This window comes from Gossypium hirsutum, chromosome A06 (genome assembly GCF_007990345.1).
Source record: "Gossypium hirsutum isolate 1008001.06 chromosome A06, Gossypium_hirsutum_v2.1, whole genome shotgun sequence".
NCBI classification, from domain to species: domain Eukaryota; kingdom Viridiplantae; phylum Streptophyta; class Magnoliopsida; order Malvales; family Malvaceae; genus Gossypium; species Gossypium hirsutum.
This window is the reverse complement of record NC_053429.1, coordinates 1646058-1716919: the sequence shown is the minus strand read 5'-3', so window position 1 is coordinate 1716919 and position 70862 is coordinate 1646058. Positions and strand designations below refer to the sequence as shown.

The window sequence follows — 70862 nt, the reverse complement described above, 5'->3', positions numbered from 1 at the left end:
ATCTTCTTCTTTTTTCAATGCTTTTTAGGGTACTAACAATTGTGTTTAATTCTATCCAAAGAAAAAAAAGACAATTGTGTTTAAAACTTTGGTCAAATTTGGTTTTAGTCCCTCTGATATATTCAACTTTAGAAATTAGTCATTACACTTTAATTTGATGTGATTTGATCATTTACTTCACTTCCATCATAAAAATATTTGTGTCACAACATGATAAGTTAGGCATGATCTTTTTAAGAAAAAAAATCATGTTAACATTTTAATAGATTATGTCAAACTAAAACATAGAGACTACTCGATTGACATAAGTATTATTGGCAATACAGGAGAATATGAGTTTGAGTGCGCTGAAGCGTATTATCCTCCTATTTATGGGTCGGGGAGGGGCTATGGGTAATTCTAAGTATTGTATCAAAAAGAGCAGATATAATCAAAATCTATAATGAGATTTTTTTTTTAAAAAAAACATAGAGACTAAATCATAAATTTAAGCATAATAGAAGGAACAAAACTAAAACTTGACCTGATCTTTTAAAGAGTCACGGCTTTTGCATGAAATACGCGTCCGCATGTTTTAATTAAGCTGCTAAAGCCAATCCACTTCTATATTGTATTTGCGAAAGCAAAGTGGGATGGTATAAATATGAGAAGCCTTCAAACGTTTGTACATTGTGGAAGTTGGCTAGATAGCTAGCTAGCAATCAAATTACAGGGTGCGACCAAGGGTTTTCCGGGCTTCGATTATTGGGAATGGCCATTAAAACTCGTACGTACTCTGTCGTCGATGGCAGGCTGGAAATGACGATGGATGAGTTCAAAAGATGGTTAAAGAAATTTGATGATGATAAGGATGGAAGGATTAGCAGAGACGAGCTTGCCGATGCTATACGAGTCTCCCGGTGGATGGTTCACTAGGAGGAAGAGCAAGCTTATAATCGGATCGGTGGATGCCGATCGTAATGGCTTTATTGATGATAATGAGATCAAAAACCTTGCGGAATTTGCAGAAAAATACTTGAACATTAAAATTTTGTATTTGTAAAGTGATTATTTGAATCGTATCCCTTTATTTATTCCTTTTTTGTTGATCAAACAATGTTAATAATCCGAGTTCTTTTTACAGAAGATAAATCCAATAGATTCAATCATCTTTAAAATATTGCATTCATCTCAGTATGTACTTCAGAAAATTGGGTTGATTGGATTACAGATCTCCTATGAACTAACAATGAAATTTTATTTTGTAAGAGCAACATATATATATATAAACAAAAATTAAAACTACCCTTTTCTCCCATGAATGTATTCAACTTCACGAACTTAATAAGAAATTAAAATGGCTAAAAAAATAAATCTTGCATGAAAAGTTTAATCTACTTGACACAATGTCTAGAACTACCTATAACTCCTCCCTAACTCATAAATAAAAGGATAATTCACATCAACGCAATAAAACTCACATCCTCCTACATTAGCAACAATACTTATACCAATCAAGTGAAAACTCAATCAGTGATTAATACTTAGTTAATCTCAGGTAAGTTAAATTATTTAACTATTTAAGAGTAATTTAAGAAATCAACGGAGGAAAAAAACAATCTTAAAATGCTCATTTTTCAATTAAATGAACTTGAAAATAAAAAATTTGTCATTCTAGAATCTATATTTATATTAAGCTTCTAACTTAGTTGGTGTCATATATCAACCGGGCACCAGTTCATTTGGAAAAATATTAAAATACCCTTTTACATTTTATATAAAACCAATAACAACTCAACTATAGTAAGATTTGAACTTGTGTCACAATGAATTTTAAATATTTAAGTTTATCATTTCAACTAAATATTCATTTAATTTTTATATAAATTTTTAATAAATATATTTATCAGGTAATTTTTTTTACTCATATTGTAGGTGTGCTATAATCTAATTTTTATTTAAGACACTCGTTTTTTCGTGTTAAAAAAAAAGGCTGCAATTTGAGGATAGAAGAAGGGATTAAAAATATCAAATTTTACAAATAAATATTGGGTGTAATAATAAAGTACATTATATTTTTAGGAAAAAAACTTAAGTTCAAATGAAAAATATTTAATTCTACACGAGAAAAACTGGATTTTAAACCACAAATTTATGAAATATCAAAAGCACTACCAAAGCCATCAAGGGGTACACAGCTTTGGCTCCTATAAAGTGGCTCAAATATCCTTTCTTTAATGCCCTTTTTTTGGCTACCAATGCCAAAGAACACGCATCAAACACTTTTAGTACTTTTTTATGGCTTTTATAGGGTTTGTTTATAATTAAGTTAAGAAGGAATAAAAGTATTTACAAAAAAAAAACTATTGATAAATCTATTTCATTAATGTTTCCTATGGTATAAACAATTTTGAGTCTAAAAGTTTGGACAAATTATGGGTTTAGTCCCTCTACTATGCTAATCTAAATAGTTAACACCGTTTTTGTCATAAAAAAATCCATGTCAGCATGATGTAGGGAGTATTGTTTTTAAGAGAAAACCCATGTCAATATTTTAATAGGAAAAGTTAGTGTTACTTATTTCAACTAACTAGTGACATTATAAAAGTAGAATACTAAATTATGCTAAGTTAAAGCATAGATATTAAATCCTAAATTTATGAATAGTATATGGACCAAAGCAATATAAAAGGTTAATGGTTTTACCTATTTTGATTAATTAGTGACATTGTAAAAGTAGAATGTCAAATTATGTCAAATTAAAGCATAAAAACTAATTCCCAAATTTAAGTATAATAGAGGGACCAAAACTACAATTTAACCTTAAACTTTTAAAGACTTTTGGTTTTTCTTAAAATACGCTTCCGGCATGTTTAAATTAAGCTAAAGTCAATCAGTTTCAATATATTGTATTTGCAAAGGCACAAAACACAAGGGAATGGTATAAATATTAGAAACCTTCAAACGTTTGTACATTGGGGAAGTTAGCAAGCAAATTACAGTGTGACGAAGGGATTTTCCGGGCTTCTATTTATCGGGAATGGCCATTAAAACTCGTGCGTACTCCGTTGATGGCAAGCGGGAAATGACGATAGATGAGTTCAAAAGATGGTTAAAGAAATTCGATGATGATAAAGATGGCAGGATTAGCAGAGACGAGCTTGCCGATGCTATACGAGTCTCCAATGGTGGATGGTTCACTAGGAGGAAGAGCAAGCGTATAATCAGATCGGTGGATGCCAATGGTAGTGGCTTCATTGATGATAATGAGATCAAAAACCCTGCGGAATTTGCAGAGAAACACTTGAATGTGAGAATTTTGCATTTATAAAGCGTTCATTTGAATTGTATCCATTTACTTTGTTACATTTTTTTGTTAATCAATGGGAAAATTCCGAGTTCCTTTCATCAGTGTACACAAAGGGTAAATCCAGTAGATTCATTCATCTTTAAAAGATAACATTCATCTTAGTATGTACTTGAAAGAATTGGGTTGATTGGATTACAAGCAATCTCCTATGAACTAATAATGAAAGATTTATTTTGTATAAGCAACAAATATATATATAAACAATAATTAATACCCTTTTCTCCCATGAATGTATACATACTGGAAATGTTTGTGGGATCACAATAATTCACTATACAAATTATTAATCAAACTACAATGAAGCCAATATAAAGCTTCAGAGATTCTATAAAAAATTTCAAATAAATTATTTTCGACGATAACCGAGAATTGGCCGGAATCTGCACTTTCGAGAGCAGGGTGAAAGTTCTTCAAGCAGTCTTGATTATTTATAACCTGTAATTAGCTACCGTTATCGTGTTATGAACAGTTTATGGTAATAGCTGGTGGTATCTCGGGAAGTACAGGCAAAACCAACATCAAATTTTTATGCCTGGACAGCTCCGGAATGATCGAAGAAATCAATCATCCATCTATCTTGGCGTCCAAATGCTAAAGCAACATACTTGAATGTGAAAATTTTGTATTTGTAAAGTGGTTGTTTGAATCGTATCTCTTTATTTATTCCTTTTTCTTTTTTTTTTTTGTTTGGTCTATCAGACAATGTTAACAATCAGAGTTAATCTAATATCAAACCTCGGCATACACATTCATCTTATATTTATGATGTATGAACTTTAGAAAATTGGATTACAAGCAATCTCCTATGAACTAATAAATAATAATGAAGGTATATTTTGTATAAACAACGGTAAACTACATATTTAGCCACCCAATTATCATTAATTTTTATTTTGGGTACTGCAGATTAAAAATTTGCAAAAAGGGCATCATATTACGAACCATTTTCGTTTCGATTACTCGCCGTTAATTTGGGGTTAGACAATGTTATTATACATTCATTTTAGTTACCTAATTTTAATAAATTTTCATCTTGTTTACTCGTTTTATACTAATTAAGGGTGTTGTGAAATAGTTGTACTTTCCTCTATCTTCTTGGTATAAAGTTGTTGCTTAAGGTAGAGTCGGTTCATCAATGACTTCGTCATGTACTTGCCATTTTATTGGAGCCACAAATAAGCGTGGTGGTCTCTTCAGCTACCCCTTGTAATGCTGTATCACTTACACATAGTAGAATAACACTATGTGCTGTCTCTATTATACCGTTCTTCTATTCTTTCAAGAGTTTGTTAGATAATTTAAGCAATCATTGGTGAACCAGCATTACCCGCATGTTGATGCATTATAGATTGAAGTTATTTTTGTCAATATATTTTCTCAACTTTGTATTTAGTTGATAACGCACTTGCAATTATAGTAACGTTTTAAGTGAAAACAGAAGCAACAAAAAATAGCACGAACACAACCGCTTTACAAATATTATAAAAATAATTGAAACGAAGCTCTGATATTAATTTATCGAAAATAGATTGAACTATGAATTTACTAAGATTACAATAAGACTAACAACAAATAATGACAATTGAAACACCAAATATTTATTAACACCAATTTGTTGCCTAGAAATCTTAGACATTTTTTTAAAAATTTTAAGGCTTGTAAATTCAAGCCATTGTTTCATTTCAAATTACAACTATATTAATAGTTCCAATTAGAATCAATTATTATAAATATTAAATTGAATAACTAACTAAACACAAATTAACTAACATAATTAGAATAAATATGAGAATCCACACATGGAAGTGAATGCAAGGGGTAAGCAATGATTTTGGTCCTCTCAAAATGGTAAAATTTCTTTTAAATCCCTTAAAAAATTTAAAAAATAATAAATTAGTATAATGTTAAAATTATCTTTTGACCCCAAAAATTTATAATATAATTCTAACCCCTAAATTTTTTGTTTCCTTCTTATTTACCCACACATTTATATAAAGTGAGACTTGAACGTAAAATATCAAGGCTTAAATATTGCCATTGAATCAATACCTTATTTACTGGATATTATCTTTAAGTATGACTACACTAACTAAGCTAAACCTTAATTCTTTGAACCCTTTATTCATAGTTGGCGGTTGGCGCAAACTAAGGTTTCCTATAAAATATATAGAGATGGTAAAAATACTCAAATCTAATGAATTCTAATTTGATTCGATTTGAGTTTTTTTTTTAAATCAAATTTTAATGTTGGTTTAAATTTTTAATTAGTTAAATTGAGTCGAGATCAAATTTAAAAAAACCCAGCCTCATCCTATCTTAAGATAATTATCAAAATACAGCTTTTATATATAATGTTAATTTAAAATATATAGTAACAATTTTTTTAATATTTACTCCACCATAATTATATTTAAAAAATAATTAATAGTATAAGATAACAAAAATTAAAATTATTTATTCTATTTTGATAAAAATAAAATTAAAAATTATAACATATTGAATCGAGATGAGTCGAAATCAAATATAACTTTAAATTTTCAGATCGAATTTACTATGAATAAATTAATATCTAATTTCGAATGGAGTCCCCCATGCCATCTCTAAATATATAGCCCACAAACATTAATCTATTCTAAGCCATCAAAGGGTACCCATCTGTTAAATGCATATTGGGTACAATTTTGGCTATATAAGGGGGAGGCTCAAATATCCCATTTTTAATGACCCTTTACACGAAAGATTGTATTAACATAATTGCCTAACTTAGTGGCTGACAACTCTAATCAAAATTTTCATATATTAATCACTTATCGTCTGGTTCCTTGGATTTGAACATGCATCATATAGTTTTAGCACTTCTTTTATGGCCCTATTGCCTTTGTTTATGCTAACTTATGAAGGAACAAATGAATATTAGGCAACGTTTGCGAAAAAAAGCTACCCATATATCTTCTTCTTTTTTCAATGCTTTTTAGGGTACTAACAATTGTGTTTAATTCTATCCAAAGAAAAAAAAACAAAAAAAAAGACAAACAATTGTGTTTAAAACTTTGGTCAAATTTGGTTTTAGTCCCTCTAATATATTCAACTTTGAAAATTTATCACTACACTTTAATTTGATATAATTTGATCATTACTTCGCTTCCATCATAAGAATATTCATGTCACAACATGATGAATTGGCATGACCTTTTTAAGAAAAAAAAACCATGTCAACATTTTTATAGACTATGTCAAATTAAAACATAGATACTACTCGATTGAGTCTTAGTTCGATTGACGTAAGTATTATTGCCAATGCAGGAGGATGTGAGTTCAAGTTCGCTGAAGCGCGTTATCCTCCTAATAATGGTCGGGGAGGGGCTATGGATAATTCTAAGTATTAAATCAAAAAGAACAAATATGATCAGAATTTATAATGAGATTTTTAAAAAAAAAAAACATAGATACAAAATTTTAAATTTAAGCCTAATAGAAGGAACAAAACTAAATTTTTACCTAAACTTTTAAAGACTTTTGCTTTTGCTTGAAATACCCGTCCGCATGTTTTAATTTAGCTGCTAAAGCCAATCCACTTCTATATTGTATTTGCAAAAGCACAGTGGAATGGTATAAATATGAGAAGCCTTCAAACGTTTGTACATTGGGGAAGTTGGCTAGATAGCTATCAAGCAATCAAATTACAGGGTGCGACCAAGGGTTTTCCGGGCTTCGATTATCGGGAATGGCCATTAAAACTCGTACGTACTCTGTCGTCGATGGCAAGCGGGAAATGACGATGGATGAGTTCAAAAGATGGTTAAAGAAATTTGATGATGATAAGGATGGAAGGATTAGCAGAGACGAGCTTGCCGATGCTATACGAGTCTCCCGCGGTGGATGGTTCACTGGGAGGAAGAGCAAGCGTATAATCGGATCGGTGGATGCCGATCGTAATGGCTTTATTGATGATAATGAGATCAAAAACCTTGCGGAATTTGCAGAAAAATACTTAAACATTAAAATTTTGTATTTGTAAAGTGATTATTTGAATCTTATCCCTTTATTTATTCCTTTTTGGTTGATCAAACAATGTTAATAATCCGAGTTCTTTTCACAGAAGATAAATCCAATAGATTCGATCATCTTTAAAATATTGCATTCATGTCAGTATGTACTTCAGAAAATTGGGTTGATTGGATTACAAATCTCCTATGAACCAATAATGAAATGTTATTTTGTAATAGCAACAAATATATATGATTTGTCAAATTCGAATTGTCTTTATATGATTTCCAACGAGATTAGAAAATAAAATGATCGGAAGGAATCCAACGAAATACTTTAAATGAAATGAGGTTCCCTCAAGAATGAACTCGGAGAAAATAGGGTAGAAATTAATATAATAAAAAAATTCTGATTCTAATAAGATCATCAAAACAAAAAGAGCGAAGACGCTCAATAAAAAAAAAGTTTTTTTTCTTCCCCAACCGGATTCTATTCTTTTATTTGTTTTTTCTTACAACACGACAATTTTGATTATCAGATTTTTTGGCTAAAGCATCCGTCTAATAATTTTGAATCAATTGAAAGGGTAAGCCTATTTATTTCTGGTTCTAAGAGCAATAATTCTAGTGGTCGATTCACTTCTTTCAAACAATAATTAAAACTACCCCTTTCTCCCATGAATGTATTCAACTTCTTGAGCTTAATCTAGTTGTTTAATTACACAATGTCTAGAATTAGCAATAATCCTTTCTCAACCCATAAATAAGAGAATAATGCGCTTCAGCACACTCGAACTCACATCCTTCTGCACTAGCAACAAAATCCATGCCAATCGAGTTAAGACTCAACTGGTGACTAATACTTAGTTAACCTCAAGTAAGTAAAATTATTCAAGTGTTTAAGAGTAATTTAAGAAATTAAGGGAGGAAAAAAACAACCTTAAAATGCTCAATTTTCAATTAAATGGACTTGAAAACCGAAAATTTGTCATTCTAGTATCTATACTTATATTAAGCTTCTAACTTAGTTGGTGTCATATATCAATCGGGCACCAATTTAATTAGAAAAATATTAAAATACCCTTTTATATACAAAGTAAGTTAAAAAAAAAGGTTGCAACTTGAGGACAGAAGAAGGGTTTAAAATTTTCATATTTTACAAATAAGTGATGGGTGCAATAATAAAGCACATTGTATTTCTAGAAAAAGAACTCAAGTTCAATTATTAAAAATGACATTATTAGAACAACAACTATAAATTCCAAAATAATATATTTATATGTCGCAAAACAAATATGAAAAGTACTTAATTCTACAGGAGAAAAACTGAATTTTGAACCACAAATTTATGAAATATCAATAGCACTACCAAAGCCATCAAGGGGTACACAGCTCTGGCTCCTATAAAGTGGCTCAAATATCCTTCCTTTAATGTCCTTTTTTTGGCTACCAATGCCAAAGAACATGCATCAAACACTTTTAGTACTTTTTTATGGCTTTTATAGGTGTTTATAATTAAGTAAAGAAGGAATAAAAGTATATTAGGCAAAGTTTGCAAAAAAAAGCTATTGGTAAATCTATTTCATTAATGTTTCCTATGGTATAAACAATTTTGAGTCTAAAAGTTTGGACAGATTATGGGTTTACTCCCTCTATTATGTTAATCTAAATAGTTAACACTGTTAACTATTTTGGTTAAAATATTGTAGTAATTTTTTCTTTAAAATACTGTTTTTGTCATAAAAAAATCCATGTCAACATGATGAGTTGGGAGTATTGTTTCTAAGAGAAAACCCGTGTCAATATTTTAATAGGAAAAGTTAGTATTATTGATTTCAACTAACTAGTGACATTATAAAAGTAGAATACTAAATTATGCTAAGTTAAAGCATAAAAATTAAATCCTAAATTTATGTCTAGTATATGTATCAAAGCAATACAAAAGGTTAACGATGTTACCTATTTCGATTAATTAGTGACATTGTAAAAGTAAATTGTCAAATTATATCAAATTAAAGCATAAAAAGTAATTCCCAAATTTAAGTCTAATAAAGGGATCAAAACTATAATTTAACCTTAAACTTTTAAAGACTTTTGCTTTTGCTTAAAATACGCTTTCGGCATGTTTAAATTAAGCTAAAGCCAATCAGTTTCTATATATTGTATTTGCAAAGGCACAAAACACAAGGAAATGGTATAAATATTAGAAACCTTCAAACATTTGTACATTGGGGAAGTTAGCAAGCAAATTACAGTGTGACGAAGGGATTTTCCGGGCTTCTGTTTATCAGAAATGGCCATTAAAACTCGTGCGTACTCCGTCGATGGCAAGCGGGAAATGACGATAGATGAGTTCAAAAGATGGTTAAAGAAATTCAATGATGATAAAGATGGCAAGATTAGCAGAGACGAGCTTGCCGATGCTATACGAGTCTCCAATGGTGGATGGTTCACTAGTAGGAAGAGCAAGCGTATAATCAGATCGGTGGATGCCAATGGTAGTGGCTTCATTGATGATAATGAGATCGGAATTTGCAGAGAAACACTTGAAGGTGAGAATTTTGCATTTGTAAAGCGTTCATTTGAATCGTATCCATTTACTTTATTCCATTTTTTTGTTAATCAATGGGAAAATTCCGAGTTCCTTTCGTCAGTGTACACAAAGGGTAAATCCTGTAGATTCATTCATCTTTAAAAGATAACATTCATCTTAGTATGTACTTGAAAGAATTGGGTTGATTGGATTACAAGCAATCTCCTATGAACTAATAATGAAAGATTTATTTTGTATAAGCAACAAATATATATAAACAATAATTAAAACTACCCTTTTCTCCCATGAATGTATACATACTGGAATTGTTTGTGGGATCACAATCATTCACTATACAAATTATAAATCAAACTACAATGAAGCCAATATAAAGCTTCAGAGATTCTATAAAAAATTTCAAATAAATTATTTTCGACGACAACCGAGAGTTGACCGAATCTGCACTTTTGAGAGCAGGGTGAAAGTTCTTCAAGCAGTCATGACTATTTATAACCTGTAATTTGCCACCGTTATCGTGTTATAAACAGTTTATGATAATAGCTGGTGGTATCTCGGGAAGTACAGGCAAAACCAACAACAAATTTTTATACCTGGACAGCTCCGGAATGATCAAAGAAATCATCATCCATCTATCTTGGCATCCAAATGCTAAAGCAACATACTTTAGCCGACAACTTCATATGTCGAATACAGGAGGTGGCAGTTTCCAGAAATTCCACGAATTGAAATCTTCCTGTAATCAATAGAAGTAAAGAACTTAAGCAACAACCCAGTACTAATAGTCGTTGTGAGATAAATGGAAAAGAAAACGTAGCAAAACCTGCTCGGAGGAGGTAGTCGGTGGGAACATGCCATGAACAAGAGCGTGAAGAGATGTATAAGATTTTGTGTCAACACGACGGTTCACGGCAACCTCACCCTACAAACACAAAACCATTAGAAGAGAAAGTTTGGGGTAAAAGTACCATGGAAGCTCTTGTATTATGGATCCTATACTCGAAAAACATGTACATAGATCACAAAGCAAATTAGTCCTTTTATTAAAAATTCCATCATTTTTACTGTTAAAAACTTGTCCTTGTGCGCCAACATGAGGAGCAAGTGATATGCCACATGTTACTGTCTGATTTTTATATTAGCCACGCCTTTTTAACAGTACAAAGGGATGAATTTTTAAAAGAAATAACCAATTTGCTATTTGATCTAATTTGCAGAGACTAATTTGCCCATTTTTTTAGTAGAAAGAGCAAAATACAATCTAATTCCTACCACAGGGGCTTCCATAGTACTTTTACCGAAAGTTTAGTGCAGTAACATCAGAAGTATACAGTCGCCTTTCTTTAAGCATGAAAGCGCTAATTAATTACCTTTGGGTTAATAATGAAGATTTTTCCTATCGGGATTCCAACCTTAACGTAGCTGATTTCATCGGTGTCTCTATTCCCGAAACCAGCATAGAATGGATTGCAATCAGATGGAAACAATGCCTTAATCTCCTGTAAATCAAATATATAGATAAATATATATATTAAAAAACTAAAATGTTCCGAATTTTGGACTCATAATGAGGAGCTCTTCTAATAACCGAGCAGAGAAACTAACCTCTAAGCAAGCAATCTTGAACTCATGAGGAGCTCTTCTAATAACTGAAAAATAAATAGGATGTTTCAGTTTAAATAATGTGGTTTGAGATATAGATGTGTAATAAACTCTGGTATGCTTGAAGGGTTAAAATCATATGACCCAAACCGGAATAATAACATATTGAATATGAATATGAAGCCCATTTAACTTCATAGGAAGCTTAATTCCTACATGATAGCAGAAACAAAATAAAATAGGACAAGGTTTCATTGAATTTATTGCAGCTCAAAGTGTCATAACAACTAAACTTTTGATTCTTTTTTTCAGGTTATAATTGCAGGTCTCAGTCTCATGCATCAGTTTCTGAAGGTACAGCTATGGCTTGTCATGTTATTTATTGCAGAAATGTCATAAATCTATTAAGTCACAGAAATGAAAGAGAGTTACCTTCTCGATATAGGGATGGAAAAAGTCCATCAGGGGATATAACAATTGGCCCATCTGGTAATGCCTTACCATCCTATAGATAAAAATCATGTTTGTCAAAAAGTTTCTCCCTTTTAAGAGCAATAGTGGTAAGTTAACACATAAGGACAACCGGAAACAAGAAACTTATAAAATATTTGAATTCACGGTTCAATAAAAGAAAAGCATTAGACTAGCATAGATTACCTGCTTAAGGTTGACTAAAAATTGTCTGGTGATATATGCCTGGGCTATTGCACGTGCACTAAGAAAAAGCAACTGATAACCATTTTCCTGTAATATGGAAGAAGAATTTTGATCCATTAATCATATTAACATTGTTATTCATATCCATGCATTAGAATCCATCTAAAATATAGTAAAGCACTTCTTTCTACGGTATGAAATAAGACAATGGTTGCACATATGCAATGGCCTCCACTAAGACCATATAAAGGTTGATACAATTCCTATACTACCCCTAACACCCCCCCCCCCGCGCGGACCCTTAAATCAAAGGATAATACACGCTTAAGCGCGCTTGAACCCATATCCTCCTAGTTGTTGCAACAACAACGATTAAATTTAGCTAAAGCTCAATCAGCACTAAGACCATATACGGTTCACAAACCAAAGGGATGTTTCTTTTTTTGGTTGTGCAAGGACTAGCAAAACCATGAACTAAGAAATTAAAATGGAAAATGAAGACAACGAACCTTAATAGCTGAAAATAAATGCGCAACACCTGTTTGTGACCAATCTATCCCGACCAAAGGCATGAACTGGCCAAGAACATCTGATCTGTAACCATATATATACAATTAGGGAAGCAAGAAATGACCAAGAGAAACCTTAGCTGCTGCACTTAAGAACTTAGGAAAGAACCAGATTATAAAAGAAAGCACTGTAAAAAAAAATTCAAGTAGGAATTCAAGACTATATTAAGTCATTCATAAACTTGAGCCAAGACTAAGACTTGCAGACAAAACAAAATATCACTGAAAGTTATCCAAAAGTTTATGTTAAAGCTGCATGTAAGAATAAATTAAATGCCAGTAAATCTAAGAAACATCCTTACTTTGTAATTGTCCCGTCAACGTCTGAGATTACTACACGAGTGTTCCATTTCCACAAATAGATTCTGGCATCAACCTGTTTATTAAATGCTTTTGAGTGAGCACATCCAGGACAACAAGTGATAAATCAGGAATGATCTTAACAACATAAAACTAAATAAGATTTCAGAAAGAATATGTAACTTCAAGTAAGGATTCAACAAAAAGGACCTGCTGCTTCCCTAGCATTGGGGTTGAAAACGTGAAGGTTATATGATTCATCCCATCCTTTAGATTCAACGAAGCCAACTGTTCAGAGGTTGGAGTGATTGCCCTGATCATTTTCTTCATCTGCTTGGATTTAAGCAAATTTTTATCATCGTCAATAGCAGCAGTAACCTCTGCAGCAATCTCAGCATCCAAATCTCTGGTATCGGCTGGAGCCAGTTGCACAGCCTTCCTAGATCTTGATCTTTTCAAAGAAAAAGGCCAAAGCCTCCAGCTACCACTACGGGAAACATCTTTTGATGGATCCCCTTCAATGGATTTCTCCACTCTGTCAACTGGTATCATGCCTTTTGGTTCAAATATTTTTTCACTTCCAAACGCAACCATCCCTAAAATAATAGGTGCTGCTTCATCCCATGGAAAGTAATGACCCCCAATTCGAACAACAAGTTTATCATTCTTCACAACAGCAGCACCTAAAGAGCTAATTTTTTTGCTATCCAGTTTTTCAGCATCAAACACTTCACATGCAGCTTCAGCCCCCATCCCTTCATATAGTAAGTGTTTGCAAAGAGATATCTCTGCATAAAGCACAATGGATGTCACTTTCCACAATTTATAGCCTAGAGAGCAGTTACACCAAAAGACAATATTTCTTTTAATGTTTAACCAAAAATCATAACAAGTAGTAGGCATGTTGTACTTTAGCATGATAATTAATTTCTTGAGTGCTTTGTATTGTCCTTTTGGGACCAAGAAATCTATTTTAATATAGTACATAGTACCCATGTTCTCTTAACGATCAAAGAAAAGAAAAATAAAAGGATAAAAAATTGCTCTTACCAACAGCAGGATTATAAAGAGTATTTTTCAGTTTCCCTGAAGTCTCGCTCTCATCACTACTAGACCTTTCATGTTCTAATGGTTGTTCCTGATCTGCATCCAACCTTTTACAGCTCATATCATCTTTCGTGCTTGATGTCCACTTCATGGTTCCAGAACTTGAGTCCATAGAATGGCTTACAGGACGATGGTTATTTGCGTCAAACTTGGCATCAAGAGACCACATATTAGGAAGTGATTCCACCTGCAACCCATTATTCTCACCAGCTACTCTATGATTTCTGGAAATACTAATAGGATTAGATATAGTCCTTGACTTTCCTACAGAGTCTTCTAGATCATTTGACGGATTCTCCTGAACAAAATTATCAGGATTTAAATAGGACTCGTTATGAACATTACACAAACCATTTCCTTCATTTTCTATACAAGCTGAAGGATGGAGATCTTTATTTACAGAATCTGGCTCACAAAGTTTGAGTTCATCGAGGTCACTAAAAAGGAATTGTTCATCATCAGAACTCTCTGATGGTGGAATACTTCTCTTGGGGTCACGATCATGATAAAAGTTTTGAGAATCATCAACGGACTCCAAAGAACAATGGACAACATCGTCAGTATTTTTCTCATCTTCAGCTTGATCACCCAAATCACTGATGGTGGAAGAGGTGTGAAAGCTATGTAACTTCATTTCTTCTAAACCAATTACAGGGTCAACACTAGCCATTTGAGAGCAGGATTCCGAGACTGTTATTTCCCCTTCAGAATCCAACTCCATGTCCTCCGTTTGCTTAAGAACCATAACCTGAGTTTAACCATCTATTCCATCAGTTTCAGTAACAATTTTTAATTATCAATCAAGAGAATATTATTCAAAGAAAAAGCTTAGGTTCTTATAATTTCAAGTGTGGTTGCCTTCAAAAGAGCAATGCATCATTAAATAAGGTGCAAAATACACTTAAAATCATATTTGTTTAAAATGTTTCGGCAACTATATTGAACATTTTGAATAAGCGTTTCACCTCTGGCACTAGCGCAGTCGTTGTAACCAGTGTTTCAGCATGAACACATAATTTCCCATTTCCTACATCGGAAACGCTCATTATTTGATGAGTTTGTTCACTTGAACCATCCGAAGTTATTACCGAGCTCTCTGACATTTTGGAGTAAACAAATGGTTGAAGACTCTCTGGAACAACCTCCTTATTGGAATTCCCAAGGACTGGTAAAACAACATTCCTTTCAGTACCACCGGGTTCTTCATCAAACCGCTTGTCCGTAAATTCTTCAAAGTTATGTTGACAATGTAGATCAGGACCACTCATGTCTAAGACAGCACCCATGTCGTTCTCATTGTGATCAGAATTTACAACACTTTGGTCATCAATACTTACCGAATTATTGACTATTACTTTGCTTTTATCTTCCATAAAACCTTCACCTAATGATGAGGGTTCATCAAGTTGTTGCTCCAAACCTAGATAAGACACTTGTATGCTAGATTCCTCGACAGAATACTCCACATTCTCAAGGCCGGAATGAGAACTGACCTTTTGCTCATTGCAGCATTCAGTTTCCTCTAGTAATGTCTGGTGACCAACACCATTTTCCTCATCATGTACTGAAGAGTGAAACTGGTTTTCTTCAACATTATTCTTTCCCTCCTCATCATGTACTGAAGATTGAAACTGGTTTTCTTCACGAGTAATCGGTGTATGCTCTTCGGAGCCTTTATCATCCAATGCATCATTCGTGGAAGGTAATCCAGAACCATTAGTATTTGATCCATTAGATATAAGATTAGTAGACCACTTCACCTCCAACAAGTCAGCAGCAATTTCAGCACGCTCCAAAGGATCTAACCTCATTACATCAGCAGCACCTATAGCTTCCTGGTAACCATCCTCCTTCATCGACCTCCGTCCAAAAACAAGTCCAAATATCCGTGACCTCCGAGAAGTAGTCCTAGCCAAAATCTTCCCATTACTCACATCAACATCACCCGCGGAATTAGACCTATCAGCATCATAGTTACAACTTTTAGACTTCATTGGCATTCTATTAACAGACATAGGCTCATCCGTATCATATCCAGAAGGAAAAGGAAACGGAACACCTTCAGATTCCCCTTCTTCACCATCTACTTCCCTTAAAAAATATGCTTCCCCTTTATGATCAAGAAACATATGGAAATTCGCTTCGATTCCATTAACACAGATACTAACAACCTTTTCCCTTGTCTTTAAAACCCCTTGAAATTTACCAAACCGAACATACCAAGGTGATGTTTTAAAGGTCCCATCAGGTTGTTCAACTACAATTATATCAACAGCACCACCAAAGGGATGAAATGGACCAGACACAGTATAAACACCACGAGATATATAGCTACCTAGTCTCCCCACAGCATACATCCTCTTCCCTTTGAAAATTCTAAAGACACACCCAGATCTTAAACAGTTGAAAATTCAACCATAATTTAAAATCCCAATCCCAAAAGATGGCCTTTTTGTCTATTGGGATTCTTCAAATCTCACTCCAAAAAGCATAGAACTTACAATTCTGCAAATACCCAGATTATAAAACTCAAAATCAATACATAATTCAAGAACCCGATCAATTAAAAAAATCCTTTTTCTTAGCTAAAGAAAAAATAACGCACCAGTTAGAAACTTACAAAACTGATGAACAAAGCAATAGCGAGACAATAACGTATAAACTTGGGAATTGTTCAATGCTCAGTGAACTCCACCAAAAAGAAACAAGAAAAACATGAATCAAAGCAAACCAAACAAGATTAATAATAAAAAAAAAACAGCTGAGAAACTCTGGGTTTTTTTCTATTTTATAGTATATTTCTCAGTTGTAAATTCAAAAAGAAAAAAGAAAAAAAGGGATTTGAATACTTGATTGAACCAATCAAAATAAAAATAAATAAATGGGAAAAAAAGAGGACAGTTGATGGAATTAAAGCATATTCGTTCTTTTGACCATTAGAATGTACCAAGAAACATTTATATCATTAAAAACCCAACAAATAAAAATTTTTAGAAAAATATGTATAAGAAAAAATTAAAGGAAATGAAACGAACCTGGGAAAATTCAAAGCTTATACAGTGAGGCTTATGAGCAAAATAGAGAGAGATTTTGTATGTTGGGTGTGTACCTCGGAAATGTCGAGACTCGAGTGAGTAAGAAAAAGAAGAGAAGAGATTACGTGTCAGCAGAAAACAGCCAAAGCCCATTTTGCTATTCTAAGTAAAGAGTCAAATTGTGTTTTGGTCCTTCTCTTCTGCTCAATTTTCGCACTTAGTCTTTCTTTTAAGGGTATACTACACCATTAGTCACTAAACTATGAGTAAGTTTTCGTTTTGGTCACTTAACTAAAAAAGTTACAATTTGATCATTGAACTATTTAAAAGTTCTCATTTAAGTCATTGTACTATTAAAATCAATGTTATATGACTTTTTTTATTCACACTGTTTGCACCAATCAAAGTTCTCTTTCTCCTTTTCTTCTATAATTTTTTTTTCATGAAACAATTTTGAATGTTAAGAATCTACGAATCAAATTCAAATAGCTTTTTTCTTTGATCTCCAACACTAATCATCAATTTAACTTAGATCTAAGGTATGTTCTTCTACTTGTCAATGAGTACTAATTTACCATACCGATTGTCGAATCATTGCTTGGAATTCGTCAGCAGAACTTTAAAAAAAAACTTAATAATCCAATGACTTAATTAAAAAATTTTAAATAGTTCAGTGGCTTAAATAAAATTTTTTAAATAATTCAGTGACCAAATTGTATTTTTTTAATTAAGTGACCAAAATGAAAACTTTCATATTGTTTAGTGACTAATAATGTAGTTTACCCTTCTTTTAAGGGGAGAAGAATGGGTGATAGAGTAATCGAACCTTGGTTTATGATGCCAACAAATAATAATTTTATATGATTTTGAATATCAGTCTCTATCCTTTAATTAGGCCCTCTTTTAATTTTATAATATTCGACCTTGCGTCAGTGCATAAATTACGAACACTGAGCAGAGAATTAGTACAAAATATTGAGATTTAAAAACAATTTTGACTATTACTGTGAGTATAACATATCAGTTGTAATATTTATAAGTGTACAATAGAACACTTAGAGCATTTCAACAACCAAACCCAAAAAGAGGACAAGTGTACAGAGAATGAACAACGATTAAACATGCAATTAAGAAGCCTAGATAGTTAATAGCTAAGTGTTATATTACAGCAATCCATAAAATGAAGTGAATTAATCTAAATTATATCTGAAAGGACTAAAACTAAAATTTTACCTATTTTTAGCTTTGGTCGTTTTTCTCACTTTTGCAAATACAATCAAAACAAGAGTCATCTATTTATTTATTGTTATTAAATTTAAGTCTTTATTCAAACATTTTTTATTTTATTTATTAGGAAACGTAAGTGTGAAGACAGGCTGTACATTTCTGGCTTCTTGACATTGACATTAATAAATTAATAAAATAAATTTAATAAATAATAAACGAATATTTGAACTTATTTCTCTTATCCAATTGAAACTCATCATTATGCATCAATTAATTAACCGATTAATTAAAAAAAATTAACCACTCAATTTGCATTACAATAAATTAAATATATGTAATAAATTTTAAAAAAATTTATTTTTTAATTTTTAAAAATTGTTAATTATATAATATTTATATATTTATTATTACATAAATTGGGTTTGTTTTATTAAATTAATTTGTTAGCAAATTTAATTAAATATATAAAAAATGAGATTTAAAAAAGAAACAAAAGCGCCGACAAAAATGTTCTAAATAGGATAAATTAAGAATGATAATCTTCTTAAATGATTGGCAGAGAATAGAGACACTAAAACAGCAGGGAAGAGTGATTAAAATTGTTGGCTATTGCTGGCAAACCATTAATTATCATTTTATAATTAATACCCTTTTGTTTGATTTCACTCTTGGTATTGATTTGAAAAGAGTTGAGTTTGTGTGGGGGGGTTGATTAATTTTTTAAAAATTTTGGGATTTAGTCAAATTTTTTAAAATGTAAAGGGCTTAATAAGAATTTTTTAAAAATTTGGCAATTTATTGAACAGTTTTAAATGAGTTGTGCTATTATTTGAAGAATATTAAGCCTAACAACTAATATCATATTACTTGAGAAACTCATATGGAAGAGAGACAATTTATTATCTAAATTCTCTCACTTTTCGAGCGAATCTTCGTATTAATCTCTATATTTTAATTTAATTTTTCTATTCAGTATTATTAATAAGCTCAAAATAACAATTTCATTAATTTTTCTATCAAAGCTATATATTTTTTTAAAAGAAATTGTTTTTACTATTATTCAATCATATATTTAGAGCAATGTGGAAATTTAATTAAGGCCCTTTTTTCTTAAATAAAATCATCTTTTTTAAGGATAACAACTAGCGATATTATCAAATTGGGACTATTAATAATGTTATAAAGGAAAAAATCATATCAAATTTGTAGGATTAAATCTTAAATTTTAGTAATAATACAGGGACTAAAACTAGAATTAAACCATATACCTCCAACTGTTTGTGCTAAAATGGAACTGAGCATGAACAACGGTTTGTGTTAGGCGGATCATTGTCTTGTTCTTAGATATTTCAGCTACTTGTCATGGTATTTTTTTTAGACCAGTAGACCAAGTTGTTGCTGCTCATTGCCAACTACTTACCGTCTCACGATATCGGAGTTAAAGTTTTATATAATATTAAAAATTATTAAATTATAAAAATATTTTTTTATATTTCAAAAATGAATTTTTTAAAAAAATTAAAATATTTAAATAATTTGAAAGTGAAAGAAGAAGGTTGGGGGCCTAGAGTACCCCCTTTAGGCCCCTCCTAGCAAGTTAGGTGAATTACAAAAACGTCTGCATGTGCACTCATTAGTGGTACCAATAATTTGTTGGCTTATAATCAGTGTATTTTATGTTTTGGTTTGTTTTTATGTTATAATTATATTTAGGTTAAAATATGTTTTATAGTTTCTATATTTTAGGAAAGTTGTGGATTTAATATTTATATTTTAATTTGGTTATTTTAGTTTTTGTATTTTTTAAAATTTAAAATTTCGATTCTCACTAATAGCTGTTAAATTCATTAATTAGTTAAATTCCGTTATTTCCAAAATTGACTAAGCAAACAAATTATATTTTTTATTCAATACCATTGTAAGCTTGTTAGTTTCATATATCACTCGCTTGGAATTCAGTTAATGGATTAATGATTGTCATTTTTGTCGATATTGAAATTTGAATATTCGAAAAGTATAGGAACTTAGAATGATCCAATTGAAGAATATTGACTAAACCTACGACGGTAAACATAATACAGAACTAATAACTAAATTTAACCAAACGAATTTAACTGTTACTATTTGAGTTAGAACTAAGATTTCAAAATTCGAAAAAGTATAAAGACTAAAATCGACCAATTCAAAAAATATAAAGACTAAAATTGATCAAATTAAAATAGATGAATTAAATACATTTCTTTAGTTTATAAATTTTAAGATATTAGTGGTTAAAGATTTTGACATGTCTCTCAACAAGTTGTTGGTCTATTCGCAAAAGTTGACTTGTAAAGCTTCAAGTCCCAAGTATATATCAATTTCGCACATTCGATTGGTTTTTGGATTAGGGTTATCTTAAATCGAGTAAATTTGAGTTTTAAAATTTATGGATAATTTTAATTTAAATAATTTTCAAGTTTAGCTATTTGAGTCATTTTGAATTTAAATTGTTTCATATTTGGATTAACTTTATGTTCAAGTTAATTTGGATTTAACACGACTCCAGTAATTTTTTATATTTTTTACTTTTGATGATTTCTTGTCAATTTATTTTTTTTTAATCGTTAATCTAACAACTAGTTCCACTTCAACCATAGAGGCTTTTAATATAGTGTTAAAAACAATTTTCTAAGCTGTAAATCCCTATATTTTGAAATGTACCATTCTTTTTTTATATTTATACATTCAATAATTATCGAGTAGAGCTTGAGCAGCTCAAGCTATCAATTGAGCCGAACTCAAATTTAATAATAATTGACTCGAACAGCTCAATAAATTATTAAATTACATTATTACTCTAAATTTATATATTATTAAACATTAAGCTTAATTATCATGTCAAGCTCGAACTTGAGTACCAAAATTAGTAATTGGCTTAATCAAGCTCAAAATCGAGTAATTCAATCATATCCCAAGCTAGGCTCGAGTCTAAAAAACTATATACGATTGAGTTCAAGCCAAGTATCGAATTTCAAATTTCGAGTAACTAAACAGTATTTGGACTGGACTTCAACTAGATTACCCCTTACTTTCAAGTTGGAGAGCAACAAAGAAGAATATTGGTATTGGATGGATAAATAAGCGAAGCCCAAGCCCTTTAGTTCATAGCTAGTTGGGTCCATTTTAACTCCAAACTAGCTTGGGTCATTAAGAAAAATAAAGAAAAATTAAAAAATGTATTCAAATTAAGAGTGTTAAATGCTTTTTTATATGAAATTTTATTTTTTTAAAATATATTATATAAGAGATATTGATTTTTTATTAGATTTTTTAAAAAAATTTATCAAATATTATGCCAAAGTCATAAAGCAAAATTTATTTTATTAAAATAAATCTCAAAATTGAACCAAATCGAACTGATTTATCATAAAGAGTTTTAAAAAATCCAAAAAAACTAACCAAACCAAAATGAGTTTAACTCTAATAAAATTCAAAGAAAGAGAAATATTGAATCAAATAATATACTTAGATAAGATAGTTTATCCTAAGCCATTACTTTTGATGTTAACATTATAAACCACAAATGGGAGAGCTTTGTATTATTGTGGATTTTTTTGTATCTTTTTCAACTCAAACTCTTTATCTTTTTTCAAATATGTGGTTGATAGCTAATTGTAATTACTTGTTGAGTAGGCCTTGCAATTATGTTAGATGTTTAATCAAATCATCAGTTAAAACCTACCCTTTCCCTTTTCAATCTTTATCATATATATATATACTAATGTTTAAATTTTTTATTAAATTAGTTTCACGAGTAAATCGAATATCAATTCAGTTGAGAAATTACTTAAAACCCATTTATTTTACAAAGTAATAAATATTATTATGAGAGTAATTTTATGTATGATATGATTTAAATCAAAAACACCATAATCTTTAAAATATTAACTTTACTATTTCAATATTTTTATATCAATTTGTTATTTATTACACTGTGAGTGTAACATAATTTAATATATATATATATTATATAAAAGCACAGAAGTCTTATATATAGTAAGGGAATCACAAATTCCCTTTTACTTTTTTTTTTTGTTATAGTCGCACTAGAAAAGGTAGGTAAGGACTCTGGCCCCTAAAATAAAAAATATATGTTTTAGCCTTTATAAAATCCAAAAAATTATAAATCAATATATGATAAAATTGTATTTTAAGCTTATGCAATGATAAAATTATGATTTAATTTTTCTAAAAATTATAAACTTTTAATTTTACAATGAAAAATATTACATTTTAGTTCTCTTAAAAAAATTAATGTAATTTTGATCCCTCCAAAAAATTTTCTCATTATGCCAATGGATGCATCTAATATTATCCTATATATATATATATATATATATATATGTATTATGCCAATTAACATCAAAAATATTGCTAATATAAAAAGATGTGAATTTGAGTACACTAAAATACTTTTATTATTTTATTTAAAAATTGAAGATAAATTATAAACATTTGTTCGGATCAATAAAAATCTTCCATATAATTTTCTCATGACACTATTTTTCTTTTTCCATTTTAAAGATGATTGTAAATATGGGATATTGATGTTGGTCCAAATGAAATAGACAGATCATACTTATATATATATATATATCACAGAAATCTCAATGTCTCTTTCACTTACCTTATAATTTTGTAACACTCTTTTGCTCTTTAATGTTTCATGTTCATTGAATTCTCATATATATATATAAATGCAGCTTCACGACAATATGGATCTTTGAATTTTGTTACAGTAATTAATTTTTCCTTGGTGAGAAACATTAGAGATTTTTCCAATTTTTGGGTTAATCCGATTTTGAATTATTCAAAATTCATTAATTTGATATGATGATAAAAAGTAATAAATTCAATCTATTCAACACGGATTTAAAATTAACATAAACAAAATATAAAACGAACTCGAAATAATTCAAATTTAGATAGCTTAACCTGAAACAATATTTGACAAATTTAATAGATCCTATCCGATATGACTCTAATCTGAAATGATTCAAAGCAACACATGCAACTATCATCTTTTATCAGCCTGTTTTCCTATTTTTTTCATTGCTGTTTGAGAATAGAGATTCCCATGAGTGAAAGTACCTTCCGCATCCCTTTGTTTTAAACATTGGATTAAATTAGTCTTTTTATTTAATCTTTATACTATTAAAAGAAGTTAACATTTATGATCATATATGTTCTTTTTAAGATAATGTCTAGAACTGCCCATTGTCCCTCTCTAACTCATAAATAGGAGGATAATGTGCTTCAGCACATTCGAACTCATATCCTATTGCATTGATAACAATACTCATGTTAATCAAGTTAAAACTCAATCGACAATTATTTTTTTTGTCTAAAAGCATAAAAATATTAAAAATATTAACTTTTTCAAACAACGAATAGCATTTTTTTTAAAATAACGAATATTAATATTTTATTTTATTTTATTCATTTTAGTAATACAATATAATAGTTAATAAACCAATTTGATTAAGTCTCTGTAATAGAGTGGCCTATTAGGTTGTTTCACCAATTCCCATGTATAACTAAATCTGAGTTTTCGGCCCTTAAATATTGGTTTCACTAATATCAGCAATGCAGTCATGCGTAGAGACCCTAAAACCTTTTTTTAAAGGATAAATTATTCATATGATGACTAAATTATTAGTAAGTTTATATTTTGGTCATTCAACTTCAAAAAGTAACAAAATAGTCATTAAATTATTTGAAAGTTTACATTTAAGTTATTGGACTGATAAAATTGTTGCTATGTGACCTTCTCTATTTACACCGCTTGCACCAATTGAAAGCTCTCATTATTCTTCTATTCTAAAGTTTAGTTTTTTTTTATAAAATATTTTAAACATCATAAACCTGCAAAGCAAAATCTAAACAACTTTCTTATTCGATCTCTAACGTTGATCATCAGAACAATTTAGATCTAAAGTATGTTCTTCTACTTGTCAATGGGTAGTGATCCACCCAATGGCAGATCCTAAGACTAAATTTTGGGGGCTAGTAAAATTTTCAAAATATTAGGAGTTTAATTTTTTTTTAAATGGGCTAATTAAAATTTTAATATTTTTGTGAAATTAATGAGAATTTTTAATTTTTTGAGGGGGATTAGTTAAAAATTTAAAAAAAAATTAAGGGAGAAAAAATCAAAATTTCCCAAAATTTTGGGCCCTTATAACAGTCCACCCTTTGATCTATTGTACCAATTGTCTAATGACTTAAATGAAAATTATCAAACATTTTAATGATCATTTTGTAATTTTTTTAAAATCGAATGACTAAAACATAAATTTACTAATAGTTTAATTATGTTAACTTTAATTTACCCTTAAAACAACAAAGAAAAAGCACTTCCACAATGCATATATTTGAGTGTGTGGTTGTATCAGCAGGCAGATACAAAATATTATATGATCATACAAAAGGAGAGAATTCAGTCAATGGTTACCATCATTACAATCAATCATCCAACTTACATTATTATCAATGCTTTGTTAATGACACTGAAATGAAATCATTTGATATAATACTTCTTTTCAACAATTTTATTATAAATATTAATTATATCTGTTTTTTTTATACAATATCTAGAATTGTTTATAATCCCTTTTCAACTCATAAATAAAAGTAAATGTGCTGTAACATACTCGAATTTACCCATACTTATCGAATTAAAACTCAATCCGCATTTGATATCATATTTAAGCTTCCTAACATTGTTTGATAAAAAGCATATATAAATTGCACATTGTTGTTGTTGTACTTGGTACTATCAAGTCAATAAAAGTATGTCCCACATCTCTTCCCATAGATACTACCACTTCTTTTTATGGCACTTAAAACCAGGAATGGCTTTTGTTCCCTTTTCGTTGGCTTTATTGATTATAAAGCCACACTGTTCTCGCTTTAGCTGCAGATACTAACATGGCCTTTTTATTATTGGTTTCACAATTAAACACTGTTTGATTCATGGGAAAATGCTAAAGACTGATCATTTTTTAAGGAAATAGGAGAAAATGGTAGCTTGGTGGTCTATTTTAGGGTCAGAAATGATTAAAATTTTGGGATTAAAGAATATTTCTATCATTATATTAATTTGTATTTTTTTATAATTAAAAAAAATTAATAGATTATTTTTTATTTTAGTGAGAGCTCTGATACTAAATATCATGATTCACACTAATTTATAAAATTTTACCCGTTTAACCTATTTGACCTTGCAGATTTATTCACAAAAGATGTCTCGTAAATTGGAGGTAATACAAATACTTGACCAATTCTAATACACAATTTTAAAAAATAAAATTCAATCTCTAAGATTATGACACATAATTGCATTGTATTTTGTGCAAATATTAAAATGTTAAATATACCCACTATATTATATATGAAATGCTATCTACTTAGAACAATTTTCACTTCCATTATGAAGTTAATGCCCTTTGCATTATTGTCACCAAACATGGACACAGTAAAAAAATAATAATTTTATTCTAAAACTAATTTCATAATTCATAATTTTCTTTACATTACTTTTTTATATACAAAAATATAACAGTAAAAGTACTATATAAGCATTTTATTTTTTTTATTTAAAAAATTGATAAATTAGTCATTGTAGATTAGATTAAAAATTAAATTGATTCTTTTTGTTAAAAATTTCATCCATTTTTACCGTTAAAAACTTAGGTGCGGATAGTGTACCTCATGTAGATATATAGGAATCAGTTTTTTACGGTAGAAATGGATAAATTTTTTTAATAAAATGATCAATTTACTTTTTAATATAACGCATAGAAACTAATTTAACCATTTTTTGAACAAATGATACCAAATGCAAATGCTACTAAAAAAACCCCAAATTTAGCTATAATCTAGCATTGAAGTTTATCTTCCCCCCTAATTGAATTCTTACAATGAGCAATAGCAGCTTGAATTGCAGCCTGCAACTCTTCCATAGTACTATCACTTGCTGTTGGAACAAGAAGACCACTATTGGTAGGTGAGGTCCTCATTGAAACAGGAGCTGATGAACATTGATGATCCCCACTTTTTCTATTCCTTAAAGTACTTAAATTCCCAGAAAATGAATAAACTTGCCTATGGACATGATAAAGCTCATTATCTCTTTTCTTACCTTTAAAGAACAACACTGGCTTAACCATCTTTAAATACCTTTTCAACACAGCACTTACATCAAATCTAATCTTTCTCTTATTGTTTTTCTCTTTGTGATCATCTTCAACAACCCTTTTCTGCTGCCGTTTGTTGAAACTGAACAAAGAGAAAGACTTGGATTTTTTTGACCTTGTTGATTCAGTTTTGTTATTACCGCCATGGTTGGTACTCTTGATATTGCTGTCACTTTTGCTAGTAGGCACAGGAAGGGTGGTGGTGAAGCTGTCTGTGGATGAACGTGGAGAGATTGTAGAAAGGTGAGAAAGGAGATGAAGAGGGAGTAAATGTCCATGGAAGAATATATCATCAGCAGGTGTTAAATCAATGGCGATTGATGATGATGAAGAAGAAGATGGTGGGGTTTTGGCTTTATCTGTATTAATCATCGTGTTGTTGTTCAAAGATATAGCGAAAGAGAATTCATGTGATGGAGATGAAGACGATGATGATGATACCGCCGCCGCCGCCGCCGCTGCTGCCGTTGATGGTTGTTGTTGCTGGTTATCTGTTGTTGATGATGAGCTTTCTTTGGTGTTTTGCTGGTGCTGTTGGTGATGGGAATTATCCATTGTTGCAAAATTTTTAAACTACGAAAGCTCTCAAAAAGATTAAAACAAAGATATCAGATTCTGTATCTGAATCTGAAATGAAAATTTTTTATTCTTTTTTTCTCAGCTTTTGTTTATGGAGGGGATGAGGATATTAGGAGCTAGTGGGAGAGAGAGGTTGTTAAAATGGAGTTGGGTTTATTGTGTCCTTAGTATAAAACTACAACATATGTTTTTGGTTTATACATGTGAAAGGAGTTTTGGATTTGAATTATTTTCTATTTATTTAAATTTTTTAGATTGGGTTATTTGAATTTTTTATTTAATTTTGATATTTAAAATTTAAATATTCTTTATGCAATTTTTATATTGAGCAAATTATCCTCTTTGGTTAGATTTATCAGTTAAATCAGTTAAAATTTTCGAATATAGGTTATTCGAACTTTTTCATTTGATTTTTGGTATTTATAATTTAAAGTTTGTTTATACAATTCATGCACTACTTGTAGAAGTAATTCATAGTCTTTAATTGTGTTTAATGTGTCTTTAATACAAAATACCACAAATATTTGATTTTGATATTTAAATTTTAAGTATTTTTTTATAAAACACCACGTATAATAACAAATTATCGTATTTAATTGCGTTTAATGTGTCTTTAGTGTAAAATATCATATGAAATAAGTTTTAGGTTTGGATAATTTTTTGGTCATTTGTATTTATCAGTATAATTCACATGTTATTGGTGAGGACAAATCATTGTCAATACGTATATCATAGATGACAACACTCTTGCAATTCGAACCCAAACAATTTTTAAAGAAGATGAACACTCGATCAATGAACCACAATTTAAAACTTATTTAAATATTTTAAATATGTATAATTTTAGATTCAAATTGTTTCGCGATTAGTTGGAATAGGAATTGATATATTTGATTTTATTGCATTAAGCTTCAAGGGAGGGGAAGGTTGTGGTGGCTAATGGCGCACTAAAGAGATTGAGATGAGATGATACATTTAGCAGTACATGGATCAAAAAAGGTTGGTAGGTCCATTGTTAAATCCAATAGCTTTTATTTTATTTTATTTTTTATTTTTAAATTGTTGATGAAAATATTTTTTCTTTTTTTTTTTCAGATCACATACATCCAAATTTGCCCACAAACATGCAGATGATGGAATGGCTACTTTATTCCCTCAATATGTGACTTGCTGATTTTCTTATGATTTTAGTCCTTTTAGTATGAATTGAACTCTTTTTGTTTTTATTTTAATTTGATAGATTCAAATTAATATTATTATTAGTCAAATACATAATTAATCAAAGGCGATGTCAGAAAATTTTTTTGGGATAGAATAAAGTTTTATATTTTTATGATAGCAAAGTGAAATTTCACAATTTTAATTGTCTATATCTTTATAATTTTTAAAAGATCAGATATTTATTTTTTCATTTCTAAGATCAATGTGTAATTTTATCATATACTAATTTAAAATTTCTAAAATTATAAAAAGACTAAAATGAAAATTTCCATCTCTTAGCTTTGCGCCTGTGATTAATATATACAAATAAAATGCTTAAGGCTTATTTTGAAAGGATTTATACATCATTATCACTTTAATAGCAATATATACGAGTAAATATGCATCATCATCACTTTAACGGTAACAATTAATAATATTAATAATTTAAATTTATGTCGATTGAGTCTTAACTTGACTGGAATGAGTATTGTTGTTAATGTAGGAGGATGTAGCTTTGAGTGCATTAAAACGCATTATCTTCTTATTTATGGGTTGACATTATGTCAAAAACAGCAGATATGATCAAAATCTATAATGAAATTGTTTAAAAAAATAATCTAATTTTTTTGTTTATTTTCACCAAACTAAACCCTTTTTATCTTTTCACTCTTACAAGGAATAACCTAATCTACTCTGTCTTTTTTTTTTCATTGGAAGTTAACTAAATATGAGAAAGTTTGGGGTTTTTTTTTCTAATTTTTTTGTGGCATTCGGTAGTTATATTAAATTCCGATTAAAGTTAAAAGTTAAATCAAATTAGGTTTTTAAACAAAAGACAAAATTCTTCCAAATTCTAAACTTGAAACTTTACTTAAAAGGAGTTAAAGTTTTTACTATTCAGCTACTTTCTACGATAAAAAAAAGTTGTTTTTCAATGTGTTCAATCTTGACAAGAAAACGACGTCATTAAAAAAGAAGGTTCCTAATCTTTTTCTTTTTTCATCGGAAGAAGTAGGATTTTTTTCTTAAAAAAGATATCTTTCGGTATTCAATAATTACATTAAACTTTGATTAAATTTGAAATCAAATTGAATCAAATCTCTTAAACCCGAAACTCTTTACCAATCTACTATTGGAGTTTTTGTTTAACATACACACAAAGAGGTGGTTTTCCAACAAGTTCCATCTTGACAAGGAAACAATGTGATTGAAGAAAAAGGTCCGAAGTTGCAACGACCCATAGTGTTAAAGGCACTTTTCTTTTTTAATGTCTTAAAAGTCCCTAGTCTACTTCCATGGTTCAACCAATTTGAAATATATACAATCTTTTTTCTTTTCTTTATTTTTTTTTTCATTTTCTCAGTCATAATTTTCACTTTGAAATGGACCCGATTTGACACACCACCACTTTCAATATTTTAAGTTGATTGATTTTTTTTTATGATTATCAATTAATGGTTTGAATTTTCGTGACAAAAATGGATAACATTTTATTTAAAGAAAATTAAGGAAAATTTGACTAAGTTTATGTTTTTATTAATTAATTATTCGAAAGTTTTTTATTTAAGTTATTGGGTTGTTAAGTTTTTTTTTAAATTCGGTTAATGAGTTTCAAGTGATGATTTAACAATCAGTATGATGAATCAGTACCCATTGGTGAGTAAAAAAGCATACTTTAGATCCAAGTTGATGTAACGGCTAGTGTCGGAGATCAAAGAATAATTTTATTTATTTATTTTAGTTTGCAGATTCGTGATGTTAAAGTTGTTTCATGAAAAAAGACTTAACTGTAGAAAAGAATGCGAATGAGAGCTTCCGATTGATGCAAATGGTGCGAACAGAGAAGGCCATACATAAGTGATTTTAATAGTCTAATGACTTAAATGAAAACTATTGAATAATTTAATGACAATTTTGTAACTTAGGAGTAAAGCCATAATTTTTTTTAAAGGGATCGAGATTAAGTTATATATTTTTATGAGAGAGAAAATACAATTTCATCATTGTATTGGCTTATATTTTTATGGTTTTCAAAAGGACTAAATTAAAATTCTAGCATTTAGGAGGGCCAAACAATAATTTTACCACATTAATTTAAGATTTTACAATTTGGGAGAGAGGAATAAAGCAACAATTTTTGGAGTCAATTTCCTACTACTCCCCTCCCGTCACATTTATTGTAATTTTTGAAAGTTAAATAATTAAAATGTAAATTTATTAATAATTTAATAATCTTAGGTGTAGTATACTCTTTTTTTTTGTATGATTATCAATTAATGGTTTAAATTTTCGTGACAAAATGGAGAAGATTTTGTTTGAGAAATTAATTTAAAAGATAGAATATGGTTTTTGGTCTATGACTTGGTTATAGGTTTAAATGCAAATGATACTCATGGTTAGGATGGAGATGGAACAACCTCCCTACCATGTGGAAAATCAACGATTTTTTTTCTTATTTCTTTAGGTAATAATAACTAGAGTTTTTATCATTAATTAAGTACTTTTTTTTATGGGCGGTGCGTTTATTTATTATAAGTGTAAAAATAACGACGACAATAAAATTAAATACTATGATAATACTGTAATATAAAATAAAAATATAAAATAAACACACCACACTAAAAATAATCACCTGTTTAAAAAGGCGTTAGCATTACTTGCAATGAATCAGCTATTAAGGCTAGTTTAGAGCTATGAGCGTGTGATAAGGAAATTGCAAAATCAAGCATTGGTGCATATTCATTAGTCAATTTTTGAATTAGGGATTGTAATACACTGTATAGATTTGAAATATTTGTAGGTATTTTATTGGGATAAATCTCAAAATTATATAAATTTTAGTTTAATGTGTAATTTTATACATGAACTTTAACTTTGATCTAATTCTCGTAAATTATTAACACAATTATTGATATAGTATAATTTTATATGTATAGATTATAAACAAAAATAAATAAATTTATGTATTTATCTTTTAAAACTTATATAATTACACTAAATCAAAGTTTATGTATCAAATTGCACATTAAATCAATGTTCATGCATAATTGAGGTTTATCCCTATTTTATTTGGTTTTTGATAATGTTTTGGGAAACTGATTGGTGATTGAATCGATTAAACCATCGATTTTTTATCTGAGGTAATTTAAAATAAAAAATTATTAAAAATTCAAAAAATACAAAAAAAAAACCTATTCAACTAATCTGTACTGATCCATGAGTCAGCCGGTTTTATACCTCTCACTAGACCAATACCCCAACCCATCTAATCTAGTTCAAACAATATTATTTTTCAAGGATTTAGATAATATTAGGGTTCAAATATTCAAATTACTATTCACAATGAATTTGAAGCAAACCTGAATATTTACCTTCTGATAGCCATCACACAAATCAGCTTTTACTTTTATGAATATGGATTTCTATATAAATTATTCGTATTTGCTTAATTTTTATAAATAACAAATTTAAATATTTAAATTTATTATCCAATAAATAATTTAATTAATTAAGACTTAAATAATATAATGCAAATTCAAAGACAGAAATTGTAAATATCAACCCTAATTAATAAAGAATACATAGATTAAATGTGGGTTTAGATGAACGGTGTATTTACCTATAGTTACGATGAGATTAAATACTGTAACATGAGACAAAAAGTAAACTAAACGCACCGCACTGCCCCACCCATCCAAACCCATACTAAGTAGGAGAAGAAAAACCATGTGAAGATAGGTCTACACATGATCTTGTGACAATAAGTTTAAACCGTCGGATTAAAATAAAAAGGATGGGGTTGATAAGAAAAAGATGGAAGCAAAAGAAAAGAGGCATTTGACAGTTTGGTGAGAGATGGTAGACCCACACACACGTGTATATAACAAAGTGGTCCTATTAGGGTTTACATTATAGCATTTAGGGTTCTGGGTTTTGCACCATGGGGGGAATTTTGTTCATTTTAGTATAGGTCAACATCTCAATCATGGAGGCATTATTTTTTTGGTGGACTAACTCATCTTCTCCACTCAAAAATCTAATAATTCTATTATTTTATTTCTATGTAAAAAGATAAGGTGATGAAGATGAAGAAACCAAACAGGATATAAAACAAAGATTTCACGTTCAGAACCCATTTTAAGATCCTTTTTGGTAGGGAAGCTTTTTCTGCTTTCCCCTTTTTCTTCTTTTGTCGTTGGCCACTCAATATCTTATAGACAAGCAGTCAACTAGGACTTGGAGAGAGAGAAATATTACAGAACATTCAACTTCAACAAAATTAAATGATAAAACCCCTAAACAATGAGTAAAACTTTCCTAGACCTTTTTATCACTCAATTCGACAACTCATAAATGTTTTTTATATGCGAAGTATTTTGTTTGGACTTTTTTTTTGTTAATCTAATTATAGTTTTAATCTCTTTATTATGTAAAAAAGTTAAAATTTAATCCCTTTAATTTGACAATCCATCATCTACTTATAATGTGTTATTAGTAGGTCCCCGACTCAATAACACCATTAGTATTCTGTAAAACAAAATTAAGTATTTGACAAACTATGAAAACCATGTTAAACATTATCCATGTTAAGAATTTGTGACTACTTTCAATAATGTTATCTCCACGATTTAAACCTACATTTTCTCTTTGAAAGTGTGCAGTATATCTTATCATTATACCTAACAATTGTTAGTTCCATGGCCAAGATTATAACGATTAAAAAAATTTTACATCATTGTTTTATCAAGAACTAAAAGTATTATTGATTAAGACCTACTAATAACATCATAAAAAGTAAAAGGCCAAAATATTCTTTGAGGGATTAATTCTTAATTTTCAGCATAGTAAAAGAACTAAAACAAGAATTAGACCCCCTTTTTTTTGTTTCTAATGCAATTAACGACGGTGTTTAATCAAAATCCTACTCTTAATCAGTTAGTTTATTCGATTTAAATAGATTATAATCAATTGATTAGTAATTTTATTTTCTAAAACCAAACTCTACCTAATGTTAATAAAAGTAAGGCAACTTGCCTTTCAAAAAGAACTTCAATGGTACAAGGAAGAGGGTGTGGAAAGCGAGTTCACATGTATGTTGACTAGAGTCCACATCCTCCAGCCAAGCCGTGTCTACTCGTCCCCACAGCAAAGCTGGTCCCAACTGTAATACATATCTATATTCTCACACACAAGGGGCAAGTTCCAGCTACTAGGTTATATCATAAATGCATCAAGACAGTACAGGGATACATATTTACATCAACCAAGTATATGGCTAAACGATTAAAAAATAATAATGGAATGGCATTGCTTAAAAGAAATAATAATAATGGAATTTTGCAGAATTTTCTATACCAAAGATTTTTACCTTCCCCAGTTTGTCAAAAGGAAGGAATGAATAACCAATGATACATTAATAAATTTCATTCAGCACGGCCCCCTAACTTTTGCACAAATGAGTATTGAGTACTTATCAAATTCCCTATATTATAACATTACATTGAAGTCCACTGTCATTTAATGTTAGATCTATGAATTTGGAGCAACTGGTATACGATGGGATGAATAGAGATGGAGAAAAGAATTACCTTCAAGGCATGCTAGGATCCACTGCCGAGTCTTTTAAAACCTTCCTGCTATTTTTTTTAATCATTTTTGTCTTCTTACTCCCAAAGCCGGAACTTGAGAGTATAGATTCAAATGGATGCTGGTTGCCCACCGATAAGAAATTGAAGGAAGTTACTATTTTGAGAATGCACTATTTCCCCGTTTATGACCACCGCTGGAACAATTGACAGTGCCCACCAAACCCAACAGTATTTGGAAAGATCTAGCTAGTCACTATCACTACCATGTCTATCTGAAAAAGGGGGAGAAAAAAAAAAGGATCAAGGATTTTTACTTTAGCAACATAAATTAGCAATGAAGAACAGATAGGAAGGGAGATAGGTCTGTCATTACTTCCTGATGGTCTTTTTCCTTCCATGGCTTCTTTCTTCTCATTGCAACTAGAGCAAAGGAATGGACCGTCCCATGGACGTAACTTTACCGGATTAGATGTGCCAACATGAATAGAAATGCCCTCTCCGGGCTTCATCTCCAATTGACAGACTGCACACATGAACAGCTTAAACATGTTGCATAGTGGATATTTAGTGTCCAACCTGCATACAATAGAAGGGTCCTCGTGAGATAAAACTCCTTCATCCTCTCGTCATTCATAGCATGCCATGCCCCATGGTACCGGTGGACAAGAAAGTTTAAAATGGATTCGATGCTTTATCTGACAATCGATGATCAAATCTATATTTAAAATAATAATAATAACCTTTCCGAAAGCCAAGCAGATCCCTCCTCAAATAATTCCTCCACCACATCCGGTTCCATGTAATCTTTATCTTGAGAAGATGATCCAGAATTCTTCTTGCGAAACATGGCTTTTAACATACCTTTGACAGGCTTCTTTGGTGGTGGCAGAGCAGCTGGCTTCTCTTGTGGTAAGATATCAACAACAATGCAGGTTGTATCATCTCGAAGACCCTTTGGCTTTACAGCTTCCTGTTCATTAGATACCAAGGAATCAGAATACATGAAGAAATGCAAACTTATACCAACATATTGCTCCCAGCAGCAATAGTTAAAGAGCACAATGTAGACGAGAGAATATCAGTAGTATACTTTCACAATCTGGGCAGCTGCTGCATCTGGAGGCATTCCACGACAACAATCAAGAGCTTCTTCAGCTGTTAAAGCATCCCAAACACCATCACTAGAGATAATCATCCTACCACCAGCCGTAGACAACTGCAGAAAATAGGCTAGTTGGTAAAATAAAACAATTAATAACAATCAAGAAAATGTCTTCTAATTTTAGATAAAACACTAACTCGTTCAAACAGACCCTTTTAAAGAAAACTGATTAAGAAAGAAAATTACAAATGCAAAAGCACTTCAACGTGCAAGTATAGGACACATGAGGATACGGATATGAAATTAATGGCTCTACTTATGTAGTTAATGATCACAAATTCAGAAATGTTACTGGTTTGGAAGTTTGAGGAACTCCATTACAGCCAAGTACACATCCAATCTCTTAACATAGTGGCATAAGGGAAAAAATTAACATGTTGTGAAGCAAGATGTATAGAACACAATATTTGGAGCCAATGGCAGACAATAATGGGAGCCTCGCCACTGCCGCCGCCAACCCCCCCAAAAAATAAAGATTTTCCAAGTCCCCTAGCATGGATATGTTTTCATATTAAATACATTTAAATGGACCCTCCAACATTATTATTTAAGTTTTATCTTAATTTTATGCATTAACAATGAACTAAAATAACATTGTTGTTAATCTATTCATGAATCCACTTATCTTTATTTACAAATAAAAGATTAGTAAGCTTGCAACATATATTAAACTCATAACCATACAACGATAAGAAAAAAAAAATTTTTGACTTCCTAGTTTCTCACAATAACTTCTCGTATATATTTCAATCTTTTAAATATCTTTGTGATTGTTTTCAATGTTCCTGCTTAATCATTTGAGTTACCACTTACCAACAGCCTTTACAAAGCCAATTTTTTTGTTAAGAAGCTTTTTTTCAAATATATATACATATATTCTTGCCTTCATATGAATATCTTAAAAGTTCTGTTTTTTTCTCAAAATTCAGATGTTCTTTTTGATGTCTCTGTTTTGTGCTAGATAAATCAGCTTATCTTAACCACTTATGAAAAACTTTTCTTTTTACAAAACTTAAAACTAGATACTTTTGCTTATTGAGATTTTATAATGAAGACTAAATTGATAACAGATTTGAAATTTATGAATCGCTAAAACTAATGCATTTCATGAGATTTTTATTTTTTTAATTGATATATTGTTTGCATATATCTTTTATATATACAATTTTGAAGAAATACCAGAAACAAAAATAGAAGAATATATAATTTTAGTTGGCCCTTTCAAATAAAATATCAATATCCAATGCCATTAAGTGCACAAGTTAAATCAAGACATCAGGACAGGCAAACTAAAAGATATAAATTACATTATGCAAGTAGATTATGAAAGAGTAAGACAAACCTTTACTTGCTTTACGTATGGAACAGGAACAATGAACTCCCCAACGTCCATATCACCAATGGATCGTGAAAGACACAAGCCCCCAGGCCAACATCTCAAAGGACCAATCTGTAAAGACACTTTACCATTAGGTCACCAGCTTCAATCAACACAAATGATCAAATAGAGTTTTCTCCCATACTGAATATATTGAAATTCTCAACAAAGAATCAACCTATCATTGTTTACAAAACATATCAGTATTATGTTTCATATTTCTGCAACAAAACAAGATAGGTACAAAAATGTTGTTTCTAAATACAATTGTTACAGCTAAAATTAGTAAGGTCTACAAAGGGGTCCTCTAATCCACAAAATTATCAAATAAGTTTAATGTCTTTTTGGTGCATTTGTCAAAAGTATCACACATGCCTGAAACTAGCTTCTGGATTGTGTTTTCTAAGTATTGTGGTTGCACATCCATTCACATTAATGTATCATTGTGTTTTGCTGATGGAAAGAAAAGGCTAACATTCTAGAGAAAATTTGTTAAAGCACACAAAAGCATTAAGATGCACAACCGTAGGGGAAGTGGAAATACCTCTGCACCACCACCAGCATTTAACCGACCAACCTCACCCCCACTTGCAGTGATTCGATGCCTCCTAAGAAGATGAAAACAGGAAGTAAGGCCTCAATATTTTGGGGAAAGTTTCAAGATACAGCAAAGACTATGCCAAAGACTTACTCCTCTTCATTGCATTCAAGCCTATGATCAGCGGACAAGTGATATATTCCACCTTCAGCTGATTCAAATATACAGCGGGAATCACCAACAGATGCCACTGTTACAACCCATCCTTCTAATATCAAAAAGGTTACAGTAGTTCCTGACGTTTTTGCTGGAAAGAAAACCATAGCATGTCTATCAACTACTAAACATGAGAGAGTGAACTCAAGAAGTTATTACCGAAAACTTTAAAAATTAAAAGCAAAATAAAAAGCTAATAATAATATGTACTATCCTCTTTACTGCAATCCCCCCCCCCCAAATGAATGGAAGAGACTCCGTGCTTATGTACACGAACTTTTATGGTCAAGTAAAATTATCATAAAAAGTATGGTATAATAATTACTGATGAAACAGCCTGGTGTAACTGTTGGTAGAGCTTGTGAATTATCAAGCTGGACAGTGATCGGTGGTGCCAACTTAATTATATGTAGACCAATGTCATGTTGACATATCCAACTTAACTATATGTAGACCAATGTCATGTTGACGTATCCAGACTATCAGTTAACTATTGACAAAATAGTCAAAAACCAAAGATCAGAATAATAAGATCATGTGAATATTGGACAAGCTGATCTATAGATAAATATCTGCTAATCTGCTATCCCTTTTTGTTGTATAAGGGAAAGCACTACAGCTCCATTATAGCATCCCAACCAAACAGTGACCCCACTTAACACCTGAGTAACCACAAGTGGCACAAATCAACTATCACAAAACAATATCTACCAACTTCCGAAAAGCAACTCTTCCTACATATCAGAACGTTTTCTCCATGGATATTCATAATGATAAATTAGTAAAATTCCATATCTATATGGGCATAAAATAGTTAGTTGAGTGAAAAAGGATACTACCTAAGTCTGCATTGATATGAGCATAAGTACTACAATAGAGGAGTGCATGAACAACATGCATAAACAGTAGCAACCACTCCCAAAGAAAGTGCATAACTGTATAGACAAATATTCCTTTTTATCCAAAGGTTATCCTATAAAACATATACCATCACAGATGTGTTGACATAAAAATAAAATAATTCTTACCTCTCTGTTGAAAATCTTTATCTGTTTTAACAAAACCTGCAACCAAAGCTCTCGGAAGGGCAGCAACCCATTCATCTCTATTAAGATCTGCCGGAATGGCACTTAAAACATTGTTAAGAAGATTCTCTTTCGTGTAAATAGCAGCTGCAGATCCATTGTGTCCGTCAAAGAGCTGCCAAAATATATATATATATATTTTTTAAATAACGTTTAGCAATACCAGCCTATAAAAGTTTATAAATCTTTATATTCCAGTGCTGCAAATTACATGCTTTTATGATTAGCGTTGATTTAGGTAGTATAGAGACCCAAAATCCATACCCCAAAAACCGAGAATGTGGTGAAACCATCTCCTAGCGCTCTTTGGCATTCTGTTTTAAGCAACGTAAAATCTTCACCTTTCTTGCTGTGACTTGCTAGCCCGTGTACAATCTCCGGGTCTTCAATCTTTTCGCTAGCTAATTCTCGTTTCAATAAAACCGACAGCGGTACCGTTTGATGCTCACCTCTCGTAGACATTGTTTCCGAATTTTCCAAATCCAAAAAAAACCACGTCAGCAGCTAAAATTCCACCTCAAAAACAATGCCTCTTAACCCTCCATGGATTACACTCAAAGATCCTAAAAGATGCACACGATGCAGGCTTTTCAATAATCAAATCGCGAAATAATCGAAATTAAGATTTGAATCCATCAACAATAATCTGAAACAATTACAATTAAACAACAATGGCTAGGGCAAAAAACATCAAGATCTTCCACAAAAAAAATCCGATTTACATAAAAGTCTGAACGAGTCGATCAGATTCTTCATCGAAAACCGGAATCAATGTAGACATTAAAAAATTACAAAAAAAAATCCTATAAATCTGTTAACCAAAATAGAAAAGAAAAACAAAACGAATCTTAGATATGGATATGAAAAACTTAACAAAATTGAATAATCCAAACGAAAAGAGAAACGGAAAATTACAAAGAAATCGATTGATTTGCAAATGGAGGAGGAGATTACGACGCCGGGGAATTGAATTATTCGCTACGGTCGAGAGAAATGCAGATCGTGGCGCCCTGCAAATAAACAATTTTTTTTGTTGATCGATAAAAAAAACCTCTTTTTGTGAGAGAGAGGATAAATGAGAAACATAAAGGGGAAAAATTTTAAATAAATAAAGAACAAATCCCCCTTTTTTACAACGCCCTTTTTTTTGCCTTCCTATAATATCTGACGTGGCAAAAACGGCGGGCTTATGCTTGACTCGGCTGCACGAACCAGAAATAGCCGTTCGTTTTCCAAGCCGATGTATGTATTTGACCTTTGGGTCCCACCGTTGGGTGTGTACCGACCGTTGGATTAAGGTTGATTTAGAATCTAAAGATCATAATCAAACGTATTTTCAGTACTATGGCTCACAATGAGATATATTCGTGGGCCACACCTTTACACCCTTTTTTTGGTTTATATAAAGGTCTGATGTTGTTTTATGTCCTATATTGTGCTGAAATTTAGGATTTAATCCCTCTGGTTTTAACTTTGTATAATTTGGTCAATATAAAGCAATCCCTTTACTATTCATTTATATAGTTATGGTTATGTGAAAATCCAATCAGTCCTTTTTAGATGCCAAATTAAATGTTTAATGTCACTTTTCTTTAGTGGAATCAATTAATAATATTGTCAATTTGCACCTACTAGTAACATTATAAAAATAAAATATTGTTGAGGAGTCAAACTCACAACATGTTAAGTGTTGTGTTCTTGGGGTGTCTATGCTCAATTTTAGTATCAAACTTTTGTTCCCACATCCTTGAAGAGGGCATGAGGATGTTCTTTTAGCTGATGAAGAGTGGTTCGCACAAATGAACAATAATGTAGAAATGAGCTACAAGAGGTGTTCATTCTATCATAAAGAAGTTCGTATGCATTTGAAGAAACTACAAAGGGGGAGAGCCTCACCTACTATGGAAACATCTTACCCGTAAATGGCATATGTGCTATATAGGTCATGGGTTCAAACTCACACCATGAATAAACTATTTAATGAGGTGCTCATATTCGATGGTCTATTTAAGCATAGACAACACTTCATAAAAAATTTTATAGTAAAATCAGAATCACTTATGGATTTTAATATTACTACTCAATTGTGAGAACCGTCACCAACAAGGGTTGGATCTAGTGATAAGGCACAATGCACTCTCAAGGGAAGATGCATGTTTGAACCTTGGAGATAACATTGTTGAGAGGGGCAGTTACAAACTTTAAACATGAAAAGTGAAATGAGCATAAAGAATATAAATAAATAAATAAATAAAAACGTGTGAATCGTCCCCCATTGACCAAAAATGCATCTTCTTACCTAACAGCATAGTGTAAGAAGGATTATGTCTCAACAAGGATCAAATTGCTTCAAATTAGAGTAGAAGAGTAAATATCAAATTTTAACATAAGCTAAGGACTAAAGTAAAATTTAAACCCTTTATAGAACAAAGCCGACCACTAGCAATTTGATTTTGATGTGTGCGTTTTTATTAAAAATATTTTGAGTATTAATTTAAGACATGGCTGGCGCCGGTTATGCAAAACGACATGTAGGTGCACGATAGCGAAAACTAAGAAAGGACTAAGTCAATTTGTCAATTTCCCCCCAGCTCCCTTACGTTACGAGACGGGGAAAGCAAAGCAAATCATGAAAAAGGGAAAAACAAAATCAATCAATAATCAATAAATGTTTACTATTTTAAAAAGGGGTTAATATACGTAGCTGTGAGATTAATATGGGCCCCATTGACCATGGGCCCACTTAATTTAAGGAACCAAAATTTCTCCGATTGCCAACCGAACCCTTTGACCTCCATCTGGATTCTGGAGCCCTCGGTCGACCGCGGTATTCTCGGAGCCAATTGCTCTCTCTATTTAACTATCTCCTCATCCTAACCATTCCCATTCCCACTCGCACTTAAACCTTTACGTCTCGAATTAATTTTGATTCTGGTCAATTTAAAATTAATAAATTTATATCGGATATTTAATTTTAGAGTTCGGATCAATTTAGCACTTGAAATGTATTAAGATTTCATCATTTCGAGTTTATATTGTATTGGATTTGGCTCGTTCTGGTTTAAGGTTTTCATTTTTCGAATTAGATCATTAGGAATTATTTTGGGTTCAGGTTAATTTGTCAAGTTGAATTCAATCAAATTTTTTTTAATTTGAACTAAATTTGAAAGGCTTACATATTATTTATCAAATTTTACGTTGATTTTTCTTTTATATTTTTCAAAAGAATACTAAAATATAAAAAAAATAAGGTTGATGGAGTATTAGTTCGATTAATATGGGAATTGTTGTTAATACAAAAGGATGTGGGTACGAATGCGCTTAAGCGCATTATCCTTCTATTTATGGATTGAGAAGGGGCACGGGTTGGGTATGTTTTTAATTTTTATATTCGGTAAATATGTTTTAAAATTCGAATATACTTATTATCCACATTAAATTCAAATATTATTATAATTAAATTAATCATCGATTATTTTGACTCCACTAAATATCCTTATTTAGTAAGTGCAATTTAAAAAAAAAATCAATTGAGTCTTAACTTAATCGATATCGTTCCTATTATAACAATAAAAATGATTTGGAATTAAGTGTGTAGTTACGTTTTTCCTTCAAGTGGTTATAAATAAATATAGATATCGTATAAAAAATTTAAAAATACAAAAAAATAAAAAATTTTAAACCCATTATTTAAATAAATAAAATAAATTTAAATATCTATTATCCAATTTCAAACCCGTTACCTTTAAATGTAAAATAATTTCGAATAATAAATATACAAGTATTAAAATATTTAGAATATTTAATTTAATAATTATCTTAATCCGAATAAAATAAATCAAATATCCACAAATATCGAAATTTGCAAAAGAAGCAGGCGCGTGGAAGTGATTTATAATGTCCGTTTTCTTGTTGTTAATGGATTAAAAGTGGAACATGTTCTATAAATATATACATATATACATATGTTGCAAGCTGGAAAAAGTGAACGAGTGAAGGCCAGCTTTTCTGATTGTTTTTGCCTAATCAACGACACAGCTCACCACATCATATTCCATTGCCCCCCAACCCCCAAAAAAATTAAAAGGAATTTTGACTTTGAAGTATAAGATATTGACAATTATGTCATGTTTATCCATATTTTTAATTTATAAATAATAGAGTTGTATGACCCGTATCTCATTTGATTTGATCTGGAAAATTTGAGATGTAACTTACTTGTTAATTTATAAAAGGGTTCTTTATCCTTAAAATAACGTATAGTTGAAAATTTATTATATTGTTGTTTTTCAATATTAGTGAATTTCTTCTCCTCTGTCTATGGTTTTTTTCGATAAGGGTTTTTCACATAAAATCTATATGTTCTTATTTTTCTTTCTTATTGCTTTACGGTCATTCTTACTGCCATTATCGGCATATACTATAACAATAAATTATTAGGATGAGAAAAAAATTGTAAAAGAAAAATTGATTTGAATCGTAATGTTTAATTTCGATTCAATCTTGTTTAGATTTAGTTATTATTTAAATGTATTTAATTGGGTTTGATTTTTTATCAAGTTAAAAAAAAAACATAATTATAAGAACTAAATCGAATTCTATTAAAAAAATTAAACTTACGGTATTTTAGGTTCAAATTTTATTATGTGTATTTTTTAAAACTTTACGTACAAATAAAATGACAAAAATACGATCAAGGTAATGCTTATTATTTAATAAAAAGAAATGGATTTTCAATAATTTCACAAGTAATATACTATTTAATAAAGTATACCAATTTTTTTTGTTCGGATTAATACCAAAGTGAGAAAAACATTACACTTTACATATCAAATTGGACAAAAAAAGTTTTAGATATGAAAATAGTAAAAGTGATATATTTCAAAGGATAAATCATGTTTTAAGCCTTTCAAGTTTAGAAACTATAAGATGTAGATCATAAGATGCGGTATGTGGTGTGATGATTTCTTATCTTATCCTATAATCATATGGTCAATGAGTCGATCCTCGTTCATAAGAATAAAACGTATTTCATGATTAATCATTTACTTTTTTGAAGGGTATCCATGATAAAAAGATTAATCACTACTATTAACGATGGATGAAATATATTGCAGAATATTGAAGATTAAATAAATATATAAATATGTACTTTCTCAACCATATTGTTTGACATAACTTAAAAGACAACAATAATGGCAGTTGTATAGGACTTGCTTACTTGAAACATGGAATCCGATGTTATATTATATATATATATTTAATGTTTGAGAATTTTCATTATTCAATATCGGTATTGAATTCGGATTAAATTTGAAATTGAGTTCAGTTGAATTCTTAAATAAAAAATAAAATTCTTTCAATGCTATTTTCTTCATCTACAAAACTCAAACTCTATATATTGTTTAAGAGATATTTGAATCCTAAATGAAATTGTAGGTTCCAATTAGGGGTGTAAATGAGTCAAGTCGAGATTGAATACTATCAAGCTCGTCTTGAAATCCGATGCTCAATACTCGATTCGAGCTCAATCAAACATCTATTTTTAAGTTTGAGTTCAACTCGAGATATATTCGAACTAGTTGAGCTCAATTAAGCTCATTTATCAAATTTTATACTCGAGTTCTATTCGTTTACCAAATTTTATACTCGAGCTCAACTCCATAATTAAGCTTAGGGTTAAAAATATATACTAAGAACAATAACATAATTTAATAATATAAAAATATAAAAATATTGATAAAACTCGTGTTGCTTCCAACCAAATTAAATTATCTTGACTGAAAACTCGAATTAATCGAACTTGATTCGATAATTACCAATTTAAATTCGAATTTTTTTTTCAAATTCAACTAAAATGATGTCTTTTATCAATATTTTACCTGCCATAGCATTTGATAAAACTTTAAGAAATTAAGAAATATCAATGATTATCTAACTTTATAAGAATACTCCCAACCAAAATGATAACCTAAAACTCACTCTTTTGGTTTGGAAAATTTGAAAAATCTAAAAAATTCCATGGAACCAAACTTACCTACTTAGCAACATCAAAGTTTAAGATGAAATGAAGGCTCCCAAATATAGGAATAAAGATAAACTTAGCCCCTAATGTTTATTCATTTCATCATTTTGGTCTTTAGTGGTCATTTTGGCCCTCAATCGAATAAAGATAAACTTAGCCCCTAACGTTTATTCATTTCATCATTTTGGTCTTTAGGGGTCATTTTGACCCTCAATCTTTAAAATTTAGTTAAATTATTTGCTTTTGGATAACAATAAAAATTTATTAAACTATTAAAATTTTAATGCTATTGATGTAACAGCTCATGTGGCATTTTACGTATATTTCATTGCTAATACGGATAAATTTTTTAAATGTTTGTACGAAGTTTTTTGAAATTTGACGATTTTTTAAATATTTATAATTATTTTTTTGAATTTTTATAACTTATACGTGGACTGTCATACAAGTGATCACATTAATGCCGTTAAAATTTTAACAATCCAGTCAATTTCCAGTTTAAAAGCAAGCAATTTAACTAATTTTTAAAAGTTTAGGGCTAAAATACCCAAAAAAATAAGGACTAAAATGATAAAATAAGAAATATTAGGGACTAAGTTTATCGAATAAGTTTTACTAAATTCGAATCAAAATCTATCAAATAAAAGTAATTATCCCTTTTCTCTCTCTTTTTCTTTTTTCTTTTTCTATATTTTGTTTTCAAAGTCCATTTTTTTTAACAATAATTACGCACAATAGTTACAAGTGTTGACCTCGTGTGAAAAGCCCCAGAGCCCAACCATTTTCCAAATTAAAGTTAAAATGATAATAAATTAGGGGTTAAATCTCAAGATTATACATTAACTTTGAATCAATTTACAATTTGGTACATAAACTTTAATTTGAAGCAATTGTACAGATAAAACTTTGATTATGGTTCAAATATATAAATGATACTTCAATTTTGATTCAATCATACACATTTAAAGAAATAAATACATCAATTTATTTTTATATGGGATAAATATAATTATTTATGTATGCAGCATATAAACAAAAAATGATGTTATGTCAATAGTTCTGTTAATAATTTGTGAAAATTAGACCAAATAGAAATTTCATATATAAAATTGTACAAAATCAAAGTTTATGTGTACAATTTTGCATTAAACCTAAATCTATGTCTAGTTTTGAGATTTATCCCGATAAACTATGAATATGGATAATACTTGGACAAAACAGGACCATTTTTACTCATCTCGATATGATTAGATTTTTATAGTTCTTTTAATTCGTTTTTATTTAAAAATTTAATATTCGAATTCAATCTCGAAAATAAAATTCTCAAACTTCAATTTTATCTATCTCGAAGTATTATATATATATATTTATATTATAATTTTTTTAAAAAACTTGTGATTTTTTAAATATAAAATACATAAAAATAGTTATAAAAGGTATTTTGATTATTTTTTGGAGTAAGACGATGTTAGTTCGATCTAAACATTTTTTTTGAACAATCTCATTATAAAATATATTTGTTCTTTTTGATATGATATTTAGAACTACCGATAACCCCTCGCCAACCCATAAATAGACACACTCGAATCCACGTCCTCCTGTATTGACAATAATGCCCATGCCAGTCGAATTAAAACTCTATTAACCAGTTCGATCTAAACCTAATTTCAAAAATTTTAACTAAAAATTGTTCTCGCTCTACTCTTAAATTTAATTTTTTTAAAATTCTTATAAAATCGGATCGGATCAAAACCCGGTATATTCAATTTATTTTATTTACCATCCCTAGCCAATGATTAAACACGTTTTGAATCATTAAACATGTGTTATCCACCAAAATCTAAAATCAAATAATAATAGATGAATTTAGATTTCTCGAATAGGTTTTTTTATGTATCAAAAGAAATTTAGAAGAAAATTCAATTCATTTTTATTATTTTAACAATCTCATTATATATTTTGATCATATTTGTACTTTCTTTAATATAGTGTCTACAATTACCCATAGCACCCTCCTCAAACTAGACTCAATCCAATATTTTTTTTGGTAAGTTACAATAATAACGTAAAACCCGAATAACAAATGCAACTAACGTTATTCGAACTTAAATCATATTTAAAATAATAAACGCTCTTAACTATCACACAATCACATAAATTTTTACATTAATTATATGTAATTATTAGCAGTTGGCCAGACAGACATATATACGTGGCCAACCAGACACATGATTGAGCTTTTGCTGAAAATCAATATTGTCAACGTCTAATGTTAGGGAAAAAAAAATCTGAGAATAAAACATGAAAAATATGAAGACTTACTATAATTTTAGGTACATAATTTGTACTTTATAACCATTATTATCTAAATTTATATATAATTAACTCGATTAAGAATTTATAGATAAACCAAATTATTAAGAAATATTATATTAATAGTGTTTTTTTATAGATCTAATTTATATATAAAATTTTAAATTATTTTAGTTTATATAATTTGAGATTCGAGTGAAGATTAAGATAAAACTTAGATTGATAGGATTGAATTTTGGTTCGAGTGAAGATTAAGATGTTTAAATATCATATATATATTTATAAAACTTTTTTATTGAATTGTTATATTAATGGGTTAACTTTTTTTTAGTGAAGATTAAATCCTGACATTATATTAATGAGCAAATTTATCATTTATGTTAAAAAACCTCATCTATTTGTATTGTTAAAAACTAGCGTGGTTGACAGAATAATCAAACAGTGACATTTGACGTACCACGTATACCCTATGCTGATGCATATGAACCAGTTTTAAGTAGTAAAAATGGATAGAATGTTCAACTGAATGGCCAATATACTTTTTAATCTAATGTAAAATAATTAATTTATCTATTTTTTGAGTAAAGAGATAAAATGCAATCCGACTCCTAATATAATGGTCTCTATGATATTTTTACCATCATTTACTAATCTTTGACCTCAAAATGAACTCATGTTTGTATTTATCGAAAAAAATTTAAAATTTAAAATAAAAATATTAAATTTAAATAGTATAAAAATGACAAGGGCTAAAAGTAAAACTAAACCTTATAAAAAAATATGCTTAAATTTTATAGTTGGCAATTTACTTATTGATGTAACATGAAAATCAAAGTTGTTAATAAAATAATTAGAAATATATACATATATATATGTAAAAATAATAAATTTGGAACTTAAACGCGTGTTTAAAAATAAAGTGTGCATAATAAAATTAAAATGAGTAAAAATATTAAAATAAAACTTTAGTTTAGTGGTAAATTAAATATTGTATTAATGTAATTGATTAGGGTTCAAAATCCATAATATGCTTATTTTTTATTATTTATTAAATAAAAAAATTAAAATTTCTTTAAATAATATAATTTATTTTAATTATGAAAAGATATTTTCATGATTTTTATAACTGAGTTAGTGACTTTATAATTTTTCTAACTGAGTTGGTGCCCTAGTTAAAAATGACACAAACTCAAGTAAAAACTTAAATAATAGTATAAATACGTAAAATATTGTTTGTAGCATCATTAAACATGACTCACGAATATGATTTTTAGATACATTAATTTTTAATTTTTTTATTTAAAAATTATATAAAAATATGTTAAAATAATAATAATTTAATAAAATAATATATTAATGATTTCTTCATACTCGATCCACTGGTGAGAGTTTTATTAAAGTGTAGATAATCACGTCTATTTAAAAAAATGTAGAAAAAGGATAAAGTGGGTAAAAAATTTTCTTTTCAAAAACCTAAAATTTGTTGATCAATCAACTGGTAACCCTCAACCAACACCGAATTAATCCCCACTTTTAAAAAAAAAATAAATTAATTACCTTTCTTAGTTCTTTGTTATTAACCACAAAAACTGAAATCCTCAAACGCACGCAATCATAAAGCTGGAAATCAAGTTCACTGCTGTTAAGGGTCTTCCATTTTTCTGTGGTTTAAGGAAAGTTTGGTTGGTTGCTGGGATCTGGTAAAATTTTCCTGTTTAATCGATCTGTTGGGGAGGTGTGGAAATTAGAAAAGGAAAGGGGAAAACAAAAAGGAGAAAGGGATATGGTGGGATGAGGGAAAAATGGCTAGAGAAAGTAGACCCAAAGCTTTGGGTTTCGGGCAGTGCTCGTATAAAAGGATAACACTGATTGTTTGCTTCGTTAACATTGTTATTGCTCTCTTTGTTCTTCGTTCTCTTTATTCTTCGCTCTACATTTATTCAAATAAAGATAATGGCAAGTTTTTAAATTTTATCAGCTTTGCGCAATTTTTGTTGGATTTTTTTAAAGAGATTTTGTATTGTTTACTGTTTTGAATTTCTGGGTTTTTGTTTTTTTTTCTTTTTGTAGTTGTAAAGTATACACCAGATCAGATTAGGAAAATGGAAGAATCAGATAAGATTCGAAGAGCTAGTGAACCTATAGAGCTTGTTAAATTGGTATGCAAAAACACCCATATTTCCTCTTTTTTTTTTTTTTTGATTGTTCACATTTTGTTGGTGATAACACTTTTAATTATGGGATTACTATTTGACCTTTATATATAAAGATTAAGCGAATAAAGCATGAATTTTCGAGTGATGAATCGTTGGCCGAATTGCCACGGGCGGTTAAGCATAAGATAACTGATGAAATCTTACAGAGATTGAGAAGTTTGAGACCAAATGCCAGTATCAGTGACCAGCAAGGTTGGTGTCTTAGTTTGCTTTTTAGTTTTTGATTGTTTTGTTTAATTGTATTACAGTTTTAAATTATTGCATTTCTATATGTTCTTATTTAGTAAGGATATAGATTGAACATTTATGATATATCCTATTCAGGAGTGTTAGGTTTAAGTTCAAAGATTGTATCTTTGTATCTGTTAATGAATTAATCAGAGTCTTAAACTGCATCTTATTAAGGAAACTTTTAGATGTGTGATTAGTTGGTTTAGCATGCAGGGCGAAGCCAGAAAATTAACTTTGCCCTGCTAGAGATGAACCATAATTTTTTTTTTAGGGGGGGGGGAGGAGTACAATTTTACCATTATATTAACTTGTAATTTCATAAATTTCTAAGGGACTAAAATGCATAAACATTTGGGGGGGGGGTGTAAGGCCACTGCCTGCCCTCCCTTATCTATTCCCCCAGCAGGAGATATAAGAAATGCTATAATGACATTGCACTTTTTGAGTATGCAGAGTTAGTTTTATCGATACATATTGTTAAGTGGTTTTATCCCTCATTTGGTAAGTATTAGGTTTCTTGTGGTGTTATATTAAAGTTGCGCTGTTTTACCTATTACAGACTGATTTTAGGTTGGATGCTTAAGACATGGTCTTCATCATCCTTTTTTATGCCAAAATAGTGCTTGGTTAGTCCCCTCTTGTTTTAGTTGAAACATTACGACTGCTGGAAAATGAGCTTCCAATGGAATTCTGCGATAAATCCTGAAGAAATCCATTTTGAAACTTTATTTCCATCATACGTGATGTGTGTTTGTGATGTTTTCATAATTTGACTACCTTAAAAAGCTTTATAAAATTAGGGAAGTTCTATTCCTAACACATGTAAGCTTTAGGATTCATGTTGTTTGATTTCCTTAGGCATCACGTGTTATGCTTTCTCTTCCTTTCATCTTGCTAAGGTCTCTAATCTTATTGATTCAATATCATCCTATTGTCCCGAGGTGGAAATGCTTTATATTCAATTCATAGCAATTAACAGCATGGATCATTTCTTTCATATTCATAATCTCCTCGAAGTTAGCTAGCCACTAAATCACAATTTGCAGAACTTTGTGGTTCATTTGACTGATTGCATTAAGATGAAATGCAACATTTTTTTATCAATGAAAGCATATTATGCATTATGATTCTTGATTGAAGAAAGCTTTCGATTCATTGGTTAGGATATATTTCTGATAATAAATTTAAAGGAAAAACCCATGCTTTTTTTGTTGGTGTCCTTTAATTTTTTATGAGAAATTATCCTCAAAGAATTTTGTGTAGTACTTGTAAGATATTAGTATATAATGGTCCTCTTATCATATCCTGTTTTTACATTTTGCTACCTTTTTCCCCATTTTTTCTTGTACCTTATTCCTTTATGAAATATATTGGGTCCGAATATATGATTAAATGATGTTCTATCACCTTTTTATCTCTTGTCAATGTAATCAGTCATGGACTTCTTAGAAATAGATATAATTATTACTTTTAGGTGTCTTTACATGGTCGCTTACACTGACTTGGATAGCAACTTGTACTTGTCCTTTTGTTTACTTTTCTCTTTGGTGTAGAAAGGACCGTGTTTCTCACTTTTTGATGTTGGTTTTGACTTGTACCTCAATACATGCTCTCCTGCCGACTGCTTAGGAATGTAAAATAGGTAGAAAATTGCTTTAAGCCCGAGGGAATAGTTCTAATGAGGCCAAAGTATAATTTATGATGGGAAGTGCAAGTTTCACGGTTTTGACATTGCCCAAATCAAATGTTTATTGGTTTCATTTTTAGCTGGCAATGCTTTTCTGCTGGATGCTGATCAGCTCTAAGTCTAAAGATTTTAGTTTTACGAGTTGACAGAAATGGAAGCTTGTATTGCTCTGTGTTGCTCTTTCCATATCAACTGCAATTTGATATTAACTAACACGGTTTGGTTAGAATTTTTTAGGCATTAGTTACAGGTTATCATACAAGAATTTTCTGTGTGTTAGAAGAGTTGAGTAATCAGCAATGGCGTAGGTCCCATGTTTAGGGACGAACTAATCAGCTGTGGCTTTTTTCGGTTTTTTTTTCGTTATAATGTACTATTTTTGTGATATCGTTATTGGGTTAACAGAAGCGGTTGAAACCTGGCGCAAGGAGAAACTAAAAGAAGCCAAAACGTTGGCCCTCGGAGGAGAGGGGTTGAATTCAACTCTTTTGCAAGAGGAAGCAGGTAAATTGTAATCAGGACACAGCATGTTTCGGTACTTTTTGTATGTCATTGAGATAAAAGCTTTAACCTTCATCCTTTTTACAGAATGTTAACTTTACCCGAACATACCATTTTGTAGGGATGTTAGTAAAAGCCTTGCAGTCCAATTGGGCTGCACTATCGGAAGAAATCGGCCTCTGGATACCCACTGAAGTCATTAATCAAGAACATGATGATAAGCCTGAGGGTGTGGAAGATACAGGTAATTGTGCAAAATCGATATATTAACAATATTGAAAGCCTGTCACTAGGGTGTAACTCTTTTATACTGCAGAAGAGGAGGACCAAATTTTAGCTGGGAGGCCGCTTCCACCACAATGCCATGCTGAACTTCACACAGATTATGGTGGTGCAGCCGTTAGATGGGGTCTTACCCACCACAAAGAAAGTGCAGCCGATTGCTGCCAAGCTTGTTTAGATCAAGCGAAAAATGCAAAGCCAGGTGAAAAGAAATGCAACATATGGGTTTATTGTCCGTCGGAGAACGGTTGCTATTCCCCAGATATATATCAACACAAACACATGGAATGCTGGCTGAAATTCGTAAGTCTCCTTTTGTATCCATTAAGTTACGGTAAAAGTACCATTGAGGCTTCTGTATTAGGAGTTTGATTGCATTTTATTCAAAAAATGGGCAAATTTGCCCCTATACATTAGATCAAAGAGCAAATTACTCTCTCTTTTATTTTTGTTAAAATTTCATTTATTTGTACGGTTAAAACTGGCGTGCCAGATCAGTTTTTAACAGTAAAAATAGATTGAAATTTTTAATAGGACCACTTTGCTCTTTGCTGTAATGTATAGGGATTAATTTGCTATTTTTTCAGTAGAAGAGGTGAAATGCAATTTGACTCTGACTACAGGAGGCCTTCATGGTACTTTTACCATCAAGTTACACTTCTTTGCAACGTAAAAGCTAATCCGAATTTTAAACAAAAAATTTGCAGTCAGAGAAGCCAAGACTGAACTTTAAAAACCGATACTCTGAACAATATCGAGACAGACACCCAAAAGCACCTGTTATGGTTCCTTGGGTATCAGGTATTATTAGTGAATGACTGAATTTTTATTCTGGGAGACACCGAGAACAGGCAGAGTCAATTCGAGACAACATAAGAGACTCTAGTTCTAGTGAAATCTTTTGATGATGGCCCCATTTTATCTCATAGACAAATAGACCTATGGTTATTACAATGTAATGTGTTGTCTTTTTGGCACATGGGGGGAAAAATGGAACCTTTTCACCTCCACTTTTGACATGGAAATTCTTTTTGTACCAGTAATGGTGTCTATTGGATGTGGTCTAATTTCCATCTCAAGCAGAATATGATAGACTTTTATGAGATGAGAAAGAGACCCTCTTATCGTTCTTTGGTTGAGATTACAATTAAAAGAAATGGGAAAAAATTCCTGCAATGGCAATATGAATGTGAACGAATTCTTTAGACCTCTTAGTTTTTGTTTTGTTATTGTTTCCATGGTGTGAGTTAGCAGCATTATTTAAATTTGTGTTGAATCTGAGTAATTATTCTTTAAATTATGATAACAGTTATGCAGGCTAAAATTTTAGGGCAAATGGTTGCTCAAAGTAGGTTTTTCACTCACTTCAGTTCACAAGTAAAAATTAGATGAATGTTGATAACGGTTGAATCGAATATTTGTACATGATTTAAGACTTGATATACAACATTTAAGAAGTTCTTATTTAATCATTTTCAAAAAAATTTAGTCTTTATTTTAGCACTTTTAAAAAGTTTTTAACTCCGTATATGATCATTTCGAAAATATTCAACTTAAGCATTTAGCTAAAATAACTATATATCAAATTTATAAAGTTGAGAAATCAAATATAGTTTTGATTGAAATGATAAAGTTGAGAAGTAAATGTAAGGTCGGTTGGTTGAATCTTATCTTATGGCTTAATATTTTAGTGTTTATCTCGTAATATAATGCATATTCTTATTATTGTGGATTTTTTTTCTTTTATTATTTTAATTAACTTAATTTTTTTTCAAATAAGACTTAAGTTTGATTTAAAATAAAATTTATAATGATTTATTTATTAGAAATGGAGATTAATAAAGTATTAAAGAACGGAATTTGTTTAAGAAAATTATAAAGGTAATTTAATAAAATGTGCTTCTAAATTATCTTATATCTGTCAATCAAATATCTCTAAATGTAATATATCGGACATTTCCTTTTATAGTTTTATTATAAAACGTAATTTTATATATTTTTTAACCAAACAGCCCTAAATGTCATGTTTTGGCAAGGGTAGCAGCAAAGGGTAAGTAGTGGCCTTGGCCCTCCCAATAAAGGAAATTTTTTTTAGCTCTTTTAAAATTTATAAAATTATAAATTAATAATGGTGAAAATTCTACCTTTAAGTACTTTAACCCTCAATTTATTATTCAATTTTGGTCTCTTAAACAATATTTTAGTTTTGCTTTCGAGTTCAAATTGTGTATTTTTTTTAAAAAAAATTGATATAAAAAGATAAAAATCCACTCAAAATAATGTTTGTTGCTTTTGTAAAAAAACTGAGACGGGTAAACTAATAAAATAGAGGACTAAATTAATAAGTTGAGTAAGATACAGGGACTAATTATAAAATTTAAAATAAGGGACGAAATTTATAAGTTGAGTAAAATAAAGATACTAATTATAAAGTTTGACCAGTAATATCAAGATTGTTTTGAGGACCAAACCAACCAGTCTATCCCAGAAACAGAAAAAAAAAACACAATCAAATCGGTTGTTGGAAACAAATCGATTCGTCGTCTTTTAATCATCACTTAAGTTCAAGTTTAGGAAGTTAGATCATTAGAACTTAAAAAGGGATTTAATTGATTATCACAAGCAATTGTTGGGAGAAAAAAAATTAAAGTAGAAAATTTTGCTTGCTTCAATAGAAATTTGCTCCAAATCTCGATTCTACTACAACATCGATAAACCCAATTCATTATCGGAGCAAAGAAGCTTTGTTTTTGAATCTTGAAGACGTTTATCATCTTTTCAGGTTAGTGTTTTTATTATTTCTGTTTATGTTTTTTTTGGAATGATTTGATTCTAGTTTAAAAGTTGTTCATTTTGATCCTTTAATCATTAACATGTTCCACAACTTTTCTGGGTTTTGTTTTCTAAATGTTAAAGGTTGTTAATTCAGTAATTTAGAGTTGATTAAATTGTTAAATTTTGGTTATAAATAGAGATTTTAGTTAAAAAAAAAAAGAAATTTTAGTTCGAATGTTGATATTGTTAGTATTTTCTGTTAAAATTTAGTATAAACTATGTGTATTGAGTTTATAATTGTTTGTGTATATGAAGTTGATATGATTGCATGAGCATATTGACGGCGAATTTGGACGGAAAATGGTGAATTTTGATGGAAAATACGAATTTTGACGGAAAATACTTCAAACGAAGCAGATGGGTTCTGGGGAAGGGAACCCTCATTTCAGTGTTTTTGATGGAGTGAAGACTTTCCCATTAACACCCGAAGCTCTCATGGCCGATATCAACACCGCTATCACTAATCTCGAATACGCACGTGCCACGGCTTTCCTCGATTCCCCGTCTTCGTCATTGTCGAGAAACAAAAGCCTTGATTCATCCGAGTATGATGCTCGGCTGGCTGATGAGGCTTATAAAGCCGGTTGTGCCGCATTAGCTTCTGGTAAGCTCGATGAAGCTTTTCATTCATTGAATGTTTCACTCTCTAAATGTCCGCCCGAGAAAGCCTCTGCTGTTGCTAAGCTTCAGTCTCTTATATGTCTTACTTCTCAACAACTCAACAAATCTCCTGTTTCGGACTAGCCCTGTGTTTGTAGGGTACTTTTTTCTAAATTCGATTATCACCGTTTGAATTGAATTCCAGTTAAAATTATTGCATTATGTTGCCTCTTTCATATGCTTTTGCTTTGTGATTCTTAGATTGATTACCGCTTGGTTTTTAATTTTAAACCATGTTTTGATTAGTAGCTAGGAAAAAAGGAAAGGTGCATCTCAATAGAGATGTTCTAGCTAAATAGGTGACACTTAACTTTCATATCCTTTCGAAATTCGGGCTGTTGTGTTGATTCCGGTTTAAGTTCCTTCTAGGTTTGCTTATGCAGCATGTTTTCCTCCTGATTGGATTACTTCTACTATATTCTTAGTGAGGTTAGATGGTATCATAGTTTGTTCGAGTCAAAGAACTATAACTATACACTGTGCCAATACCGTACAAAAAATGGTAAAAGTACCATGGAGGCCCTTGTACTAAGAGTTAGATTGCATTATGCCCTCTCTACTAAAAAAATGGACAAATTAGTCCTTGTACGTTAGATCAAAAAGCAAACTGGTCACTCTGTTAAGAATTCCATCCATTTCTACTGTTAAAAACTAGTCGTCCAAGGTGGTTTCTTTTACAATATTCTCGGTGAAGTTAGATAGCCTCATTGTTTCTTCGATTCAAAGAACTGTAAACCATACATTGTGTCAATTCCATACAAAAGACCGCCTCGAGGTTTATTCGGGATTTGAATACTGGCGGTCGAGTTAAACTTTTTCAATACAGCTTCTGTCATCCAAGGTGGTTACTTTTACAATATTCTCGGTGAAGTTAGATGGCCTCATCATATGTTCGAGTCAAAGAACTGTAAACTATACATTGCATCAATACCATACAAAAGACTGTTTCGAGGTTTATTGGGAATTGCATACTAAATCATCGAGTATATCGAATTCTAAAATTTGAACATTGTGTACGATTCATTCATGTTCTAGTTTTTTCTGTTTGGTTCTAAAATTAGGTGGGAAACCAGACAAAAAAGCTTGTCATTATTTGTTGCTTTTGCCTTTTTCCATTCATGAAGTTTGTCTGAGGTTGGAGATTACTTTTTCTTCTTTTCTGACAGATGCAAATGCTATTAGTTGGACTGTCCTATCATATTTCATGATATGATTTAATTGATGATATCACATTTTCCCTTCTAGAAGTATAGTTTTACGGTTTAGGGTTGAATTTCTTAGGGTAAATAATGAGTGTTAGGAACATGAAGCATGTATGTTTATTTGCACCAAAACAGTTGCTTTAGTCGTTTGTTCTTGTCTTTTCATACAGTAATTGCCACGCATGCATGCAAATATTTCACCTGATTTGCTGTTTGTCTATACCCGGCTCAGGTAAAAGTATCATGAAAATCCTTGTATTAAGAGTCAGATTTCATTATGCTCCCTTTACTCAAAAAGGGGGTAAATAAATCGGTCCTTTTGTTAACAATTCCATCTATTTTTACGGTTAAAAATTGTTCCATGTATGTCAGCATAAGGTAGATGTGGCACGTCACATGTAACTGTTTAGTTATTTTGTCAAGAACTCCAGTTTTTAACAGTAGAAATGAATGAAAATTTTTAACAGAAGAATTAATTTGCTCTTTGATCTAACGTATAAAGATTAATTTAACTGTTTTTGAGTAAAGGGGTAAAATTCAAATTAACTCCTAATACAAGCGCCTTTATAGTACTTTTACACCTGACTCGTTCCAGAAGAACTCAACTTTAGAGTTCTGTTATGTGTTCGAGGGAAGTTGATACATGAAGCAGACGGATCAATGGAAACTATTGGTTCTTGGTTGAAAGATTTGATAGCTTAGATATTAAGTAATCAATGTATGATATATTTTGGCTTAAGTCTGATCATGTATGGATACTATTTGGATATTCCGATTATTAGTTAAATATTTATCTTTATCCTTGCAGGCATGAAAGACCAATTCTTCGAAAGCGGTGCCATTAAGAATTTCAAAAAGTGGCAGTGTTAACAGTTAGATTTGAATTTTGAAATTTAAAAAGTATAAAGATTAATGTTTTAAAAATAAAAGCAGAGGGTCTAAATTTTAAATTTAGGAGGAGTGTAAATTTAGGGTTAAAAAAAATTGCATATAACAAGTTTTATATACCAATAAAAACTTGGCTCGATTAAACTAGTTCATATGATTTGTACCTTGAGCTCATGTTCAAACTCGTTTTATATATAAATTTTATGTTTAGGGTTTATGTTTGTATTATATTAAGAGTAAATTAGTAATTTAATATAAATATATTATAAATAAAAAAGGTATGTTAAGCTCGTGAATTGTTCAAATTGAATATTTAAGGTATTCAAATTCGACTTGTTTGTTAGCTCGAGTTCGACTTGACAATGACTCAATGGTATACTATTATACAAGCTCAACTCGAACAATTTAAAACTTGACTTGAAATTTATTATTTGAAAACTCTCTTAGAGCTTGATCGAATACACTATTATAAAAGTCAGAGCTTCGCTCAATTAACCTTGTTTATATGATATACACAAAAATATACTATAAAAAAAGCTCAACTAGATTCACCAATTGCTCAAAGTATTAAGGTACTCAAGCTTTAGCTTTCACAATAACTTGAACATGGCTCAATAAATGATCAAATCATATTCAAGTTTTCTTTCGAGTCAAACTCGAATAATTTGTAAGTAGGGATGTAATTGAGCCGAGCTAAGGTTGAATACTAATAAACTCGATACTCGGTTTAAACTCAATCAAACATTTATTTTTAAGCTCGAGTTTAGCTCAAAATATAATTGAACTCAATTAAACTCGTTTGCCAATTTTTGTATTTGAGCTTGGCTCGATAAGAAAATTTAAGGTTAATAATATACGAATTAGTTGAAAAAGGCAAAATCCTTATTGTCCCAATACAATCCGTCATCGTTTGGTACCAAGTCTCAGTTTTCACCGTGACTTCAGCTTCAGGAAATTACTTGTAAGTAACTCCAAAGGAAACTATTTTATGGAAAAGGTGAAAACAAATTTATAAATTCACTTTGAAGGGTCTCAATAGGGAATTTATTTAATCCCAATTTATTTGTTGATATGTCTTTAGCCCCCCCCCCCTTTTTTGTGTGTTTTAATTTAACTTAGTCTTTACCCCAAAGGATATAGAATCCCAGTATTTTCAGTAAGCTGTAAAGCCATTATCAACACAAACATCAAAACAAATAAAGGAACTATAACAAGTTGGTTAAATTCTAATTTTGGTCCTTCAACTATGCTCGTTTTTGGAATTTAGCCCGTATACTTCTTTTATGATGTTCTTATACCTTAATTTGGTATCTTTGTTCTTATAATATTATTAGTTAGTCTAAATAGTTAATATTATTATACTATTTTCGATTAAATTTCGGTATGAAAAAGAGCTTTATAAAGATTAAATTGACTTTTATAAAAACATGCTGGATTAACCGAGGCTATTTAAGCAGTCACTAGTCAATTAAATGATATTCCTATAACAACTGAAAAGTTCTAATGATATTATAAAAGTAAAGGATTAAGTTATATTAGATTAAAATACAATGAATAAATCCTAAATTTAAGCATAATAGAGGGATAAAAACCCATAATTTGACCACCATATATGTCTATAACAATCAATGCTTTTTTATTTAACTGGAATAGTTAATCGTGTTAACCATTTAAACTAAGAATCATGTTGAATTAAAGTATAGTAATTAAATCTCAAATTCAACATAATAGAGGGACCAAATCCATAATTTCACCATAAAAGTCTTATAATAATCATTGTTATATAAGAATATGTATAATATAAAGTCAGTGTCTTAAAAATCAATTTGGCATTTCCAAACATGAGTGTCTTTTACCAAGAAGAGAACTCTCATCATTCTAAGAGATGCAAATTCATAGCTACACTTTTAAAGGAAGCATTTTCCCATTGCCATAGTTTCAATGGTCGGTTTTCGAGTTCGGGTCACGATGACGACGAAAACGCAACGAGTGACATTGATGACGAGTCTGAGGTATCAACAATTTCCCACTCTTCCTATACGTAGGAATGTTCATTCTGTTTCGTTTCGTTTCTTTCTTTGTTTGTGATATGTTGTTTATAGGTAGTAGTTTCGGAAATCCGGACTCGAGCGATGGAAAAGATGAACAAAAAGACGAGTTCAATGACGGGAAGCTTTTCGTGGGTGTTATCTCCATCGACGGGAGAGATTTACATAAGCTCGAATCATTTTAAAAGAAGAGACAACGATAATGAAGATGATGAATTCTTTTCAGTAGGGAGTTGTTTTTCGTTGTGTTCGAGTGGTGTTAGTAGGGAAGCGTTTATGTCGGCTAAATCAAATTTCTCGCGTTGTTCGAGTTTAAAGAATGTTGATTTCCCAGAGATTTGGAAGTTTGATTCGGAGGATTTCCGAAGGCGATCGATCATTAGGGAGTTTTGTCATTGTGAAGGGTGGCCATTTGGGTTATGTAGGAAAGTTGTGTTACTACCACCTTTGCCTAAATCACCCTCGGAATCTTGGTCTTGGCGTAAAGGGACCAGATTAGCCAAGACTCCATATATTTAAATATGTTACAAGTTTCTATACTTTGATATAATTCTTTTACTTCAAAAAATTTTTTTATCTATAAAAAATTTTAGTCCAATCATTGACATCCATCAATATTTTTAGTGTCAACAATTGGACTAAGAAAAATTATGATACTAAAATAAAGTACAAAGACTGATAGTATCTTAGTCACTTTTGTTTCGAGTTTCTCTTTTTTCTTTCAAGAATTTAATATGAATACTTTTATATATTTGAAGAATTGCACTCTTACATTTATACTTGAGTATTTATATCCTAATAAGAACTATTATTAACCCTCATTTGCAAATATATGGGGTAAGATTAGGTCAATAGTAGACCTATTTGAGGATAGAATTATCACTTAAACTCGAAGATTTACTCAAATTCAAAATAGTTGAAGTTAAACTATTAGATCTAAAAAATGAGTTTAAATAAAAAATTAAACCCATTTAAAATATAAGTTCAATCCAAGCTCAAATATTCAAGCTTAAATTCAAGCTAGCTCAATTTGTTTTCTAAATTTATAATATACTATATTATGTAATTTATAACAAAAAGAATAAATTATTAGTAACATATAATACTATTATGTAAACATTAAATAAAATTGATTACATATGAAAATTCAATAAACGAAAAAAAAATATATATATAAAATTTTAGAAAAATAAAAGTTATACATGCATGGCCAAAATAAATGAGTTAGTTAGTTACAAATATGACAAATTTGAGCAAAATTTTAAACCTATATTTTAGATTAAATAAGTTTAAATAAATATAAAATGTGTTAATATCATACTTAAAATTGACCTGAACCCAATAACCCTTAAGCTGGAGAAAAATTTTCCCATAAAAATTTTCATGCAAAATTTTCCCATGAAAAAAATTTCAGAAACATGATTTTACATTTTGATTTATTGTTTTTTTGACAACATAAGCCTTTTTATTTAGCTTTCCAAGCAAACTCCCAAGGTTTTCTAGGAGAACAACACCAACTTGTCTCCTACTATTCATAAACATGATCTAAAACAGAACAAAAAAAAGAGTTCACATGAAATGTCTCAACAATTTACTGCTAAGCTCTTTGTTCCACATAAGATCCAGAGAGTCCCGAGGTTCCAAGAACAGTAATCTGCATCGAAAGCAACCGAAAAAAATATTAGACCGAATTACATTTTTCGCAATTGCATGATTCATACACCTAAAGTTTGCGTTAAACTGTTTCCATGAATGCATATAAGTCTCGGCAGATGAAGATGGATTGGAAAACAGGTTATAGTTTAGCCCGGGGTTCAGCCAGGTGTTCTGGAATACCGGACGGTTAAGATGTTAACCATGGTCACAGAAGAACAAATAGCAATTAGCATATACAAGCTGAGGCATCTTAACCTAAATCGTAATTCTCTTGTTTCGTATTAAACACGAACTACGAGAAAATGATATGAAGTGAATGAATAAACCGTGTTAAAACATGGTTGAGGTAGATCATGCAGTCGTGACTGAATTCATAGATATGTTGCAAATAGTATATATAATCTGAGGCATTTTGGCACTTTAACCTAAATCATAATTCTCTTGTTTCGTATTAATACATGAACTACATGAAAAATGATACGAAGTGCATGAATAAACGCTGATCATGCAGTCGTAACCGAATTCATAGATATGCTGTAAATAAGTTTATTACCTTTCCCCACTCAGAACCTAGGCCACTACATCTCATCTTTAGGTAGATCATCTTTGATCCCAACTCATTCTCTACCTTCTTTCGCAAGTAGGTTTCGTTAGGACCAAATGCATCCAAGTAAGTCGCGTATCGTTGGAACACTGTCTTAAGTGCAGCAGCAAACTCGCTTGATAAAGGTTTTACATTCTACGAAATAAAGGATTCGATTCATCAGATGCCAACAATCGACAATAGAAAGAAAAGAGAAGGGAAAAACGAGGTCTTTATATATTATAGTAATACCTCTCCGCTCACTCCGATGCTGTCATCGAGTTCCATTTTCATGGTGATTAGAATACCACCAAACTCTTCAACAGCTTCAGCAGCACGGAAAACATTTCTCAAAGCTTCCTGACCGGCTTTGTCATCAGTATTTTTCGACAAGGCTTTCTTTGCATCTTGTACGACCGAATAGGGAAGCTCATCCCAACTTGCAGCCATTAAGTCCTTGAAAACATTCAGAATCTCAGTGTCGTTTATGTCAGGCAAATGAGCTGCATCTTCACTAAAATAGCGCATGCTTCCCGATCTCAACGCAAAGGACGACCTCCCATCTGCATATTTTCACTCATGAATTAAGAATGTCTTGGAACTTGATACAAGTTGGTATTATTACAAGTTACAAAATGCTACACAATCCACTAGAAGTCCGTATACATTTAATGCACTCTATTTACAAATCTATACACTGTCTACTTTCAACGCCTTTATCAAGGTAATACCAGCCCTTAATCGTAAGCAGGTACAAAATATAGTTTCATTAAAGTAGCTGCGTCCTAATATCATACACACAAGTACACATCAAAAACCCATAAATTAGCAGAAAACACCCACAACCTTAAGGGGATTGTGAAGAGCTTAAAAATCCAACCTTCAAGGAGTATAGTTCTGTTGACAGGATTTAGATTGCTTGGGAAAAAGTCTGTGAAATGTCATCCATTGAGGAACGACAGACACCTCAACAGGTCCAGCATTGGGCTCAGAATGTATATGTTCGGTTTTATCCCTGGGTTTTGTCTCCCAAATCCGCTGAGAGCCTGAGTGCGTTTACAGACTGGTTCTGCTGAGAGCCTGCCGTGGTGGCGTTTCCGCCTCCACCTAGCAAGAAAACTCAACATTTGCAAATCCTACCAAGAGCAAATGTTGAGATTTACTTGATGAGTGAAAGTGCTCCCGCTCTCTTGGCAAACTCGGTCTGTGAACCCACTTGAACTTTCAATAGACTCAGGAGACAAAACCCAACAATAAAACTGAACATAGACATCCAAGTCCAATACCGGACCTGCTAAGAGGTTCGTAGGCCCTCCTCCTCAGGTTCTTGGCACAATCAGCCTCTGAACTCACTCGGACTCTCAGTAGAGTCGGGAGATAAAACCCAGAAATAAAACCGAACATAGACTTAAGGAGGCGGTAGGCCCTCGGCAAATGATACTTCACAGACTTCTACCCGAACAGTCAAAATCCCTCAACAAGTTCAAATCTCGCAGACGTAAAAAAATAGCTACAAATTTGAAATCCCAAGAAGAAAAAGTCAGCCACGAGCTATATTACTGCTAAAACACTAAATCTAAGTCGATAGACTCAGCGATTCCCAATATAATCAGAAAAACGAGAAAGATAAACTCAGCGATTTCCATTATAATTAAAAAAACGAGAAGTGGGTAATCAAAAAAGAATCCAAAAGAATAGAAAAAAGTACCAGAAGGGGTGTTTCTAAGCGGATTAGTGGCGATAAGCGATGAGATAGAGAAGAAACTCCGGGAAACCAAGTGGCGATTGTGATTGACGGCGGCCGTGACGGCGATGGGGGTAAAACGGGAAGATCTGAAACACGCTGCTCTATAAACGGATCTCAATGCCATCATCTTCTCCATTTTTTTTTGAAGCTTTTTCTTTTTTTAGTTTTTAATCAAATTGGCAGAGTACAGAGAAAAGCAGAGTCAGCCAAGTATCGAAAGCGTTGTTTAATAAACGGGAAGCTTTGGCAAATCAATGTTTTTAACAATTTTGGGCTGGGCTTTAGTCTCATCTTAATTAACAGCATTTAGAAAGGCTTAGGGTAAACTACATACAATATCATTAATTTATTAGTAAGTTTATGTTTTGGTCATCTAATTTTAAAAAATTATAAAATGATTACACAAACTATCCAAATTTTTTATTTAATTCATTAAGCTGTTAAAATTGCTACTGTATGGCCATCTTTATTCGCACCATATGAAAACTGCATCAATCGAAAGTTTTCCATCCCCTTCTCTTCCTAAATCAAATTTTTTTATAAAATAGTTTTGAATGTAAAAAATCTACTGATCAAAATCTAAACAACTTTCTTTTTCGATTTTTAATAATAACCATCAAATCGACTTGAATTTAACCAATATTTTTATACTCATCGATGAGTATTGATCTATCATATCATACCAATAATTAAATCATCGCTAGAAATTCATTAGAGGGACTTCAAAAACAAAGACCTTAACAACTTACTAACTTAAATGAAAACAAATAGTTCGATGAGTATTTTATAACATTTTAAAACTAAGTTACCCAAACATAGACTTAATAATAATTTAATGATACTCAAAATCCGTTCACTTGAGCAAAGCTTGATAATAACCTAATTATATTTGAATTTCTCCAGATCACGAATGTAAGCCCAAAAACATGCAAAACCACTGTTGAAATCAAATTGGACTGGACAATCAAATCAATTAAACCAAAATTCATGAACTGGTTTAAACTTACTTTTTGAGTGAACCATTTGAAACTAGTTAAACCAGACTAAAAAACTGTAGTTAATATTTTTCATTTTTTTATTATAAATTTTTAATAATTTATTTAATTAAACCTATTCCGACTGATTGAGCTGAACCACTGATCTGGTTTTAAAAAACTTGAGCAATAATTGCAATATGAAGAATCTCAGAAAACTACCAGAAGGCAAGTAACAAAAGTTAAACATCTTCACAATCCCACTTACACATCAAAGAGGGGATAACAGAGAGATTAATGAGACAACATGACAGTCCCTTTCAAATTTGACAATACAATGGCAGTTTTTTGACCAACAAGCTATGATAGTTCCTGAATATGAAAAAAGAGTATACAGGTGCTAAAAGAGTTTTAGAACACCACCGTGTCGAGCATAGTTCCCAATGTCTGAACTATGTTTGACGACATCAAGTTCGAGACATGTTCCTCTAAGTGCTTCTTGGCATCTTGCCGGCCGACATTTGCGATCGCCAGCTTCTCAGGAGGTAATTCACCTTCCTCCTGCACTGCCTTATTGTATTTTATAGCTAAATTCAGCATTTCCTGCACATATCAAAATAAACCAACACAACATCATCACTTTATGGAAGATACCTCGCTTCCATGGGGGACATCAATATATACACATACATACAACAGCATAGCTTGGATGATAAAGTCTATTCAATCACCTGAATAGTCTGCTCATTAGTTTTGGAATGAGTATCGAAACGTCTAAGTGTCAGTCCATCTGTCCACTTCTTCTTGTGAAGATTCAACAGCATCTTTTCCTCCAGTTCATTCTTCCGGTAGTTAATGGCTATGGAGTAGTAATGTCTGTTTAGCCCATGTATTAATGCCTGATAAATGAAAATGGTGAGATGAATGAGACATCACAAGTAAAAGAAGATACACGAAAACAGTAAGACGTATTCATTTGGCACTCACTTGAATAGATGGCTTATTAAGATGCCCGAGATTAGATGTTGTCTGACGTGGTTCTTGGCCAAGCATCATGGTTTGTGGGTTGATCAAGCGGAATGCATCAATCACCACTTTCCCTTTAACACTCTGAATTGGGTCCACCACCACTGCTACAGCCCTTTGGTTCAAAGCTTCAAAACTCTGCAAGCAATAAAATATGTTAAATTCCGAGCATGAAAGACTTTGACACGTTTTTGATGTCTTCCCAATGATCAAAGCTTCAAAACCAGGAAAGGTGGAAAAAGAGAGAAGGAACGGGGCAGGAGAGACTGGAGAGTTTAAAAAACTATGAATCACAATCAATACAATGCAGCGTCCAAAATGATTGCCTTAAAGGTATCAATTAAGGACAGTGTTATCAAAGCAATACCCATGCCCTTGAACCACCCCACTCCCTAACTACAGAAAAGAAAGAATTGAAGCGTAGAGGAAAAAGAACCCTATAAGACAAATAATATCATGAAACTGAATATAAGAGCTAGCTAAGTTGAATTTTTTGTTTCTTTGTAAGAAAAGAATGAAATGATCAATGGGCTGCATCAATGCTAACACTGATGGAAGATAAAAAAAGGCTCATGATCTGACAAGAAAATCTTCTAAGCTACAGTAAAATAGTAAGTGTCCTAGCATGTGTCTAATGCAGCACTATGCAAAAAAGTTTGAACACAACCTGCTGTGTGTTTATGTCAACACCAGAAAGCCAGCAGCCAAATCCAGGATGTGAATGGTACCAACCCACCACCATCTCTGGTCTGCAAGACCAAGCAAAAGGGTCAGCTCAATTGAGAGAAACAGGTAATCAAGGAGTACAAAACCATCAAATCTTGTTAAAAAAGTATTATTTCTTCAAAGCTCGAGTTATTTCCAGCAACAATTATAAGCTAATATGAAAGAAACTCGAGAGTAGCTAATACCTTCCAGTTTGTTTGAGCATATCAAGCATATTTGTTTGAAAAACATGATCCACAGCTTCAACACTGACACCAGTACCACTCTGTGGCATCGCAAAGACATCCACAACACGTACGGTGTACTCATCAACAAACTCTCCCAACATCAAACCCATAACTTCCATGGGAACTCCAGCTCTTCCTATAAAATTTTCACATCAAGCAAAACTCAGAAACAGAATCACAACAACCATCAGGTATAGGTTATCTTAGACCTAACAATTGGACAGGTCAAATTGATTTTAGGTAGAGTCAATCTGGATCAAGTTAATTCAAGTTTTAAATTGCTCGGATCAGTTCCGAGTTCAGATCACTTCAGGATAAGGTGAAATCTGGTTCGCGTTGTTCATTTTTTATAGTCAAATAACATCAGGTAGGGTTTAGATTCAGGCTTTCACGTTTAGGTCAGGATTTAAAAATTAAAAGTCTAAATTATTCCTAAAATCGAAATTGAAACAGCTCACATGTCTCATAAGCAAGTAAATGAAAGGCAGATCAAAAAATCGAAGTTTTTATTCAATAAAGTAAACCCTAAAACGCAAAAAGCAAAACAGTATAACCCATCGATTGTTTCTATCAATTTTCTCAACAAAAATATAATGCAGAGAAACCTAATCACTTAAGCAAGTAAAATCAGCAGAAGAGAATAGGAAGTATGTATATATAAATACACACACGGAGACAGAGAGGGGTACCGTGCTTGAGCATTTTGAGGAGGGCCAAAGAGGAGATGTAGACCTGCTCCGACGAATCGAGAGTCGGCGAATCCGGCGGTGGGTGACCCAACGCGCCACCAGCACCGGCGAACATCCGGTGCAATCGTTCCATACCGGACATCGTCGATCGGAGTTTTTGGGAACTTTTCTTTGGTAGCAAGACAAGTGAGAATTTCTCTGATTTTTTTCTGTCCCTTTCGCTTTGCAGCTCTCTATAAATCCTTATGGGCTGTAAAGGCTAATATATATAGTACGGCTTGTTATGTCGGTCCAGGTCCGGTCCAATTTAAGCAATAGGTAGTGGACCTAAAATGGCCCAAAAATTAAATAGATGGGCTTCTTTGAGCCCAGTAATCGGGGTAGCGATGGAGATTTTTTATTTGTATATAAAAAATAATAATAATAAATTCAGTTCATTCTGATCAAATCGAATCCAAACCTAGTTTAACTTGATTTGATTCTAAAAATTACGTTTAACTTAAATTTATGCTAATTCGAACTTAAAATTGACTCAAACCTGGAACAATCTAAATTAAAATGACATAAACACAAAATAATCTAAACTCAAACTAACCCAAACAAATAATCTAAAATGATTTAAACTAAAATTGATCATAACTCAAAATTATTCGAACCTGAAATAAGTCAGAGACATTAAAACTAAAAAACCCAAAATCAGTATGACTCAAAACCCAAAACACTTCCAACCCAAATCAGATAAGTGAACAGATGTTGATATATGTTGGTAGCAATATCCTAAACTAAATCATGCATTATCCCACAATTATCCATCTGTTATAGAAAACACTATAATGGACTATAAATAGATGGTATTGCAATGGGATTGTGTGATGCTTAGGGTGCATAATTTAATTTGTTTCTCAATATTTTTAAAATTAATAAATTGATATTTCTAAAAAAAAGTAGAGTAATTTAATTCTTTTTAATATTGCAAGTAAGTAATTAAAGAATTAATTACGACGTTAATGTCTTTTGTTAGTTGTACATACTTTTGATTGCTATAACAACGAATTTAGTTCTTAATGTTTACATGTTTTGTCAAATTTATTGATTCTAAAAAAATCAACAAAATTAGCCTCAACATTCACACATGTTGCATGCTAAATTTGTTAAATAAGGACCACATTGATAGAATGTCTAAAATTTGAGAGTTGAATTTGTAATTATACCAATCAAGGTTACATATAATTGGCAGAAAATATTAACTTTGAGATTAATTGTCCTTAATTACTCATCTTCTAAATTGATAAGGATTAAATTGCTCGAATTTTTTTAGAAGAATCAACTTGCTCAATATCAATATTGAGAGGAATTGGATAGGTGTTTTGGCCTCTCTTTTTTTTCCCTTCAGCATAAAAAATGAGTGGGGAAGAGTTTAGTAGGAAATGTGAGATTTAGTGTAGTGAAATTCTTCTCTAGGCAAGGCCCCACAAGCGTGATTAAGTCCGAATTACAATAACAACTACTTGTATTTTAGATTTCTATTCTTGCTATGTTTGCATGTTAGTATATCATTTGGTATACCCATGTTTCTTGGCACACTTCACTACAAATATCACATTTTCACAAGGTTTGCATTATTTATTTATTTAGAAGAGTTTACATGTATGATTACATGGATAAGTATAATACAAATCACATTTAATATATGCTCAATCAGCTAAAATTAGAAAAGACCCAATACAAATATGATGGACTGGAAACCAGAATAAATTCAAACAAACTCACACATGGTAGGACTCAAACTTAGAATAATCTAACAAAAAACCTACACATAACATTTCCAGTATATATATCTTTTTGGTATAATCACAAGTTCCTTAATTTGTTTTAGGAATAAATCTCAAAACTGTACATGAATTATGGTTTAATGTGCAATTGTATACGTTAACTTTGATTTTGTGCAGTTTTATACATGAAATTTTAATTTGATCAGATTCTTGTAAATTATTAACACAATTATTGATATAACATCATTTTATCTTTATATATCACATACATGAATAATTATATTTATCCAATATAAAAATAAATTAATATATTTATTTCTTTGAATGTGCATGATTAAATCAAAATTAAAATTTTAAGTATATATTTGAGCCATAATTTGAGTTTCACGTATATAATTGTACTAAATTAAAGTTCATGTATATACATTAAATCAAAGTTTATATATAATTTTGAGATTTATCCATTTATTTTACTATCTAAGACTAATCATATTCGAGTTAGAGGTGGAATTTAAGTAAAACCCTTCTAAAATGGCAACTCCAACATTTACAATTCCACGTGATAAAACTCAAATCCGATGCTTAACACCCTAAAAATGTCAACTTTCTCAACACTATCAGAGCATTAAAGATTGATATGTCACTATTTCCTCGAATATTCCTTGAACTTCTTGATTTTTTAATATATCGTAATCAATCATTTTTAACCAAATTGGAAGTAGATAATTATGTATATAAATAAACACAAATATATGATGGTTGTTAATGAATTACAGTTAAGGTTATTAACTTATTAATAAATTTACGTTTTAGTCATTTAACTTTAAAAAGTTATCAAATGGTCACTAAACTAGTCAAAAGTCTTCGTTTAATTCACTAGGCTGTTAAAATCGCTGCTGTATAGTTCAGTTTTTTTTCCATGAAACAACTTGAATATTACAAATCTTCGAACTAAAATCTAAACAACTTTCTTTTCCTATCTCCGACATTGACCTTCAGATCGACTTGAATCTAAGCTATGTTCTTCTACTCTTTGATGGGTATTGATCCACCACATTGATAGTCAAATTATTACTTGAAGCTCATTAGCCAGGTTTTCTTAAAAAAAATAAACTTAATAACCTAATGATTTAAAAAAAAATTTAAACTTAATAACCTAATGACTTAAATAAAATTTTTTAAAAAATTCAATGACCATTTTATAATTTTTTAAAATTGAATGACTAAAATATAAATTTATTAATAATTTTATAACTTTAGGTATAATTTATAGAGACAAAATCCAAAAATGAATGGGCATGGATTCTTAAAACCCATGACCAATTAACTCGTCAAAAGACTATAATTATTTGGAATAGGTTGGTAGCTATCACAATCATTAACCAAAGTTGACGAGTAGATACTAAACACATCAGCAACATTCCAAAGGGTCAAAATTTGAGCACCAAAAATTAAATTTATTTAATTTATCCACTCACTCTCAATATCAATCCACATGCTGATAATAAAAATATCAAATTATTATTAAATAATTGACTTTTAATTCAACTTGCCTAATTGGTGGGGGGTATAAATTCGCAATAGTGACGAAATTTCATAAAGTTAAATTTGTTGTTTTCTTTCTTTTAAGCTAATTAAGAGTGGATTTTGATGGATAGTGCGATACGTATTGTCTATTTTTTATTTTACGTTATAATATCATTGTAATATTTAATCTTATCGTCATTATTGTACACCGCCTATCTAAATTCATACTAAGTATTTCACATTAATTCCTTAATATTATTAGAGTTTAGGGTTTGTTTTAGATTCACAAATTTATTTTTTTAATATGTTTTTTTTAAAAATACTTTATATTTATGGGTGTGGAGTTCTGATATATAAATTGAATTGTATGTATAGATTCTATTGTACAATCATTTGTGGATAATGGATTGACTTTATTGTAAATTCGATAGTCATGAATGTCGAGATGCTACTAGTAATTTTTTAGAATTCTCTTATAAAATCTTGTATTTTATCGTTATGAAAATAGGGTTGATGTAATGGAACAATAATTCAGCTCTTGCGTGTTGAAGTATGTTGTAACTATCTGAAAAAAAAATGATGTAACTATTTTTTGAGTTATTTCAAATAGAAAAAATAATATATATTAGTAATTTTTTGTGTATTAAAAAAACTCTTTTCTTTTATAAATTTGAAGGT

At 30.7% G+C, this 70862-nt stretch overlaps 9 protein-coding genes and 1 pseudogene across 13 annotated transcripts; 5 read left to right on the top strand and 5 right to left on the bottom strand.

The window, feature by feature from the left end:
* The first annotated feature begins 2964 nt into the window (after positions 1-2964).
* On the top strand, positions 2965-3310 carry LOC121230689 (polcalcin Phl p 7). Its single transcript, XM_041115903.1, has one exon. It carries the CDS (start codon positions 3020-3022, stop codon positions 3308-3310), a length of 291 nt encoding a protein of 96 aa, XP_040971837.1. The 5' UTR covers positions 2965-3019.
* A 6142-nt stretch (positions 3311-9452) lies between these two features.
* LOC107940318 (polcalcin Phl p 7-like) lies at positions 9453-9958 on the top strand (annotated as a pseudogene).
* A 138-nt stretch (positions 9959-10096) lies between these two features.
* Positions 10097-17283, bottom strand: LOC107940316 (phosphatidate phosphatase PAH2). Of its 4 annotated transcripts, none has more exons than XM_041114801.1 (13): positions 17157-17283; positions 15087-16626; positions 14065-14869; positions 13225-13802; positions 13017-13090; positions 12655-12739; positions 12146-12232; positions 11921-11993; positions 11492-11535; positions 11257-11385; positions 10710-10808; positions 10480-10622; positions 10097-10382 (listed from the first exon to the last, which is right to left on the bottom strand). In XM_041114801.1, exons 2-12 carry the CDS (start codon positions 16476-16478, stop codon positions 10566-10568), a joined length of 3423 nt encoding a protein of 1140 aa, XP_040970735.1. In that variant the 5' UTR covers positions 16479-16626; positions 17157-17283; the 3' UTR covers positions 10097-10382; positions 10480-10565. The 4 variants fall into 4 exon arrangements, with proteins under 4 accessions (XP_040970735.1, XP_040970733.1, XP_040970734.1 ...); XM_041114799.1 differs by having other exon boundaries at positions 16742-17252; XM_041114800.1 differs by having other exon boundaries at positions 16727-17228.
* Positions 17284-26180: 8897 nt separating this feature from the next.
* LOC107940302 (BRI1 kinase inhibitor 1) lies at positions 26181-27398 on the bottom strand. Its single transcript, XM_016873739.2, has one exon. The coding sequence runs from the start codon at positions 27173-27175 to the stop codon at positions 26303-26305; it is 873 nt and encodes a 290-aa protein (XP_016729228.1). The 5' UTR covers positions 27176-27398; the 3' UTR covers positions 26181-26302.
* A 6328-nt stretch (positions 27399-33726) lies between these two features.
* LOC121230272 (probable protein phosphatase 2C 12) lies at positions 33727-39570 on the bottom strand. The gene is made up of 10 exons (XM_041114798.1): positions 39285-39570; positions 38634-38932; positions 38313-38484; positions 37222-37375; positions 37075-37138; positions 36495-36602; positions 35081-35206; positions 34731-34960; positions 34364-34566; positions 33727-34262 (listed from the first exon to the last, which is right to left on the bottom strand). The coding sequence occupies exons 2-10, from the start codon at positions 38829-38831 to the stop codon at positions 34237-34239; spliced, it is 1281 nt and encodes a 426-aa protein (XP_040970732.1). The 5' UTR covers positions 38832-38932; positions 39285-39570; the 3' UTR covers positions 33727-34236.
* Positions 39571-48087: 8517 nt separating this feature from the next.
* Positions 48088-52829, top strand: LOC121230271 (uncharacterized). Its single transcript, XM_041114797.1, has 7 exons — positions 48088-48663; positions 48778-48866; positions 48977-49115; positions 51247-51345; positions 51464-51586; positions 51659-51927; positions 52332-52829. Exons 1-7 carry the CDS (start codon positions 48510-48512, stop codon positions 52440-52442), a joined length of 984 nt encoding a protein of 327 aa, XP_040970731.1. The 5' UTR covers positions 48088-48509; the 3' UTR covers positions 52443-52829.
* Positions 52830-54055: 1226 nt separating this feature from the next.
* On the top strand, positions 54056-57551 carry LOC107940313 (uncharacterized). 2 transcript variants are annotated; one of them, XM_016873750.2, is made up of 3 exons: positions 54059-54406; positions 54715-55063; positions 57130-57551. In XM_016873750.2, the coding sequence occupies exons 2-3, from the start codon at positions 54817-54819 to the stop codon at positions 57189-57191; spliced, it is 309 nt and encodes a 102-aa protein (XP_016729239.1). In that variant the 5' UTR covers positions 54059-54406; positions 54715-54816; the 3' UTR covers positions 57192-57551. The 2 variants fall into 2 exon arrangements, with proteins under 2 accessions (XP_016729238.1, XP_016729239.1); XM_016873749.2 differs by lacking the exon at positions 57130-57551 and having other exon boundaries at positions 54056-54406; positions 54715-55295.
* A 1420-nt stretch (positions 57552-58971) lies between these two features.
* LOC107940311 (uncharacterized) lies at positions 58972-60017 on the top strand. The gene is made up of 2 exons (XM_016873748.2): positions 58972-59221; positions 59312-60017. Exons 1-2 carry the CDS (start codon positions 59051-59053, stop codon positions 59774-59776), a joined length of 636 nt encoding a protein of 211 aa, XP_016729237.1. The 5' UTR covers positions 58972-59050; the 3' UTR covers positions 59777-60017.
* Positions 60018-60665: 648 nt separating this feature from the next.
* LOC107940310 (succinate dehydrogenase subunit 5, mitochondrial) lies at positions 60666-63504 on the bottom strand. Its single transcript, XM_016873747.2, has 4 exons — positions 63205-63504; positions 61749-62059; positions 61467-61652; positions 60666-60911 (listed from the first exon to the last, which is right to left on the bottom strand). Exons 1-4 carry the CDS (start codon positions 63377-63379, stop codon positions 60855-60857), a joined length of 729 nt encoding a protein of 242 aa, XP_016729236.1. The 5' UTR covers positions 63380-63504; the 3' UTR covers positions 60666-60854.
* A 946-nt stretch (positions 63505-64450) lies between these two features.
* Positions 64451-67165, bottom strand: LOC107940325 (26S proteasome non-ATPase regulatory subunit 14 homolog). Its single transcript, XM_016873765.2, has 6 exons — positions 66886-67165; positions 66155-66332; positions 65911-65992; positions 65205-65381; positions 64949-65116; positions 64451-64820 (listed from the first exon to the last, which is right to left on the bottom strand). The coding sequence occupies exons 1-6, from the start codon at positions 67025-67027 to the stop codon at positions 64629-64631; spliced, it is 939 nt and encodes a 312-aa protein (XP_016729254.1). The 5' UTR covers positions 67028-67165; the 3' UTR covers positions 64451-64628.
* Between the last annotated feature and the right edge of the window lie 3697 nt (positions 67166-70862).

Excerpts from the sequence above, each read along its gene's own strand:
- LOC121230689 (XM_041115903.1), top strand. The coding sequence starts at position 3,020 with ATGGCCATTAAAACTCGTGCGTACTCCGTTGATGGCAAGCGGGAAATG.
- LOC107940316 (XM_041114801.1), bottom strand. The coding sequence starts at position 16,478 with ATGTATGCTGTGGGGAGACTAGGTAGCTATATATCTCGTGGTGTTTAT. Across the intron at positions 12,233-12,654 it reads ATTTATTTTCAGCTATTAAG|GAAAATGGTTATCAGTTGCT; the intron begins GTTCGTTGTCTT and ends TCCATATTACAG. Across the intron at positions 11,536-11,920 it reads TCCATCCCTATATCGAGAAG|TTATTAGAAGAGCTCCTCAT; the intron begins GTAACTCTCTTT and ends TTTATTTTTCAG.
- LOC107940302 (XM_016873739.2), bottom strand. The coding sequence starts at position 27,175 with ATGGATAATTCCCATCACCAACAGCACCAGCAAAACACCAAAGAAAGC.
- LOC121230272 (XM_041114798.1), bottom strand. The coding sequence starts at position 38,831 with ATGTCTACGAGAGGTGAGCATCAAACGGTACCGCTGTCGGTTTTATTG. Across the intron at positions 37,139-37,221 it reads CTTGAATGCAATGAAGAGGA|GAGGCATCGAATCACTGCAA; the intron begins GTAAGTCTTTGG and ends TCATCTTCTTAG. Across the intron at positions 36,603-37,074 it reads ATGCTGGTGGTGGTGCAGAG|ATTGGTCCTTTGAGATGTTG; the intron begins GTATTTCCACTT and ends GTGTCTTTACAG.
- LOC121230271 (XM_041114797.1), top strand. The coding sequence starts at position 48,510 with ATGGCTAGAGAAAGTAGACCCAAAGCTTTGGGTTTCGGGCAGTGCTCG. Across the intron at positions 48,664-48,777 it reads TTATTCAAATAAAGATAATG|TTGTAAAGTATACACCAGAT; the intron begins GCAAGTTTTTAA and ends TTCTTTTTGTAG. Across the intron at positions 51,346-51,463 it reads TCTTTTGCAAGAGGAAGCAG|GGATGTTAGTAAAAGCCTTG; the intron begins GTAAATTGTAAT and ends ACCATTTTGTAG.
- LOC107940313 (XM_016873749.2), top strand. The coding sequence starts at position 54,817 with ATGGGTTCTGGGGAAGGGAACCCTCATTTCAGTGTTTTTGATGGAGTG.
- LOC107940311 (XM_016873748.2), top strand. The coding sequence starts at position 59,051 with ATGAGTGTCTTTTACCAAGAAGAGAACTCTCATCATTCTAAGAGATGC. Across the intron at positions 59,222-59,311 it reads ACATTGATGACGAGTCTGAG|GTAGTAGTTTCGGAAATCCG; the intron begins GTATCAACAATT and ends TGTTGTTTATAG.
- LOC107940310 (XM_016873747.2), bottom strand. The coding sequence starts at position 63,379 with ATGGAGAAGATGATGGCATTGAGATCCGTTTATAGAGCAGCGTGTTTC. Across the intron at positions 61,653-61,748 it reads GCATCGGAGTGAGCGGAGAG|AATGTAAAACCTTTATCAAG; the intron begins GTATTACTATAA and ends TTTATTTCGTAG. Across the intron at positions 60,912-61,466 it reads TAGGTTCTGAGTGGGGAAAG|ATTACTGTTCTTGGAACCTC; the intron begins GTAATAAACTTA and ends CTTTCGATGCAG.
- LOC107940325 (XM_016873765.2), bottom strand. The coding sequence starts at position 67,027 with ATGTCCGGTATGGAACGATTGCACCGGATGTTCGCCGGTGCTGGTGGC. Across the intron at positions 65,382-65,910 it reads TTGACATAAACACACAGCAG|AGTTTTGAAGCTTTGAACCA; the intron begins GTTGTGTTCAAA and ends TATTGCTTGCAG. Across the intron at positions 65,117-65,204 it reads TTAATAAGCCATCTATTCAA|GCATTAATACATGGGCTAAA; the intron begins GTGAGTGCCAAA and ends TTCATTTATCAG.